Source organism: Desmodus rotundus, chromosome 4 (assembly GCF_022682495.2).
Source record: "Desmodus rotundus isolate HL8 chromosome 4, HLdesRot8A.1, whole genome shotgun sequence".
Taxonomy (NCBI): Eukaryota; Metazoa; Chordata; class Mammalia; order Chiroptera; family Phyllostomidae; genus Desmodus; species Desmodus rotundus.
The window spans coordinates 80,013,989-80,086,077 of record NC_071390.1 but is presented as its reverse complement, the minus strand read 5'-3'; the positions used below and the strand labels follow the sequence as shown (position 1 = coordinate 80,086,077).

At 37.8% G+C, this 72,089-nt stretch overlaps 1 pseudogene; it reads left to right on the top strand.

The window, feature by feature from the left end:
- The first annotated feature begins 41,883 nt into the window (after nt 1–41,883).
- LOC112317725 (large ribosomal subunit protein eL21-like) lies at nt 41,884–42,363 on the top strand (annotated as a pseudogene).
- The last annotated feature ends 29,726 nt before the right edge of the window (nt 42,364–72,089 follow it).

Genomic DNA, 72,089 nt, shown 5'->3' with positions numbered 1-72,089 from the left:
GCCGCCTCAACCCCCACGGGTGTTTTCAATCAGAGGTTTGAGGCTTTATTTCCCGGTGCTGGAGCCCTGGGTTGCGTGGTCTGTTTCGCTCCTCTGCTGTTCCTCCTGGTTTATCTATGCGCGAATGTGAGGCTGCACTGCCTGCCCTGCTCCACAATCCTCCACCTCGTGGGTCTGACAGCTGCGGCCTTGCACGAGTCCTCTCTGCCCCGGCTGCCCGTCTCCGCCCCTCCTACTGGTCTGGATGAATGTTTCTTTTTTATCTCCTTGGTTGTCAGACTTCCATGCCATTCGATTTTCCGTCATGTTTGGTTTTTTGTTTTTTAATTGTTGTCGTCCTTTTTTTGGTTGTGAGAGGAGTCGCAGTGTGTCTACCTACGCCTCCATCTTGGCTGGAAGCTCTGTCTTGCTGCTTTTAAGATTCTCTCTTTATATTTAACCTTTGGTATTTTAATTATGATGTGTATTGGAGTGGGCCTCTTTGCATCCATTTTGTTTGGGACTCTCTATGATTCCTGGACTTGCATGTCTATTTCCTTCACCAAATTAGGGAAGTTTTCTTTCACTATTTTTTTAAATGCATTTCCAATTTCTTGCTTTTTCTCTTCTTCTGGCACCCCAACAGTACAAAAGTTGTCCCAGAGGCTGCTTACACTATCTGCATTTTTTAAGATTCTTTTTTCTTCTTCTTGTTCTGATTGGTTGTTTTTTGCTTCTTTATGTTCCAAATCATTGATTTGATTCTCAGTTTCATCCACTCTACTGTTGTTTCCCTGCGAATTGTTCTTCATTTTAATCAGTGTGTCTTTCATTTATGACTGGATCTTTTTTATGCTGTTGAGGTCCTCAATAAGTTCCTTGACATCCTTATAACAGTGTTTTGAACTCTGCATCTGATAGATTGCTTATCTCCATTTCACTTAGTTCTTTTTCTGGAGTTTTGATCTTTTCTTTAATTTGGGGTGTGTTTCTTTGTCTCCTCATTTTAGTAGCCTCCCTGTGTTTGTTTCTATGTATTAGGTAGAGCTCCTTTGACTCCCTGTCTTGGTAGAAGGCTTAATATAATAGGTGTCCAGTGGCACAGCCTTCCCTATCACCCAAGCTGGGTACTCGAGGTGCACCCATCATGTGGGATGAATATACCCTCCTCTTGTAGTTGAAACTTGGTTGCTATTGGCATATCAATGGGAGGGATTTACCCAGGCCAGCCAGCTGCAAGGACAGCTGTGACCACTGACCAACAACCTCCATCCTCTGTGAAGGATCATCTGTGCAGAGGCATGGTAGAGGTGCTCTGACATGATATCTAGCTTTCCACTGCACGCACAGACCCTGCAGTTTCCTGGGTGGTGCAGGCCAAGGTCAACCCCACCTGTGGTTTGCCAAGGGCCACCATGCCTGAGCTATAAAGCAATCTTGAGATGGCTGCCACTTGTGTTAGGCTTAGAGATTCCCAGGCAAAGTCAAGCTATGAATCTTGGCTGGCTGCTGCTAGTGCTTGGCCTGGGGCTCACTAAGGCCAGCTGTTGCTTATTTGAGAAGATTTAGGAATATGTGAAGCATAAGCCAAGACCAGCCATTCATAAAGAAAAGCAGCTTAGGTGGGCCTGTAAATTGGGTGGGGTGGAGTCTCTGGGGATCTTCAAAGAGGGTAAAATAGTGTTAGCCAGGTTGATGGAGTCTCAGATATCGCACCAGCTTTTTGGCTCTGTGTGAGAAGGGTTTAGAAAACGGACACTGGCCTCTGCTCACCTTGATGCCAGACACTTCAGCCCCTCCCTTTATGCCACTAATGCCTTTCAAGCTGCTATCCCAGTGCTGGTGCTCAGAGGGAGTGAGTCTGAGTAGGTTTGTAGGTTCATTAAGAGTAACTACTTGGGGCCTCAGAATTTCTTCCGCCAACTCAATCCTGCTGGTGTTTGTAGCCAGAAGTTTTGGGACTTATCTTCTTGGCACTGGAACCTTGGGCTGGGGGCCCTGGTGTGGGATGGGACTCCTCACTCCAGAGATATCCTTCCCAAATTTTTATACACCACATGTGGGTGAGGGACCAGCTTGTTCTGTGTCTGCACCCTTCCTACCAGTCTGGATGGATGTGGTTTCTTTAATTCCATAGTTATCAGACTTCTATTCAACTCAATTTCTGATGCACCTGAGTGATGGCTGTTCTATATTTTAGTTGTAAGTTTGATGTGGTTGTATGAGGAGGTGATCCATGTCTGCCTATGCTGCCATCTTGACTGGAGTACAAATAGAATTTTAGATTGAACTTAATTGTTTGCTTAATTTAGGATAAAATCATTGTTTTTGTTTTTACGCAAGACCTGTGAGGTAAATATCTAGAGAAAACACAGGATTAGAGTCAGGATTAAGTTAGTACCACCAAATTTTAGTCACACGGTGTTTAGGGAATTGGGGTAGGTCTAGCTGGACCTTCAACTTTAAAAACTCTATCCCTTTCCAGCCCATCCTAGCAGATTCAGGATCACGGCTCTTGAAATTGGCAGCCTCACACATCATCATCTTTGAATTCATATCATATTTCCTAGAATTTTAGAGCTGGAAAGGTACATGTTTTTTTTTAAGTTTTTTTAAATTTGTTTTTATAGAGGAGGCAGGAGGGAGAAAGAGAGGGAGAGAAACATTGATGTGAGAGAGAAACATCGATTGGTTGCCTCTCGCATGTCCCCAACTGGGGACCTGTCTGGCAATCCAGGTATGTGCCCTGACTGGGAATCGAACCAGTGACATTTCAGTCCACATGCCAGCACTCAATCAATCCACTGAGCCTTGGCTGGGAAGGTACATGTATTTCAAACCTCACCTACTAGAGATAAGTAAAATCTGGTCCAGGAAGGTTGAGTTAGTAGCCTGAAACATGATACAGAGCTCAGATACTTTCATCATATCATCTACCTCCATGGCTTTTGTCCTTATGATATGATATTTACTGTCCTTGGATTTGCCCCTTAAATTCATTAATTCAGTCATTCATTCACCAAGCACCTAATATATATCATTCTGTGTGCTAAGCTCCAGGATACAAAAGAAAACAGTCAAAAACCCTGACTTTAGGGGACTTCTGGTCACGATGGAGGCATAGGTAGACATGCTTTGCCTCCTCGCGCAACCATAGAAAGAATTACATCCAGATCTCAAAACTAATAACACCCAGAACCATAGAAAATTGAGCTGTATGGAAGTCTGACAACCAAGGATTTAAAAAAGACACATTCATCTAGATGTGTAGGAGAGGTGGCGTTCTGAAGATGGGAGGAGAGGTGGTGTGGCACAGAAAGGTGGCAGCAGCAGCCGTGGAAGAGTGGGTGGGAGGGATACCTTGAAAGTGAGAGATCCCAGCCCCAGGCTAGACCACACCCTCCAGAGTTCCAGTACCAGAAAGATAGATCCTTGTTACCTGTGGCTGTAAAAGCCAGTGGGGAGTGGGGTGGCAGAAGAAACTACTAGATTTTCACCACTTAAAGGGCTACCATGGTCTTCGAATGTATGCACACCCACACACTCCAGGATTCACCACTGAGATGGCAGCTGGAAGGGTACCAGTCCCACACAGGAAGGGGGTGAAGTGACTGGAAACAGGGCAAGTGCTGAGTGAACCTCCAGAAGCCAGGCAGTATTGTACTCTTCTCAGAGCCCTCCCCACACAGCCACAAAATGGTGAAGTACATTGCCCTAACCCTGGCAATTACCAAGGCTCCACCCCACACAATTGATGGGGGTGGCTTTTCTACATAGACCATGCTACCAGGACAGGGAGTAAAAGCAGCTCTACATAATACACAGAAACAAACACAGGTAGGCTGCTTAATTGAGGAGACAGAAAAATGGCCCAAATGAAAGAACAGAACAGACACCCAGAAAAAACACTAAGAGAAATAGAGATGGCCAACCAATCAGATGCAGAGTTAAAAATACTTGTCATCAGGACGCTCAGAGAACTCCTTGAGTATGGCAAAAAAATAAAGGAAGAAATGAAGGTCACACTAAGTGAAATAAAGACTAATCCACAAGAAACTAACAGAGGAGGGAAGGAAGCTGGGTTTCAAACTAACCATTTGGAACATAAGGAAGGGATAAACATTCAACCAGAACAAGAAGAAGAAAAAACAATTCAAAAAACAAAAACAAAAACAAAACAAAACAAAGAAAAAAACAAGGATAGGCTGAGGAACCTCTGGGACACATCCAAATGTGCCGACATCTGACTCATAGGGGTGCCAGAAGGAGAAGAGGAAGAGCAAGAAATCAAAAACTTATTTGAAAAAATAACAAAAGAAAACTTCCCTAATTTGGTGAAAGAAATAGACATACAAGTCTAGGAAGCACAGAGAGTCCCAAACAAGTTGGACCCAAACAGGACCACACTAAGGCACATCATAATTAAAATGCCAAAGGTTAAAGATAAAGAAAGAATCGTAAAAACAGCAGGAGAAAAGCAGAGTTACCTACAAAGGAGTTCCCATAAGACTATCAGTGGGTGGCAGGAAGTATTCAAAGTGATGAAAAGCAAGGACTTACAACCTAGATTACTCTATCCAGCAAAGCTATCATTTAGAATGGAAGGGCAGATAAAATGCTTCCTAGACAAGGTAAAGCTAGAGTTCATCATCACCAGGCCATTATTACAGGAAATGTTAAAGGAACTTATTTAAGAAAAGGGAGATGAAAACAATGAACATTAAAAAGCCAACAAATTCAAAACTCTCAACAACTGAATCTAAAAAAGAAAAAAGCAAACAACCAGAACAGGAACAGAATCATAAGTATGGAGATCATTTGGAGGGTTATCAGTTGGGAGGAGGAGGGACAACAATTGGGAAATCGTGGAGGGATTAAGAAGCATAATTGTTAAGAAAAAAATAGAAAGGGGGATGTTAAGAATAGCATAAGAAATGGAGAAGCTAAAGAACTTATACGCATGACCCGTGGACATGAACTAAGGGGGGGATTGCTGGAGGGAAGGGGGTACTGGGCAAAGGGGGTCAAAGGGGGAGAATTTGGGACACCTGTAATAGGATAAGCAATAAAATATACTTTAAACATCCCTGCTTTATTGAGTTGACATTTTAGGGGAGAAGATATAAAATAAATAAATGAATAAATGTAAAGTAGTGATTAGTATTCCGAGGAAAAAAATAAGGTAGTGTACAATGTTGAAAAGTGATAGGCTGAGAGGAGCTGCCATTTTGATAGTATGGTCAGAGGAAGCCTAACTTGATCAGAGGGCATTTGAGCATAGATCTGAAGGAGGTAGGGATAAGAACTATCCAGATATTTGAGGGAAAAACTGCTCCAAGCAGAGGGAACAAATGCAAAGGCCCTGAGGCAGAGCGTGCTCATGCATTTCCTTTCTCAAAACTCTTTTTGGACAGACTCTGATTTGATTTCTATACGGCCACTATAGTATACACGTCTCAGTAGTTTTCTGGGAGGAGCTGGAGAAGGATCAAATTTTGGAGTGAGATCCAATGTGATATTTCCCAAAGACCTTGATATTTAGTTAAGACAATGTTGGGCAGATGGGCCTGATTGTGTGTTAGCAGGAGGGAGAGGAAGAGAAAGAAAAATGTCTTTGGAGGATAGATATCTCTTCTGGCTAAGAACGATAAGAAGTTCACCTGAATATCTTTTCACTAAATAATCAAACTTCAATACTGTGATAAGGGAACTCTATTTAATTGATTTGTTTTCCATTGATCCCCAAATGTGCCTCAGTCCTTTTAAGGGTCCTCTGGGTACCTGAGGGCCATCACACATTGATAATTATCATCTCTCCCCTGTCATCCAGTACATATCTGAGAAGGTAGCAAAAGGGCCAGCCTTCCCCAAACAGAAGAGGAGAATCACCAGAACTTGGAGCCTGTCCTATTGGAAAGGAGAGGGTGTATAAGGAAAGAGGGGAGGGTGGATTCCAAGTTAATTCTGAGGACTGAAAATGCTCTTTTGCCTAGTGATATCTAGAAGAAAATAGAAATTAAAATATTGGGTGACGAGTTTAAAGAGGTTATCCTAATTTGTGATTCTTATGGATTGATAATTTTTAAAATATACTTTCAAATTATGCTATGTATGGACTGAATGAACTGCAACTCCCGAAATTTGAAGCCCTAACCTCTAATGTGATTGTATTTGGAGAGAAAGCCCAACTAATTGAGGTTAAATGAGGTCATTAGAATGGAACCTAATCCCATAGGACTGTGGCCTTACAGGAAGAGAAAGACCGATCTCTCTCTCTTTCTACTTATACCGTTCTTCTTTTCTCCTTCCTTTCCCTCTCTCCCATGTGAGATCACAGAGAGAAGGCAGCTGTCTACAAATCAGGAAAAGACCTCTCCCCAGAATGCACCATGCTGGCATCTTGATCTTGAACTTCCAGCCTTCAGAACTGTGAGAAATAAGTTTCTGTTGTTTCAACCACCAGTCTGTGGTATTTTGTTATGGCAGCCCAAGCTGACTAAGGCAAGTTAGTATCTGAAAGGCTATCCTGTGACAAATTAATATTCATACTGACTACTGAAATATGCCAATCTGAATCCCTAGGGAACTCTTGGCAATCTGGCAATTTAGTGTTTTCCAAACCTCATGACCTTCTATGACCTCACATCCACAAATTAAATCAAGTTCAGAAACAAGAACTGCTGGTTTGGCTAGGCCTGGCTTTGCTCACCTCTTTCACTAACTAGCTATATAAGCTCAGGCAGGCCACTTAACCTTTCTGTTCCCAGTTCCCTCATTTTATAGGGGTTTATGAGGGTCAAATGTCATCAGATCTGTGAAAGCATTTTGAAAATTCTGAAGTTTTAAATAAAGGCAAAAGCATTCAGTGTTCAATAGACATGAGCTCTGTTCATTGTGTTTGAAGGGCCCCCTCAGTAAAGAGCTTCACTGAGCTGTTCAGAGGTGGTAACAACCAGCATCTGCACCATTTGTTCAGTCATTCCTGTATCTTATCCCACTGATTATGCAAGACATAAAAGCTTTGACAAGGACACTTTAGAGGCCTCAGGAAGAATGGCTCCCTCATTCAGCAGAGATGGTCAGAACATGCTTCTAGTTGCCTTGTCCCTGGGCTCTGTGAAAGTTAGAGCTGCTGTGGGGTCAGGCAGCAAGCCTTGCCAGGCATCTGAGGCCTGCCACTCCTCCATCATTGTCAATAAGCGAGATGGAGAGACCTGTACATCATTTCATTTACTATTGCAATGATTACATAGCTCATTGCCTTCCCATTGTTTCAGTGATAGATTTAATTAACTTCCAATTAATCATAGAGGGTGATATTTAATGCTCAGCCCAGCACTGAGCACAGTGTCACAGACCAAAGAATATATTCTGAAGGCTTCAGTAATCAAGAGGTCATGGAAGATAGATGTTCTTCACTGAAGGAGAGGGAAGATAAATCTCTGTGTCTAGACCACTCTGGCTAACTGTTTTAGGATAATTGTTTTGCATCCAAACGATAACTTTCCATAAGGCCCAACCATGCACAGCACAGGAGAGATAGATGGAGGGAGAGAGAGATAATAGGGTTACAATACGGAGAATTCACTTGGCTGTAATTTCCATCTGATGCCAAGCAGGCCAGGCTCACCAGGGAATTCTGCTTGGATTTGAAAGAGTGCAAGTACTCTAGAGGGTCTAGCTTAGGACCTTATGCTGAAGAGGCACTCTATAGATCTTGTTTAGTGAATGAGGAAGAGGGCATAGACTTCTTGGTTAGGTAGGCTTGTTGTTTTCAATAATCACAAGGGCATACTGACTTTTTTTTTTTGCTCATGATATCATATATTTCTGTCTTCTGTTTTTTGATGATAGGTAAGTCTTGCATGTCTGAGCAACGGAAGGCACAAGTCTTTTGTTCTAGAAGTGAGATAGCCACTCCATGTCTCAAAGAGGGTATGACCCATATGAAAGCAAGTCCCTGGGCTACAGCCCAGGCGTCTGAAGTGTGTTTAATAAAATGGATCACAATTTCTAATGAAAAGATTCTAGAAGTCTCCTGGACACTCTGTGAAAAAGTATATTTTGACTCAGAACACCAAAACATACTTGAGGAAATCAATTATACTTCTTATGTTTACATTTACATCGACATTACATTATCTAATGGTCTGGTAACCAAAAATATAGATTATAGCCCTTTATTCATTCTCTCTTCATCCATCTATTCATCCATTCATAACTAAGTGCTAAGCACTTTATGTCAAGAAAATGGTCATTTCTATATTATTTCAAACAATGTTTATAACATTGAAGTCCGGATAAAAGAAAAAGCTCAAACTTAACTGTAAAGTCATTGTTGACAAGATTTGACCAAGAGTGATATCAAAATTTTTGGAAAATATATATAGGAGTAGGCAAAAGTAGGTTTACAGTTGGGAGTACATGAAGCACAGAGTTTATTCTTAATATTATTATTTATTAATTATTGTATTACAACTGTTAACCTACTTTTGTCTACCCTTGTAGTAACCAATTAAGTACATATTATAAAATAGTAAAGCCCTTGATATAATAAAACTATAGTCTAGGTGTGTGAATAATTTTTAAAGAAAGTGTCTGCAGCCCTATAAGTGAATTCATGACAGTGAAAAGTTCAGAGCGCCAGTGCTATAGCCTTTTATCCCCCAAGGTGTAATATATCTGTGCCAATTCACATGAAATTAGGGACTATTAGTCAATTCCACAGATACTCACAATTCTTTGTACTCAGAAAACTAAGTTGTGACATTATGTCTGGCATCTACAATAAATTTATTTTCATAAATAAATAAATAAATTTTTATTCAGTTAACTATTCGGTATAAGAGTTCAGATTAGGGTATGTATAAGCCAAGCTTTGGAGATGCTGCTTACTTTAAGTCACAGGATGGCTGCATCTGATATATAGCATACTTAGTGGCTGCATGTGTGTGTGACTGTCAATGAAGAGTGTTATGTATGTGTGTGTTGGTGTGTTTATGCTTATCACAGGAGCCAAAGCTCTGGAAATAACTTGATAGAGAGATTAAAGCATGGAGAGGTCAACCCTGTCTACTTTTTGCACACACCAGGAGTCAAATGCAAAATGAGAGGCTCATACCTTATTTTCTGGAGACCCGCTTCTTCACTTTGCAGTGAACAAATTGAAGATGGAACGAGAATGAACTCTTGTATCATCTACTTGCCCTTCCAGTCAAGAGGTTGACATCTGAGCAGGGCCATGAGATTACAGTCATGACCCAGTATAAAAGAATGAGACATTTGCCACTTTTGTTGCAATTCTGGTCATAAATATGCATTAAGTCTGGCATGAGTTTCTGTTCTTGTTGAAAGTGTCATCATAGGAAAGCAGAATCAGGAGAAGCCCCTAGAGGATTCACTGGGATATATCACAACATGTGCCTGGTTTATCTTTTCAACTAAGACTTGAATGGTTTCTCCCTTTAATCTTGAGTGGCCACTAGGATATACCACTTTGGGCATAAAAATGAAGATTCTCTTTCAAGACTAACTACTTTAGCAAAGAAGCTATGGAATGCTGGATGTGTGAATATAATACAACCATATGAGTAACTCTACCTGAGGGAAACAAGAGCAGAAACCTACATATATTGTATGATGTATCAGGGCAAATAATATAAGGTACCCTGTGGGTCTTTTAGTTCTCAGGTTGTCTCCTTAGCATTTCTTTACTTCCTTCAGGAGCCATGCTTCCTGATGCTGCATGCCTTCTTCAGACCTTTGATGCAGAACTTTCCTCTCCAGCTACTACTTTTCTTAATCTGTATTTCCAATTGAAATCATCCAGTCCTCTGTCTAATTTCCTTAGAGCCCTGGTATCTTTTATGTGTTCTGATAATTTAATCCCTATGAAGATGTATATGTGTGCTCAGGATTTGGCATCTTTTAACATACATTTTTGTGTTGGCAGTGGTATTCAGAGAAACCCTGTCCAGCTAAAAAGAATAAACCTAATGGTAATAAATCTCAGTTTATCTCGGGGGCTGAGATATTTGGAAGTAGAATGGAGGAATACTGGAGAAACTAAGTTATAGTGCATATACAACTGCTTATTGTACTTATATCCAATTTTTAACTCATGATCAAGGAGGTATAAATTTCTCCCAAACTCCCAATCTATTTATCTATAAATAAAAATCAGAATTTTTAAGAGTACTCACTCTGCAATTACTTTTAATAAATTCCTGATGATGTAGAGTTAGGCTTGTAACCCTTCCTTGATCTTGCATTAACTCAAAACATTTATTGAGTGTTTACTATGTGCTAGACCCAGTGGTTGATGATGGGATACAAAAATGAATAAGGCACAGAGAGAGAGTAGAGTATGGGATCAAGCACTATATAAAGCATAATGTTTGAATATTTTCCAAAACTGATAGTAGTCATCTGTTCATAAAGTCAAGTTGCCCCCCAAACCCTAAGCAGGGTAAATAAAAGGAAACCCACATCTAGGTAGCTTATAGTAAAAATTTGACGATCAACCATAAGACAACACCTCAGAGATAATCACTGTCCATATTATTAGCAAAATTACTTTGACCCTTTTCTATCTCAATTCTGCATAGTTGTTATTCTGAATAGAATATTTTGATCCCTACTTTTGAAATAACAACATTGTTGAGATATAATTAATATCCCATAAAATTTATTATTCCTACTTTTTGTTTCAAACTATACCATATGCATTTTTCAAAATGATACATATTTTTTAAAAATATTTTATTTATTTATTTTTAGACAGAGGGGAAGGGAGGGAGAAAGAGAAGAGAGAAACATCAATGTGTGGTTGCCTCTCATGCATCCCCTACTGGGGACCTGGCCCACAACCCAGAGCATGTGTCCTGACTGGTAATCAAACCAGCATCCCTTTGGTTCACAGGCTGGCACTCAACCCGCTGAGCCACACCTGTCAGCCAGGGCACACAGTGATATATATTTTTATATTTAAATCATTTTTTGATTTTTGACTAGTTCCTTAGGGTAGATTTATGGGAACTGGGTATCTAATTCAAAGTACATGAATGTTATTTTTAATCTCTTGTACATATTGCTAAATTTTGGAAAGTAGAACTAATTTACACTTTAATAGTGTAAATTGGTCAAAGTGAAGGAAAGTGTCCATATCATGCTGCATTATTAGAATTTAGATAACCTTGTTAATTTGTTATGTGAAAAATATTACTTTTATTTGTAACATATTTTTTATTCACCAAATACTTGGTAGTTATTATAGATGTTATAAATAATCATTTGTGCTTACTCAAAATATACTATAATTTGAGAACCTCTCACGATTTCTAAATTTAAATTTTTAAATTTATTGTTTTCAAGAAATTCTTTTCAAGAAATTCTGTTGATACTGAAGACTTTTTGATAATTTGGACACTTTGCATTTTCTAAATCTCTTTAAAAATTCTGTGAGTTGTGCCCATCATATTTCACATTAAATTTTATTTCATTGTAAATTAAGTTTTTTTTACCCAACCTGGGTTTCTTTAAATAATCTTTCATGTATGTTTGAGGGCAACCTCTACCTGCTAAACATCAAGAGCTTGTTCTTTTTCCATTAAAGCCCTTGCATCTTTCCCTGACGATTGTGGCTCAGTTGGTTGGGTGTTGTTCTGCAAAGTGAAAAGTAGCTGGTTCAATTCCTGGTCAAGGCACATGCCTGGGTTGCTGATTTGATCCTACTCAGGGGCACATACAAGAGGCAATCAATGCACATTTCTCTCTCACACTGATGTTTTTCTCCCCCTCGTCCTCTTTCCCTCCCTTCCCATAACTCTAAAATAAATAAATAAATAAATAAATATTGGGTTGACCAAAAAGTCCATTTAGTTTTTTTCCATAAAATAAAAATTTTCATTTTCCCAGTGAATTTACTAATTTAGATATTTTGAGTATGTTGGCTATCTCCTATGTGGTATAATATTGATTGTTCTCAATTAATGTCTCCATTTGATCACTGTCAATTTCAACTGGCCCACCCAACTGTGGAGCATAGTCCAGTGAGAAATCTCTAGCATGAAACTTTGCAAACCACTTTTGACATGTTTGATCCACCACAGCATCTTTTGCATATACTGCACAATTTTTTTTTGCTTTTCAGTTGCATTTTTACCTTTCTTGAAATAATAAAGCATAATATGATGAAAATGTTGCATATTTCCTTCTATCTTCAATATTGAAATAGCTACACAAATTTGTTTTTTGAAAATGCATGCTGATATGACAAATGTCACAATACAACCTATCAAAATAGTTTTGAATGAAGTTAAGGACAACTAAGTGCTACGAGAGCACCCTTATGGAAAAACACAAATGAACTTTTTGGCAAACCCAATAGGTTAAAAAAGAACAACACAGTCTTTACAACCCTCTCTTTTATTAGAGCTACATATAATTGCACAGAATTCCAGAATGTTTTTGTCCCAGGTGTCTCAAAATCACATAAGCTCCCCAGCCCCTTTTTATTAACTTCCTTACTAGATGGCCTGCCTGAGTTGTGCCTCCTTTACTCTGCTCTGAGGAAGCCCTTAGCCCCCCCCATGGGTGGACCAGGTAGGAAACTTCAGGAGCATTAGAAGAGTCAGTTATTGAATGCAAATATAGGCAATTTCTCTCCCTCTTGGCAATGAGCTGTCTTCCACCTTCCCAAATTCATTTGTTGAAGACTTAATTTCCAATACCTCAGAATGTGACTGTGCTTGGAAATAGGGTTTTAAAGAGGTAATTAAGTTAAAATGAAGTCACTGGGATGGGTGTGCAGCTAATCCAATAAGATCACTATCCTAATAATAAGAGGAGATTAGGACACAGACACCCACAGAAGGAAGACCATATTGAAGGCACAGGAGAAGATGTTCAGCAACAAGACAAAGAGAGACCTCAGGAGAAACCAACCTGCTGATGACTTAATTGACTTCCACCTTTCAGAATTTTGAAAAAATAAATTTTTGTTGTTTAAGCCACTCAGTCTGTGGTACTTTGTTACAGCAAAGCTAGCAAACTAATATACTTTTATTGAGTGGAAGGGAAAGCTGAGAATTGGCTAGGACAAACCACAATGCTCCTCTTCCCCATGGAAAAAGAAAACAAGAAATATTCTCAGCCAAAAGAATAATGTCAGCAAAGACCTATAAAGTGAACACAATGTTCTCTTTCCTGAATGCTGGGCTGGCCTAAAATTCCACAGTGCAAATATATCATGTTGAATATCTTGTCCCGGTTAGTGTGATATGTAATGATTAATTTTATGAATATGGAACCAAAGTACACTCAGCTTTACTAGCCATTTAAATCTTTAGTTGAGAAGAGTTATAATAAACATCTTGTCTTCCTTCAGCCAAAAAGTTATGGCTTTTACCACAAAAGAAGAAAGACAGAAACATTACTGCTCTTACTGACCATAATTGGGACATCACACATGTATATAGTGCTGAACAATTTGCAGAGTGCTGTTATTCTGCCTAGTTTTTTTTAGTCTTTGCAATTCTGCACTAGAGATATCATTTTCTCCATATTTCTGGGTTTCAGAAAGGTAAAATAATTTTCTGAAATCATACAATTGGTTGGTTGGTTGGTGATATTGCTAGAATTGCAATCTTAAACCTTGTGTTTTCCCCCCACAATTATTATTGAAGACAAAATCTTACATTTTTTGTCCTTTTTGGTAATAAGAAGGTAATAAGATGGTCTAGAGTCCTGAAATAAAAAGAACAAGTGACATTTTGGTATTCCAAACTATAGTTACATCCAATTTGGGGATGTTGCAATGGCAGCTCAGTGTGATAGAAGCACTAACTCCCTGGCACTTAGCAGCTTTGTCAACTGGGGCAAGTTACTTAATATCTTTGAGCCTTAGATTTCTCATCTGTAAAATGGGGAAAATCACTCCTCAAAGGGTTGTGGTGAATAATATAAGATCTGTCTATTCATCCATCCACCCATCCAATCTATCTGAGCAGTTGCCCAGTTCAGTGGTAAATGCCTCAGGAGTATACTTTAAAATTCAATAATGTGCAGCAACTTTCCAATCAGACATAGATTGTGTATTATCATTAATGAAACAAAATGTGCTTCCTTAATATTTTTCCCTCTTGCTCAGAGAGTCTCTCAAATTTGCTAACCTACCCAAATAAAAATAAATTGAGGATAGGAAGGAGTCTCAATTCAGTAACTGAAACTTCATATAAAAAGAGGGATCTGTACATGTAAAAGCCAGTCAGATGGTTTCTGGAAATGTGTTTTTGGAAAATGATCTGAACTTTTAGTTGTTATACACAGCCTTTACTCTCTTGTTGACTCCTTTCTCCTTAAAATATATTCTGTGAAGAAAAGTTTAAATAAAACATTTTTCAAGAATTACAAATTTAAGTGGAGAGTGGGACAGGCAAAATCTTGTAAACCTGGGAGTGAGAGTAGCTAATACAAATTCACAAACCTCTCCCTCCCATTCTGCCTCTGTCTTTTCCAAGGGTTTGTGTATGTATAAAATACTGTGTACTTTATACCTAACTCTAAAATACAGATTTCTTCTCCATTGCCTGCAGTGAGTGTTTTCCCCTTAATGGAATAATTTATTTTTAACTGTGGTGGTTACATTTCACCATGAAGTCAATTTTATCACTTATTTGAAATGTACTTTTCATAACATTTAAGCTCAACAAATAAAGTGAGGACAGCTAAAGAGGTTACGGTAGACCAATACACAATTAGAAAACATGTTAGCCACACAAAGTTCTGATGATAACAACTTGGAGAGAAAGATCCATTTCCTTTTTGCCATGCAACTTGTTTTGTTATAGTAGGAGATGGTTTTAGCCTTTCTCGGTTAAAAAAATGAAAGACTACTAAAATAAGACACAAAAACCGAAGATTCCTGGGTTGCTGGTAATTTTGTGTGTTGGGGAATGTAGAGGGTTGGGATTTTATTTGAGGGGGTGAATGGAAGCCATGTTTTTGAATATTAAACAAGATACTAGGGATTTAGGTTTTAAAATGCAAATGTAATTCTATGGGTAGTCTTTTTCTCTATAATACAGGGTGGGGCAAAAGTAGGTTTATAGTTGTAAGTACACATAAGACAGTTTATTCTTGCATTATCATTTATTAATTATTGTGTTACTTTTCATATAAACAACTATAAACCTACTTTTGCCCCACACTGTATAGGCAGCAGTCAGTGCAGGGATGGGTGCTTAGGGAAAAGAAACAGAGCCAGCACAAAGCACTGTCTCTTTCAAAGAACTATATAAGTAAGGTATGGCATTGCCTAATTGAGTGATTTACTCATTTTTCTAATTACCTATGATATTCATAAAATTCACAGTGGAAAACATCTAATGCTATGAAAAAAAATTATGTTCAACTTTGACGAACCAAAAGAGAGCTCTTGGCTTTCTACAAGGAAGTAATTTAGATCATACCATGATCCAAGTGACTGAATTTCCTTCTAACAGCAATACAGAGTGCAATACTGAACTTGAAGTAAAACATGTTCATTTCTAGAAAATGTGTTCCTTCAGTGATGAACTGTTTCTTTCTCTGATCTAGAGGCTGGAAGAGTACACTGGGAAGATCCAGTCATGCTCCCAGGAGCCCAGGCAATAACTCCATCTGAAACAGGTAAGAGCTAAGTTGGGAGGATGCTATCAATCACTGCCTGGGTAGATTGAATTGACAATGGCTTCTCCCAGTAAACAGAGTTCTAAGAGAAGGAAAAAACACACATACATACACCTGGGTTCTTGATGTCAAATTCATTTCGGCCTCTTGCTTAAGACCTTCCTGGAGAACCTTAAAAGGAATGAGAGCCCTTTTTACGTTCGGGAAAGTGAGACTTCTACTTGATGTACCCGCAGTTCTGCATGGTTCCTTCTATCACCAATTTCTTTAATAAAAAACTTTGCCAAGCACTGCACTTCCTTTCTCTTGTTGAACCCATGGAAAAATTCAACAGGTTTTCAATTGCTCCTTTTTGGCTGAATTTGTCCAAGAAAGTATCTTTACCCTTCAGTGGGTGGGAGGAAGAGAGCATTTTGAGATTAGGGATGGAGGGAAACTAAAGACATTGCCCACAGGTGGAGATTAGATGGGCCTGTTACTTGCGCTCATTCTAGTCATTATTTACATGGCTTCTGGGGTAAGCTGGTTTGTCCACTTGTGGTCTCAAGATTTAGAAAGTGCATTCTCAAGAAAGCATTACTTTATCCCATGGGCTTTTATACAATCTCAATATCACAACCCTGAAGGCCTCAACTTACGCATCAACAGGAAGTCTGAGCAAGCTTTCCTGACCCTTTTTCCTTTTTCAACACTTCATTTTACACACATCCAAACATTATTTTGCTATTCAGACTAGCCCAATTAAACCGAAACTCTTATTCTTATGATTTTTCTTGTTTTCCTGTTTATGACAATGTTATCCAGCCTTCCCAGCTTATTAGTCTAACCTTTCTCAATTGTTGAAAATGAGAAGTGTTGGACTGGGAGCCAGGACCCTAAGTGTCTTTGACTGAGCTGACCCGAGCTGTCACTAACTAGTGGTGTAATTCTGAACTAGTGGTGTAATTATTTTTCCTGGTCTTTAAAACAAAGAGCTTGGACAAGGTGGTCTTTAAGGTACCACGTCACTCTAGTAGCTGTTGATGGAACTGCCACACACTGCTTCTGTCCAGTTCTGGCCTTCAGCTTCCACACCTTCTGTTAGCGATGTCCTCTCCACTCCCCAATTGCTTCTGGTCCCTAGAAAAATTTCACAAAACTAATTTTGTCCTATTTATTAACTAACAATATAAATATATACATTTAAATTAACAACTCCTCTTCCAAAAATAGTGAACCATTAATAATAAAATTTTATAATCATCATAAAACTGTCCAGGGCATGGAAGATGGTGTAATAATTCACAACTAATTGCTTTCAACCTTGGGCCCACAAACACACTAGTTGGAGAAATGAATTCAGATAGTGTAACTCATGCCAGGTTATGTTTTATTATTTGTCATCTCTGATACTTAAAAAAAATAATCCACAAACTCACAATATCACAAACTACTTGGGAAACAAGAGAAACTTCACATTTGCCTATATTGTGAGCCCTTTAGATAGGAGATCCATCTAAATCTTAATAATATAAATAAATTTACATAATATAAATAATAACATTAATAGCAAAATTATAGAGTATTACAAAAATTTTTTGTTATAAAGTAAAAAAAAAAGCAGAGATGAGCATCCCACAAAGTGAGTATATATAGCAACTGACAAACCAAACTGTAGAATTAAATCATAATATTGAAGAGCACACACTCTGGAGCCAGATTGCCTGAGCTGAAAACTCAGCTCAACCTCTTACCAGTTGTGTTTGACCTGGAGTTACTCCACCTCTCCAAGCTTCAATTTCTGGTCTGTACAAAAGGGAAGATGATAGTACCAAGTTTTTAGGAGGATTATGTAAACTGATGATATAAGTAAAGTGTTTGGGTACATATCTGGTACTTAGTAGGTGAAGCATGTATGTTATTAGTAGTATTATAGAGACCAATGCATTCTTCCTTGAAGGCTTATAAGGACATGTGTGAGCTTTGTATATATACAGCCCAGATCTTAATTATATATGCAATGCAGCTTAGGATGGCTGCATCTACCCTGAGGCCTGTTTGCATATTTAACATGGCTAACTATCCAGGTCAGTTTATGATACATGGAGTATACTCATATTAGTGAGGAACATAACAGATTAAAGAAAAAGAAACAAGAATGGGGAGAATTTGTGTCTTTTGATAGCAGCCTTCAAATGGATTTTAAAAAACAATTTGGGCATTTCTTCTAGAATTGTTAGTGAGACACTCATTATTTCTATTTGTGAATCCTTATTAGGGATATACACTGATTTTTTAAAAGAAAATAATACATTGTGCAAGGAAAGATGCACTGTTACTGATTTTTCTTGGACATAAATATGTGGTCTACTGAGTGGGGTCTAAGACAGGTTTGCCTCATCTCTTGTGTGTGTTTTTCTTCTGGTCCTCTGGAGTGGGAGTTGTGCCCCACAGTGTCCAGGGCTGTCCACTGAATCAAAACCTGAAAGCTTGTCAATACCAAAAAGGTAAATGCATTTCTCTCTGATTAGGTGACCAACTTCTGTACTAGGACATGAACACAGAGAGGGCATCTGTGTGGATTTTGTATCACAAACTCCATTTTTTTCTATATCAGCTCTTAGGGCCAATTAATTTGTTTTTGCTTTGCTCAACAGAACCCATTCTCAAGAAAAAGATGCTATTTGTTTTCAGCTTGAAATAGAAATCAGAGACTGGGATGAATGAACTACACAAGAAAACCAATCAGTAATACCATCTAATGGGAAGATCTGAGTTCTAAGTCCTTCAGGGGGGTGTTTAATTGCTCTGTGACTTTTTCAACTGTAAAATAAAGAGATTGGATTAGATGATGTCCAGTTTTGCTTCCATTCAAATAGTCTATGTGTTTATTAGCTTCAGAAATCTAATATAACAATAATATAAATAATTTATGTAGTATGAACAATATTGTCTAGTTATTCCACATATTAATTAATTTAGGGTAGCAATTATAATGTCCTGGGCACTCTATTAGGCAGTGGGAATATAACAGTGAAAAAAAAGAAGAGATATATATGCCCCTGCTTTCAAAAAAAAGGTGATCATTCACTTTCCCAACAAAATGATCCCTAAAATGTTTGGGAGAGCAAATTGAATATGCAAACTTTATACAGAAAAGAATCGTCTACTTATGGTATTTATTTTTAATAACATTTAGAGTCACATCATATGAATAATGTTAATGTAGAACAGTATTTTGTCTATTCTCACATTTTACAAAACAATATTGTTCAGCCCTGGTCAGGTAGCTTGGTTGGTTAAAGCATTGTCTCAGTATGCCACAGTTGTGGGTTCCATCCTTAGTTAGGGCACATACAAGAAACAACCAATGAATCCATAAATAAGTAGAACAACAAAAGAGTGCTTCTGTTTCTCTCTCTCTCTCTCTCAAAACCAATAAATAAAAAATTAAAAAAAAACAATATTGATCAGTCTCTTCAGAAGTATCTTTGCCAGTATCAGAGCCACTTTCAGAGTCATTACCACAGTTTATCAGGATGCATAATCTCGCTCATCTAAATTGGTTGACTTATGTATACTATATGCTCTCCTTGGAAATTCTACTCCAAGCCATGGTTTTATAAAAGTCATTTATATATTTTAAATAGTTTTTAAAATGTTTTTTATTTTTTGCAGCAACATCTAGCAGTTGCCATTGAGAGAACATTCCCCCCAAACATTAAGAAATTGTGTTAAAATTTTTGATTTTGTTTTTAGTTTTTCATTGATTCAGTAAAATATTCTCTATGAACATTCAGGACTAGTAATGCTTGCATTACAGGGTAAAGTTACTTTCTTATAAAAATAATTAGTTGTTTGAAATAAAGCAATTGAGAGGGTGCCTTATACATGAGATACTTTAGAAAGATTCCTAAATAAGGCAGTTCTTCACCTTTCTGAGAAGGGACATTTTTTTAGGAGAGAACTCCTCCCACGTATGTGGGCACATATGGAGCTTTGAGAAGGCATACACTCCCAAATCTGTTTATGCTGCAGAGAGCACCGGCTGGATTATAATCACCTCTATGTCCTATATAAATTCTGACCCATGTATATCCATTGGTCACAGTGCTGACTCACTTCATAGTAATATCAGACATGGCAATGATGCATCATGCAACTTTTAAAAATGCTGCATTCTCACAATTTGAAGAAAATGATGACTATAATATATCTGTGCTGCTGAAAGTAACATTTTTTAAAATGAGACAAAGCACCCATCAGAAATCCGAGGTTTAGGAAAAATTGTTAATGAGTAAAATTATAGCTATATACAACAAGAAATGCCAAGGAAGAAACTAGAACAATGAGGTGAGTTTTTTTCATTTTTGTGGAGACTAGTCAGACCAATTTTTCAACTTTTGTTTCCAACCTGTTTTATGAGGTTCATTTCTGCCAGAATGAGAGTGATTTCCCCTAGGCAATAGGCCTCTAATTGGTTGTAAATGAATCAATGTCCATCAGCTTCACAGGAAAAGCATTCTAATCAGATTGGTTATCAATAGATTAGGATTCTATCTTGCTGTATCTTTATGTCTCCTTTACTTTGGAAGGGAACCGAACAATTTGAGCCAAGTTGTGTGGTATAGTCTGAAAGCGTTGCAGTGCCTCATTGATCTGGAGAGAAAAGAAAGTCTTCAGAAGAGACAGGCTTCCCAGATATCTAAAGCACTCTCATAAAGCTAGCTAACTTTAGTGAAAACATAAAATATGTACATATTGCCTTGCTATACAGAGTTCCTTAAGAATAAATTAATCTTTTTGTGGGGTTAAGGTCACTGCTTTATGAAGGTCAGTACTGCGACACTCACAGTGATCTTATCAGCTGTGCTTAGCCCCCTCCATGACTGGCTCATTGGATGGGCTCTTTTCGTGCTATGCCACCAGTTGTCCCTTTTCACTGTAAGAGCTTCTACCAAAATCACTCAACCCTCTTGTTATCAGTTACCTGCTGGCAATTAAGATGGTGCCATCCTAAGCCAGGGAAGGTTCAATAACCAGGTTTGGAAGTAGTAGTGGGGCAGATTTTTTTAAAATTTTTACTCTACCACTTATTAGCTTAATGACACTGAGCCAATTTCTTTACTTCTCTAAGCCATGGTTTCCTCATCTAAAAGCAATAAAAGAAAAAAGCAAACAAAATATAACCAGAGACATTGAAGTTAAGAACAATCTAACAATAGCCAGGGGGGAGTGGGGAGGGGACAGTGGGGAGAGGGGATTACAGGAACTACTATAAAGGTCACGTGGACAAAATCAAGGGGGAGGGTGGAGGCGGGGGAGGCAGTTGGGTTCAGCTGGAGTGGGGTGGAGGGATGGGGAGAAAAGGCATACAACTGTAATTGAATAACAATAAAATTTAAAAAAAACCAAACAGGGCAATAATATCTACTCTTCAGGATTATATTGAAATGTGGTATGAATTCCATAAAAGATAATTTCTATTTTAATGTTCCAAACCTCTCCTTTATCAATAAGGGTAAGTGAATATGCACTGTCTCCTCTCCCTATCTGCTGAGGAAAACATTATGGGTCACTAATGTTTAGTGCCTTTGACTTAGCAAGCTCTATATGAGACTCTGGAAAAAGGATGATGAATGAGATTGGCCTGATTCCTGCCCTCATGGAGCTCAGTGAGTCCAGTATAGAAAACAGACAAGAAAAAGGTAACCACCCAACAAATTACATAATTACAATAGTCTTGAATGCTATGAAGGGGAGAAATAGGGTGCTGTATGTAAAAAGAAGGCCTGTCTTGACGTGGAGATCAGGAGAAACTTCTCTAACATGTCACATCCAAGATAATAATTAGGAGCATGTTGACAGATGAGTATTGTAGGCTGAAGGAGGTATTTATAAAGGCTTTGCAGCTTAAAATTTCAGAGTTGTGGAGTGATAAGATGAATTGGAGCTGAGATGAGATTGTTGCAATGCATGGTCCAGGTCTTGGGTATTATGGCAAAGTTTCGGACTTCACTCTGGGAGCGTTAAGGAATGCTAAAGGGATTTAAGTAAGGCCGATAATCTACAGGTTTATGATCGCTGGCAAAATATTGAAATATTCTTATACTGCTAGGTAAATAGTTATATCCTGAGCCTCCAGCCGCCTATCACCCCTCCTCAGACATGCCCTGCCCCCTATTCCTCCACTTCCCAGGGTTCAGAAGCAGGCCTCCATGACCCTTCCAGTGGTTGTTCAAATTGGTGGATAGCCAATACCATCCAGGTTGTTAAATATATCAAATATTATGTTTGGTTTTAAGCAAGATTTCCTTCTGTCCTCAATTTTCTCTATTATGGATTTACAGTTGTGTTCAGGACTGCTAAGAAAACAGGAAGTATTACAATTTAATGTAGTTAAAATATTTAAATGGTCTTGGGTAATCTTTCCATCTTCCTTTTATTAACCTCCACTGTGAATTGAATTTAACACCAAGGTCTGTTGATTCTACCTTTGAAATGTCTCTTAAACTTATCCACTCCCGTTACTACTGATCTCATTCAGTCCCTCCTTTCACCTTTCTTTGGGTTACTATGATAACCCAGGACCCTTCTCCTGACCTCTATGTTTTCACTCTCTCCCTGGCCCAGACCACTCTCCACATGACTGCCAGTGACCAGAAGGTCTAATACACAGTTGGTACTCAATAAATGTGTTTTGAATGAATAATGAATAAATGAACAAATACATCATGAGATATAAACAAATGACACATAGAGCATAAAAAGTGCTTCCCAAAGTGTGATAGGAAACATTTTTCATCTTATTAGTTATGCATGTATTTTGCTTCATTTTTGTTTTCTTTTAGGTTCGTTTGTTGATGGTTGTGAGTTTGTTCTCACTTTATTGGTCATATTTTTGATCTTCTTTTTCTTAGATAAATCCCTTTAACATTTCATATAATAAGGGCTTGGTGATGATGAACTCCTTTAACTTGACCTTATCTGAGAAGCCCTTTATCTGTCCTTCCATTCTAAATGAAACCTTTGCTGGAGACACTAATCTTGGATGTAGGTCCTTGTCTTTTATGACTTCAAATACTTCTTTCCAGCTCCTTCTTTCCTGTAAGGCTTCTTTTGAGAAATCAGCTGATAGCCTTATGGGAACTCCTTTGTAGGTAACTGTCTCCTTTCCTCTTGCTGCTTTAAGGCTCTCTCTTTACTTTAATCTTGGCTAACTTAATGATGATGTGCCTTGGTGTGTTCCTCTTTGGGTCTAACTTCTTTGGGACTCTCTGAGCTTCCTGGACTTCCTGGAAGTCTATTTCCTTTGCCAGACTGGGGAAGTTTTCCTTCATTATTTGTTCAAATAAGTTTTCAATTTCTTGCGGTGTTCTTCTCCTTCTGGCACCCCTATAATTAGGATATTGGAATGTTTCAGGTAATCTCAGAGGTCATAAGTCTCCACTTTTTGAATTCTTATTCCTTCATTCTGTTCCAGTTGGATGTTCAATTTCACTTTTTGTTCCATATCATTAATTTGAGTCCTGGTTTCCTTCCTGTAACTGTTGGTTCCTTGAATATTTTGCTTTATTCCATTTTGGGTATCTTTCATTGGTTTTTTCATTTTTCGAGCAAGTTCAATCAGTTGTGTGAGCATTTTGATTACCAGGGCTTTAAATTCTCCATGAGATAGGTTGGCTATCTCCTCATCACTTAGTTCTTTCTGAAGTTTTGCTCTGTTCTTTCATTTGGGCCATACTTCTTTGTCTCGGTGCACCAGGTAAGTTGTAAGAGGGTAAGGCCTGAGGTGTTCACCAGGGCAGGACAATCCTCTCTGCTGCACTGTGGCCCTGCCTGTGGGGGAGGGGCCAGAGAGGGAACAAAGTGACTTGCTTACTTGTCTCTAGCTCACTTTCCAAGGAACTCTCATGAAAGACTGAGAGTTTCTCCTATCACAGCAATCCCTGCCATAGTCCAGAGTCAGTTCTGAGTCTCAATTTCCTGCTCAGCCAGCCCCACCCATTCGGTCTGCCCCTCACTGCTGTTTATCTGAGTTAGCACTTCCTGCAGAGCCTCACTATGGGTTCTTGCTGGTGTGGTTGTTCTGGTTGATGTTTTCTTTAATTTCTTGGTTGTTGGAGTTCCATGCAGTTTGATTTTCTGGTGCTTCTCATTGTTTATTGATTTTAGATTGGTTGTTATCCTCCTTTTGGCTGCACATGTAAGTGAAGGGTTTCTACCTATGCCTCCATCTTGGCTGGAACTCGCATGTATTTTAATATGTATAAGAAAAGTATTGATGGTATATTAAACATGTCTTATTGCTTAGAAGAAGATTAAATTAAAAACTGACTCAGGTTAAAATTGATTAAGACATATTAAGTTGATAATAGCTCAGTACCATTCAGATACTGCAAAAATGGTTTGGATGTTATTCAGTGAAGTTTGGGAAAAATTGATTAACACAATGTCACAAAACCAGGTAATTTTATGACTTCCCTGCAGTTGCACTGGCTTGTCTGAGTTGTCAGGGTCAATCAAGGCTTTGAATACATGGTGCACAGCTCCTGATGGGTGTCAGGGCCTGTCCAGATAAGTCATATTAAAAAAAGAAAGAAAGAAAAAGATAGCATTGAGACTGTGTGCTTCCCAAGACTTTGGGGTGTGATAAACAGGTTATTTCAAGGACCTTGAAAAACCTTTTCACAGATTGAGAAATATAACGCTGATTGAGTTTTATACCCCAAATCTTGAGGCATTGTGAAGTCATGGAAAGAGGATGGACTTTGTAGTTTGATAAATGTGAGTTCAAACATCGAACTACCTGTCACATACTAGCTGTTTGACCTTGGACAAGCACTTGTGTGTCTCTGAGTTTCGTTATTAGTGGAACAAGCGAAGTAATTATGACCTTGGAAAGAATATAAAGCTTTACATAGATAGAGGCTAGCAGAATTTCTGGTGCATAGTTGTGATTTAATAAATGCAGCTTTATTTTTTAACTTTCTCAAATATAATTTGCTTGAAAATAAAAGTAAAAATAAAGTAAATAAAAACAGACTGTGATTTTATCATATGTTCCCCCCCCCCCGGGGGGGAAAAACAATAACAGAAACATGATGAAAAAGAAAGTAATTTTCAATGGTATTGAACTATTCCCCTGAGTCTTTAAAAATCTCTGATTGAAATGAATGAATATGCAAGTGTCACTTATTGATGGCCTCCTCCCATAAGCAGTGAACTCCTTTGAAATCATGTGGAGGTAATTGTAAAAGAAGTTATATGCATGAAATTACTTCTCTGGTGCAATAAAGATCATAAATCAGTTCACAATCAATCCATCTGCAACTCCTTCAGTTGTACTGATTTCATAGATTACAAGAAAGTAAGTTGAAGATGAATAATTGAAAGGCAATGGAGAGACCCTGGGGATCTTGCTTACAGCATTCTTTGTGATGGAGCCTGGATGAGAGTGAACAAAGGCGATGAGAACTTTAAGAAGTGCTTTAAGTCATCAGCATCTCCTTCCTGGCTCTTTTTGGTTTCTTAGGAAGAGAGATTTAATCTTGTCAGTAACAGAAGGTGTTCATCACTTACTTGCCATGCCTCTTACTGCCTTCCTGCTGACTCAGGGTGGTCCAGCACCTGTAGCCATTGATACTTGGGATGGGTGCTGGACCTAATCATTCTGACCTTAGCAAGTTCCTCCAGCATGAGTTTCAACTATGGAAACCCCTCAGGAATTTTGTTGAGGATTGTGCCTATAATGAGAAGTTCCACTGGCTTGTCTCAAAGAAATTAACTGAGGGTAGAAAGGTATCTACCTGTGTCTTTATTTACCGTGGAATTTGTAAGTGGCAATAAAACACTTCACTTTGTCTACAGGAGGACTCAACTGCTGGTGAATCTTCCAAATGCTTCCCTCTTGGTGGCGCTTTTAGCCAGTCATGGCAGGAATATTGATCGAGAATAACCTAATGAAATATGAAAGCCGGTGGATGTGTTGGGGAAAGAGCAAATCCAGTCTGTGAGAGTTATACTGGATAGAATTAGGCCCATTAGGTGCCTCATTAGGTATTCAGGGGAGACAATTCTTGCTTTATAAAATATGCTTTGGTTTGCCTTATGAAAATTTATTGTTCATTCATTTGATGTACTCTTTTAAGAGGTCAACTTTGACTTTCAGTGCTCTTAGAATGTATTTTTTACTCCATTGTTCCTTGCAAACCATCTTTATTGAATTTCTTTGTGCATTTGAGTTGCCAAATAGCCAATGCACTCTCTAAACTGCTTTATACAATTAACAGATATTTTGTGATAGAGGCAGGATGAAAATCAGACTTATTAGTGCTACTACTTATCAGCATAGAGAGCAAAGTAATTATTCTCCTTCATTTTCAGAAATAAGGTATGCCAAAGCCAATGCTCACATACATATCCTAGGTCAACAACTGGGAAATTGTTGGATCATCAGAACTGTAGTATTTGAAAATATCTGCTTTACATGAAAAAATGTCTAGGCTCTGCTCCTTTTGTGATGGAACTGAAAGCTTTTAGTAGGAGTGCATTTCAATAATTACAAAAAACATATAAGAAGGAAAGGGATCTTTGGTGATATGTCTTAATTAGACTCTATTTGATAATCATTGGCATTGCTAGTTGATCAATTTTAATTCTAATGACCGAACTAGGTTATTTTAGCCACATGGTTTACCTAAAGTACCCTGGAAATCCTTAAAGAAACAAAATGTTCACAGCATCCAAAACTTATCTCAGGACAAATTGTTGTTCAATGTTAGTTCCTTCACCATAAAATAGGGGTGGCTATTAATACTGGGATTCAAAATTACTTTTCCTTTTTTTAAAAAAAGATTTTATTTACTTATTTTTAGGGATAGGGAAGGAGAAAGAGCAGGAGCGAAACATCAATGTGTGGTTGCCTCTTGCATAGCCCCAAACTGGAGACCTGACCCATAACCCAGGCATGTGCCCTGACTGGGAATTTGACCAGTGATCCTTTGGTTCACAAGCTGGCACTCAGTCCACTGAGCCACACCAGCCAACACTCAAAATTACTTTTTGGATTGATTCTGTGTGCTGGCCTATGACCAGTAGTTCTTATTTTCCAATTGAGGTACCTACTCCAAGTATATTGAGGTAGAGTTGCCCCCAAAAACAACTCAGTAGAAAATACCTCAGATAAGTTTCCAATTTTTAGAATGGCAAATGAGGCTTTCTACAGTCCTGAACTGGTTGGCTTTTGGTTACATTGTGTGCTTTTCCCCATTTTTACTTTGAATCTCAGCTGTGCTGAATTACTTTCATCTACTCAAATTCATAAAGTCATTTTTCCATAATGTTTCTTTGGCTTGGAATATTTTGTCTATCTTCTCCTTCGATTTTCCAAAACTAATGTCTACATGAAATAATTCCAGTCCTCAGTAGAACTGTTTCTTCTTTGTAATCCCATTGTAACTTGTTCTGATTTTTTGGCATAATTATCATATTATTCTATATATTATTTATATATCCATCTTATTCTATAAACTTACTGACTCTTGAGGCCAGGGATATATTCTGACCACCTTTTCAGTGCCTGACACAATGAATGAATAAATGAATGAAAGAGTGAATAAATGTAAATAAGATCCAGTGGAGTAAATATTGGCCTTATAACCCAAAGAAGAAATGGCAAATATTTGATCCAAATGCTACTCTTTCCCTTCTGTTTAGAGGAACAAATTTTCCTAATTAATTATGGGCCACTGAGTCTAGGTCTAAGCAGTCTAAATTTTCTGAACTTAGGGCCCACTCATGGGCAGGCACAGGGTGGGCAGACAGAATGATGAGTCTCCACATCTGGATCCTCATTCTCTCTGATGCTTTCTCCCAAGAGACTCTTCGACTGTTATATCAAGAATAGGCTGTGTGAGGAACTTCTGGCCAAGATGGAGGCATAGGTAGACACACTGTGCCTCCTCTCACAACAAAAAGAAGGACAACAACAAATTTAAAAGAAAAAACAACCAGACCTGACAGAAAATTGAACTATATGGAAGTCCAACAACGAAGGAGTTAAAGAAGAAACATTCATCCTGTAGGAGGGGTGGAAATGGGCAGCTGACTGAAGAGGGCTCTCAGAAAGGTGGCAGCTGGAGGACTGGAGCAGGCAAAGCTGTGGCTGGTGGACCCAGCAAGGCAGCAGATTGTGGACTGGGCGGTCCCACATTCTCGTGCAGATAAACCGGGAGGAACTACTGGGGAGTGAGACAGACCAAGCAACCCAGAGTTCCAGTTTGGGGAAAAAAAGCCTCAAACAACTGATTGAAAACACCTGTGGGGGTTGAGGTGGCAGTGGGAGAAACTCCCAGCCTCACAGGAGAGTTCATTGGAGACACCCACAGGGTCCTAGAATGTACGCAAAACCACCAACCCAGGAATCAGCACCAGAAGGGCCCAATTTGATTGTGGGTAATGGGAGAAGAGACTGAAAACTGGCAGAGAGCTGAGAAAGTGGTACTGTTCCCTCTTGGACCCCTCCCACACATACAGCATTACAACACAGCAATGTGGGTTTCCCTGCTCTGGTGAACACCTAAGGCTCTGCCCCTTAGTACATCACAGGTGCACCAAGACAAATGAAAGAACAGATCAAAGCTGCAGAAAAAATACAACTAAGTGACAAAGAGATAGACAACCTATCAGATGCCCAGTTGAAAACACTGGTAATCAGGATGCTCATAGAATTGGTTGAATTTGGTCGCAAATTAGATGAAAAAATGAAGGCTTTGCTAAGTGAAATAAAGGAAAATATTCGGGGAACCAACAGTGATGGAAAGGAAACTGGGACTCAAATCAATGGTGTGGACCAGAAGGAAGAAAGAAACATTCAACCAGAATGAAATGAAGAAACAAGAATTCAAAAAAAATAAAAATGAGGAGAGGCTTAGGAACCTCCAGGACATCTTTAAACATTCCAACATCTGAATTATAGGGGTGCCATAAGGAGAAGAGGAAGAACAAAAACTTGAAAACTTATTTGAACAAATCATGAAGGAGAACTTCCCTCATCTGGCAAAGGAAATAGACTTCCAGGAAGTCCAGGAAGCTCACAGAGTCCCAAAGAAGCTGGACCCAAGGAGGAACACACCAAGGTACATCAGAATTACATTAGCCAAGATTAAAGATAAGGAGAGAATCTTAGAAGCAGCAAGAGAAAAGGACACAGTAACCTACAAAGGAGTTCCCATAAGATTGTCAGCTGATTTCTCAAGAGACCTTACAGGCAAGAAGGGGCTGGCAAGAAGTATTCCAAGTCATGAAAGGCAAGGATCTACATCCAAGATTGCTGTATCCAGCAAAGCTATCATTTAGAATGGAAGGGCAGATAAAGTGCTTCTCAGATAAGGTCCAGTTAAAGGAGTTTGTCATCACCAAACCCTTATTATATGAAATGTTAAAGGGACTTATCTAAGAAAAAGAAGATAAAAATATGAGTAGTAAAATGACAACAAACTCACAGTTATTAACAACCAAACCTAAAACAAAGGCAAGAATGAAAAGAAACTAAGCAAACAACTTGAAGAGAAACAGAATCAGAGAAATGAAGTTCACATGGAGGGTTATCAGCAGGGGAGTGGGTGGGGACAGGGGGGGAAAAGGTACAGAAAATAAGTAGCATAAATGGTAGATAGAAGATAGACAGGGTGAGGTTAAGAATAGTGTAGGAAATGTAGAAGCCAAAGAACTTATATGCACAATGCATGGACAGGAACTAAAGCGGGGGAATGGGGTGGGAGTGGGTGCTCAGGGCAGAGGGGAATAAAGGGGGAAATGGGACAACTGTAATAGTATAATCAATAAAATATATTAAAAAATTCAAAATAAAAAATAAATAAATTTTCTGAACTTAGTTTTTTTCTAGTACAATCTTAGTATTTAGTGAAGTCATTTAGAGCTGTGGTACCCTAACTTTTTTGATTATATAAATGAATAACCCTAGTAGTAAAAATCATTGGGGCACATCTTCCATGGTTAGCTTCTGTATACTCCTCCAGGCCACATGGGGAGACTGACCCAAATGGACCATATCAATGGACTTTTTTGTCCTTTGACTCCTGATAGGTTTGGCAGGAAACCTGAAGGATGTGCGGGAGTGAGGCCAGGGTACTATTTTCCCAGTTCACACATTGCTCAGTAGCTGTGGGTTTGCTTGTTCCCTCTTCTGACAGTTGCAGCTCTTGTCACATGCCCTCTTCATACTTCTGCCTTGGTTCTGGTATCTGCTTTCTTCTTTTGTGCCTCCGTGCAATGACTTGTCCAGAATGTATCTTCTCTTATTGCTAAACCTCTGTGCCCCAAACTTTTGTCACTTTTCCTTCTATTAAACTCTGCTTAGTTCATTCATTTGGAAATATCTTCTGTTTCCTGCTCTGACCTTGACTGATATCCTTCCAAGGCATGCAATAATTTTTAGTATATTATGTACATGTACTAGTGACCATCCACATATTAAGTATGAGTAAAGACTAGTTTCTTTTATTTATAGAGGAGGTGAAGTTTTAATATTTTCTTCCCATACTCTGCTTGATCTTCTTTTTGTTCTTATACTTTGGAAGCCACCAATTCAGAAACTAGTTCTCCAAGTCTTCCTACCCTGTTTCATAGAATAAGACTGATTAGTGTACCTTTGAAGACACAAAAGCGGGGACTGGTTTCTGCAGGATTAATGTATTTAGAGAAAAAATGATGCACGTGGGATGTGCTTACTGGTGTTGACTTTCCATTTTCCTCAGGGCTCAGAGCCAGTGAAGCCACTGCTAGGCAGAGAGTATTTTAGCATCATTGAGGCTCCCAGGAAGCTGGGAAAGTGGACCTGGAGAATATTAGGGTAGGACCAAATAATGCTTGAATTGTAGCTTCTTATTTTAAAGATATTTGTTTTTAAATAATGAATGAAGGCATCATAAACTTTTGGCTTTGAGACTTTTAATTCTTTATTATTTATATAGAATGCTTCCAGGCCCCTGCCTCCACCGAAACTAAAATCAGTGTTCTAGCAATGCCTATGGAGAGAATCTGCAAGCAATCAGACTCTGACTTATGGCTGATTTTATTTTTAAGGGAATTCTCTTTACTTAGTGCCTCTTGGAAAAAATTGAACCTTAGTTTTGTGATTTACATTTACTTTTATAACTCTGAACACTTTCATACAAATGTTTATATCTCCTATGCATTGGTAAAATAACTATAATTTTGCCTGTGTCATTAAAACATTTCTTCCAGGGCCCTCATGCACTGAAGATATTCCAATATGACAAATGGAGCTGCTCTCATTAACAATAGGTCTCATTAACATTTGGTATAGACCTAAACATATTATGAATTTTAATTGTCCATAATGTCTTGATCTCCTGAGCATTAGTAAAATTTTCTCCCTTATAATGAAGACTGTTTTATTCCATTTTGATTAAAGCCTTAAATAAATATGATGTAATGATAAATGGACATATTAAGAGAGACAGCCTCATTGTTTAGGCTGTTATGAATCACCTTGCTCTGACATAGTTTTTAATTTGGGGGAGGAAAGCTAAGAGTCTAAAGTGATGCCACTAGAATAAACTAGACTGAAATAGGGAGTTACCCAATACTGAGCCAAGTAGTGAAACCAGAATGGTTGTGTATTTTGGGAAAAAGAAAAAGATGCTCAGAATGATCTGGTAGGGAGTGAACGTTACTCTTGATACATGTGGAAGGAGTCTTGCCTTTTTCAGAACTTTACAGGTCATATTTATAAGACTCAGCTATAAGAAACTAAACTCTGAAGCAGGAACCTGACTGTTTCGTGCCCAACAGTGGTATTATAGGTACTAGTAGAATATTAGAATTTGAAGGGATATTCTTAATGCTCAAAGCATTTGTTGACCAGTGAATACACTGAGGACAAGAGATTTGATGATACTTCTGCAAGGAACTAGAGAAGCAGACCTACAACTCACATTTGCTGATTCCCTGTCTCATGTAGTTTCCACTGGACCAAATATCTTCACAATTTTAAGCTTGGGTTTTAGAGATGGAAAGCATCTGGGAAACTTTCATTCAAAGTGTTTGACTTTGCCATGAGGAAACATGCCCAAATAATATGTGAATAAAACATAACCTATATGATTCCTAGGCTAGTGATCTTTCCATGACACCAACATTTATTCACATACCAGATAGTAGAGTTAGACCAGAGGTACAAAGACAAACACAGTAAGACTTCTGCTTTTACAAGGGAATCTCAGCATACATCCCCATATAGAAAATGCATGTTTCTCTTCATCCCATATGTATTCAAGCTAAAAAACAAAGGCTGGAAGTATATAAAGCACACAGTGCCACATGATTTTGTAGAAAGTATAAAAATATATCAAGACCATATTTTAAGTCCATTAGATATGAGTTCATGTTGGCAGGTATTATTTCTTTTTTTTTATTGTTATTCAATTACAGTTGTATGCCTTTTCTCCCCATCCCTCCACCCCACCCCAGGTGAACCCACCTCCCTCCCACCTCTCCACCCTCCCCCTTGGTTTGTCCATGTGTCCTTTATAGTAGTTCCTGTAATCCCCTCTACCCACTGTCCCCGCCGCCACCCCCCCACCCCCGCCCTGGCTATTGTTAGATTGTTCTTAACTTCAATGTCTCTGGTTATATTTTGTTTGCTTTTTTCTTCTATTGATTATGTTCCAGTTAAAGGTGAGATCATATGGTATTTGTCCCTCACTTCCTGGCTTATTTCACTTAGCATAATGCTCTCCAGTTTCATCCATGCTGTTGCAAAGGGTATAAGCTCCTTCTTTCTCTCTGCTGCGTAGAATTCCATTCTGTAAATATACCATAGTTTTTGGATCCACTCGTTTGCTGATGGGCACTTCGGTTGCTTCCAGGACTTGGCTATTGTAAATTGTGCTGCTATGAACATTGGGGTGCACAGATTCTTTTGGATTGGTGTTTCAGTGATCTTAGGGTATAATCCCAGCAGCGGAATTACTGGGTCAAAGGGCAGTTCCATTTTTAGTTTTCTGAGGAAATTCCATATTGTTTTCCACAGTGGCCTCACCAGTCTGCATTCCCACCAACAGTGCACGAGGGTTCCCTTTTCTCCACATCCTCTCCAACATTTGTTTGTGGATTTGTTTATGTTGACCATTCTGACTGGTGTGAGATGGTACCTCATTGTGGTTTTAATTTGCATCTCTCTGATGGCTAGTGATGCTGAGCATCTTTTCATATGTCTCTGGGCCCTGTGTATGTCTTCCTTGGAGAAGTGTCTGTTCAAGTCCTTTGCCCATTTTTTAATTGGGTTGTTTGTCTTCCTGGAGTGGAGTTGTGTGAGTTCTTTATATATTTTGGAGATCAGGCCCTTGTCTGAGGTATCATTGGCAAATATGTTTTCCCATACTGTTGGTTCTCTTTGTAATTTGGTGCTGTTTTCTTTAGCCATGCAGAAGCTTTTTATTTTGATGAGGTCCCATTTGTTTATTCTTTCCTTTATGTCCCTTGCTTTAGGGGATGTGTCTGTGAGGATGTTGCTGCGTGGAATGTCTGAGATTTTCCTGCCAATGTTTTCCTCTAGGACTTTTATGGTGTTACGGCTTATATTTAAGTCTTTTATTCATCTTGAGTTTATTTTCATGTATGGCGTAAGTTGGTGGTCGAGTTTCATTTTTTTGCACGTAGCTGTCCAGATCTCCCAACACCATCTGTTGAAGAGGCTGTTTTCGCTCCATTCCATGCTCCTGCCTCCTTTGTCAAATATTAATTGATCATATAGACTTGAGTTTATTTCTGGGCTCTCTGTTCTGTTCCATTGTTCTATGTGCCTGTTTTTATGCCAGTACCAGGCTGTTTTGATTACAGTGGCCTTGTAATACAGTTTGATATCAGGTATTGTGATCCCTCCTGCTTTGTTCTTCTTTCTCAAAATTGCTGCAGCTATTCGAGGTCGTTTATGGTTCCATATGAATTTCTGCAATGTTTGTTCTATATCTGTGAAATATGTCATCGGTTCTCTAATAGGGATTGCATTGAATCTATAAATTGCTTTGGGTAGTATGGCCATTTTGATGATGTTAATTCTTCCAATCGATGAACATGGTACATGCTTCCATTTGTTTGTATCTTCCTTAATTTCTTTCTTCAGTGTTGTGTAGTTTTCTGAATATAGGTCTTTTACCTCCTTGGTTAGGTTTATTCCTAGGTACTTTATTTTTCTTGTTGCTATATCGAATGGGATTTTTTTCCTGATTTCTGTTTCTGCAGTTTTGTTGCTGGTGTACAGGAATGCCTTTGATTTCTGGGTATTGACTCTGTATCCAGCTATTTTGCCAAATTCACTTATTAGGTCGAGTAGTTTTTGAGTGGAGTCTATAGGGTTTTCCATGTACACTATCATGTCGTCTGCAAACAGTGACAGTTTCATTTCCTCCTTTCCAATGTGGATGCCTTTTATTGCTTTTTCTTGTCTGATTGCTGTGGCTAGGACTTCCAATACTATGTTGAATAGGAGTGGTGAGAGAGGGCATCCTTGTCTTGTTCCTGATGTTAGTGGGAAAGCTCTAAGTTTTTCTCCATTGAGTGTGATGATGGCTGTAGGTCTCTCATATATGGCCTTAATTATGTTGAGGACTGCTCCCTTTATTCCCACTTTGCTGAGTGTTTTTATCAGAAATGGGTGCTGTATCTTATCGAACGCTTTTTCCGCATCTATTGATATGATCATGTGATTTTTGTCTTTGCTGTTGTTGATGTGATGTATTATGTTTATTGATTTGCGAATATTGTACCATCCTTGCATCCCTGGGATGAATCCCACTTGGTCATGGTGGATGATCTTTTTAATATATTGCTGGATGCGGTTTGCTAATATTTTGTTGAGAATTTTAGCGTCTATGTTCATCAGCGATATTGGCCTGAAGTTTTCTTTCTTCGTTGTGTCTTTATCTGGTTTTGGGATTAGGATGATGTTGGCTTCATAAAAAGAGTTTGGGAGTCTTCCATCAGTTTGGATTTTTTCGAATAGTCTGTGAAGGATAGGGGTTAGTTCTTCCTTAAAGGCTTTGTAGAAATCTCCTGTGAAACCATCTGGTCCAGGGCTTTTGTGTGATGGGAGTTTCTTGATGACTGCTTCAATTTCCTTTGCTGATATTGGTCTGTTCAGGTTTTCTGCTTCTTCTTCATTCAGTTTTGGAAGATTATATATTTCTAGAAATGTGTCCATTTCATCTAGGTTTTCAAATTTCTTAGCATACAGGTCTTCATAGTAATTTCTTATGATCCTTTGTATTTCTGTGGTATCAGTTGTAATCTCTCCACTTTCATTTCTAATTCTGTTTATTTGGATCCTCTCTCTTTTCTTCTTGATGAGCCTACTTAAAGGCTTGTCGATTTTGTTTATCTTTTCAAAGAACCAGCTCCTGGATTCATTGATCCTTACAATTGTGCTTTTAGTCTCTATGTCATTTAGTTCTGCTCTGATCTTGGTTATTTCCTTCCTTCTGCTTGCTCTGGGCTGTCTTTGTTGTTGTTCCTCCAGTTCTTGTAGGCATAGGGTTAGGTTGTTTCTTTGCACTGTTTCTAACTTCTTAAGGTAGGCCTGTATTGCTATGAACTTCCCTCTCAGGACTGCCTTTGCTGTGTCCCATAGGTTTTGGGTTGTTGTGAGTTCGTTTTCGTTTGTTTCCAGGAAGTTTTTGATTTCTTCCCTAATCTCGTTCTTGACCCATTCATTGTTTAATAGCATGCTATTCAGTCTCCATGATTTTGAGTGTTTTGGGTTTTTACCCTTGGGGTTGGTTTCTAGTTTCAGACCCTTGTGGTCAGAGAAGATGCTTGATATGATTTCAATTTTCTTGAATTTGTTGAGGCTTACTTTGTGTCCTATCATGTGGTCTATCTTTGAAAAAGTTCAATGGACACTTGAAAAGAATGTGTATTTTGCTTCTTTGGGATGAAAATCTCTGTATATATCAGTTAAGTCCATTTCCTCTAGGGTATTGTTAAGTGACACAATATCTTTGTTAATCTTTTGTTTGGAAGACCTGTCCATTTTTGATAGTGGGGTGTTAAAATCCCCTGCTATAATTGTGTTGCTGTCAATATCTTTCTTGAAATCCTCCAAGATTTTCTTTATGTATTTGGGTGCTCCTATGTTGGGTGCATATATATTTACAATGTTTATGTCTTCTTGGTGGATTCTTCCTTTGAGTATTATGAAGTGACCTTCTGGGTCTCTCTTTATGGCCCTTCTTTGGAAGTCTATTTTGTCTGATATGAGTATTGCTACCCCTGCTTTTTTTTCCTGTCCGTTTGCTTGGAAAATTTGTTTCCAGCCCTTCACTTTCAGTCTGTGTTCGTCTTTTGTCCTGAGATGGGTCTCTTATCGGCAGCATATGTGTGGGTCATGTTTTCTTATCCATTCAGCTGTTCTATGTCTTTTGATTGGAGCATTTAATCCATTTACGTTTAAGGTTATTATCAATAGGTAGTTATTCATTGCCATTATTTCCTACCTGTGTTCCTCTGTCTTTCTCTTTTCCTTCCTTTCCTTAAAGCAGTCCCTTTGGCATCTCTTGCAGAGCTGGTTTGGTGGAGCTGTATTCTTTTAGACTTCTTTTCTCTGGGAAACTCTTTATTTGGTCTTCTATCTTGATTGAGAGCCTTGCTGGGTAAAGTAGTCTTGGTTGCAGGCCTCTGGTTCTCATTACTTGGAATATTTTTTGCCATTCTCTTCTGGCTTGGAGCGTTTCCATTGAGAAGTCAGTTGCTAACCTTATTGGGGCTCCTTTGTATGTTACTTCTTTTTTCTCCCTTGCTGCCTTTAAGATCCTCTCTTTGTCTTGGAAATTTGCCATTTTAATTATGATGTGTCTTGCAGTGGGTCTCTTTGTGTTCCTCTTGCTTGGGACTCTCTGTGATTCCTGGATTTGGGTGACTTTTTCTCTCCTCAGATTAGGGAAATTTTCCATCATTACTTTTTCAAACAGGTTTTCTATCCCTTGCTCTTCTTCTTCTCCTTCTGGTATTCCTATTATACGGATATTGTTACGTTTCATGTTGTCCTGCATTTCCCTTATTGCCTCTTCATTCTTTCTGAGCCTCTTTTCCTTTTCTTGCTCTTTCTGGGTGTTTTTTTCTACTTTGTCCTCCAGCTCGCTGATCCGATCCTCTGCTTCATCAAGTCTGCTTTTAATTCCTTCTACTGTGTTCTTCAATTCAGAAATTGTATTCTTCATTTCCTCTTGGCTCTTGTTGATATTTTCTATTTCCTTTTTCATGTTGATATAGTTTGCAGTGAGTTCATTGTAGTTTCCTTGTAGTTTCTGGTAGTTCTCTTTGAGCTCAGAGAGCTCAGTGAGCTTCCTGATGACCATTGCTTTGAACTCAGTATCTGATAGTTGACTTGCCTCTTTTTCGGTTAGTATTCTTTCTGAGACTTCCTCCTTTCCTTTCATTTGGGAATTGTTTCTTTGTCTTCCCATTGTTTGTGAGGCTCTTCTTGTTGGCCTCTGCTTCTTAAATTGCTCTGTTCTGACTCCCTGTGTTTATGATATGAACTTCTATGGTAGAATGCCAATGGGATTCGGTGGTGCTGTCTCCTTACTCTCCTGTGCTCACTGGTCTTGAGCTGACGTTTATGTGTTTAACACGGTCTAACTCTAGTCTTTTCAGCACTCCAGGTTTTGTTGTCTCACCGTCAGATCTTTCAATGTCCTCTATCTTTGGTCTCTGATCTTTGTATATGCTGGAATACTGTTGGCTGTTCGCTCTGCTCCTCAGATCAGCTAGGTATTTCCCTGGCGTTGAGGGGAAGTGGACTCCGCTCCCACCTATGTTGCCGCCATCTTCCAATCCTCAGCAGGTATTATTTCTCTCTTTTTTATGGTTGATGCCCCAAGTACTGCCTGGCACACTAAATGCTCAATAAATTTCAAATAAATGAATAAATGATGTCGGCCTGGTGTATAGTAAGTGCTCAGTAAATGTTGAGTGAATAAATGAATGACTGTACATGTGTAGTATTCTTAAGGATTATCCAGAATCTGAAATGAAGACTCTAGAGATCATAATTTATAATGCTATATTAAGTCTGGATCAAGTTAATTCCACACTGTAGTGAATTCTAGAAGATCTGAAGCTTCTGAGTTTGAGTCCTGGTCCTACCACTGTGGTGGAGACTGGCAATAACCAACTCCTCTCTCCTCCTGGGCATATAGCCACACAATATTTCCCAACTTCCCTTAGATTTGGACACACCCTATTGAGAAGTTCTGACCAAAGGAATGTGGGCAGAAATTACATACCCTATGTCCAGATCTGGCCCTTATAAAGCTCCTCTGCAGTACTCTGGCTGTCTGCTCTCTGGCTGGGGACCAGATGCAGAACTCCAGCAGAGGCCCCTGAGTCTCCAGAGACTGTCACAAAATTAAAGAGACCTGGGCCCATGAATTACGCAGTGGAAGACCATCTACCAAACACTTTTAATGAATTAATATGAGAATAAGACATGAACTTCTGTGTCAAGCCACTAAAATTTCAAGGACATTTCAACAGTTATCCTACTCTGTTAATTTCTTTCTGGCAGTGTAAACTTGGACACAGCTGAGTCTCTTTGAGCCTAGGTTTTGTTTCTTGCACAATGGGGATCATAATGTAACCTGGCTCTCTGTGTTGTTATGAGACTTATCAATGTGAAGCTCTTAGCATAGTGTTGGGAACAGAATAAGCACTTGATACATGTTGACTATTCTTACATGATCTTTATTATCTTAAGTTTGACAAACAAAGAATAGTAATTGTTAAATTGTGTGTGTGTGTGTGTATTCTCTGTTTATATTTTGGCTATTCAGGCAAATAAATAATCCTCCAGAACCTTATATCATGAGTCTCAACTATTTTTTTAGAAGTAGAACTCTTATTTTTTTTTACTAATATGACCTTATATGGTTAGAAAAGCACAGCTGTTGTAATTTTAGGACTTCGTCCATTTAAAGTAGACTGGTGTCTCTTTTCAGTAGACTATTAGAAGAGTAACTGCTGTGTATGATTTAAAGTTGACCCTGAACTTCAACTCTCCAATGTATGAAATATGAATGGTTTGAAGTTTTGAGGTCAAGGGTTAGAAGTAATGAATTTATGGCTAGATTCTGTTTCCTTTCACTTAAAGAAAAGATGGTATATTTGGAATGTCAAATTATAAATATTTTTCTTTCAAAGATGGTCTTAGAGAAGATGTACTAAGCTGATATTTTCCAACCCCAATAGAACTATCTTATAATGTACCATGGGTCCCAGGACTAATTGAAGGGAGAAGTACTTAGGATGAAGAAAAGACCAAAGCTACAGCCACTTTGGCTGTCTTTAGGATTTAGGGGAAGGAAAAGACAGGGGGTGGTAAAGTTTTACCTGCTGGGGCATAGATAAATAGTTGGGAAATATTGTAAATCTTTAAAAGTATCAGGATACATGATAAATAAAAATGTACTGGATCCTACTCTAAGACAAAGTATTTCAAAGAAACTTATTTTTTGGTTATTGTATCATCTTAACTTCTGAACAATGAAACTATCCTAATTCAACTAAAATCATTCTGTGGTTGACATAGATATTGAATGACCTCTCAAGTTATACTGGAGATGCTCATAAGCTAGTACTAATGCCCTTGTTTTTGGAGCCAAAGCCAAAACAAAGAGAGTCATAGTTCTCAAGCTAAGTTTCATATTAGACTTGGAGTCAGAGGTTGTTGTTTTGTGAAGAGTCATGCTCAGATATTCCAACTTTAGACACAGGCCTTTCCTTCCTTGTTAAGTTCTTGGTTAACCTACTCAATTCTTCCTTGGGATTATCAGGAAAAATCAGATGTTCTTTGGTGGTCCCCAATGGTTTTTAGTCAGAATGCCTTGGTAAACCACTTACCCATGTCAAAATGGTAATGATAATTTTTTTTTTACTAGCTGTGTATCAGTGGCTTTACTAATGACCATACATGTTATTTTATATAATGCTCACTCTAATCTCATTAGACAGTAATACCAACTTTACAGATAAATCTGAGGCTTTGAGGTGGCCCAGGCTGTAAGGGAGAGAGCCAGGATTTTAATCCTGGTCTGTTGGACTTTGAGAGGACCATGTAATCCTACCTCTGATAACCAATTTCAGTCCACCTATGTTCCCTCCACCTGCCCCAGTATATAGTCACATGAAACTTTATATCACTTTCTTAAACCACCTGAAATTCATTATTTAAAAACAGTGGCTTTTTAAAAATAATGAAGCTTCCACAAATCAGGTTAAAAGAAAGTTAGTATAAATTGGTTAAATTACATTGCTTTCCTCTTAAGGCTTGGCTGAGATCAAAATACTGAAAGAATGGGAGTTGTGCTGAACAGTTGTGATTGTGAAAGAGATTATTATGGTACACGGGAAATTCATGGGAATTTTAAGCCTCAGTAAGATGTGTAGTTCTTTGTGGGGTGAACTCGTGGTAGTAAGATGACAACATAGAAGTTCAGGTGGATAACTATCAAGGGACATAAAAAGGAAAGCAGCCCTCCCTCCCCAAAAGGAGGTGGATGAAGCACAAAGATAAGCTTCAATCATTTTGCTGTTGTTTTCAATGTCCATCCCCATTTCCATTGTGTAGAGAGAGTGGGGGAGAGATTGAAATTTTCTCTGGGGGCCATTTTACTATGTAATTCTCATCCTGTCACACAGATAGCCTTGCACAGCTGTATTATAATTTTCCCTGTAGCCTACTCATATATCGTTATTCAATGAAGTAATAATGTTAAAAGCAAGACAATCTATAATGCACTTTCAATAAAATTCTGAAAAACAGTCATTGATCTTTCCTTAAGTCAGCTATCTACCCCTAGCTGCCTTCTCGCTCTCATTGCAGAGGTGGTTAAATGACCAAAGATACTTAATATGTAAGTTATGAAACATTTCCACTTCCTTATTTACCACTTAATGGTCATTAAAAGAGTAGGAACATCATCCTTTTCCAGGTGATGTAAGATAGATACTGGCTTAAATAGAGTACTCATTTATCAATAATCAATTACTCAGTTCAGCATTAAAGATAATAATCATTTCCACCACACTTACAATAAAATGCTACAAACGTCAATGAATCATCATTTTACTCTAGAGGAAACCTTAAATCAATTTGTTATTACCATTTATTTTACTTCTGCAATGGTGGTGGATATTCAAATGTCCTGAACATAAGAAAGGTGTCAAATAGTAAATGGTTGGGAGAAGGGAAGTGTGGGAAGTGTGATTTGTGGGGAACTATAGATTTTACCCAGGGACAACATCCAAGTGGTTTTGATCCACAAAATTTTGCTTTGAACTTCAGGTTCATTACTAAATTAGGAATCTCGGTTGGGAATTTCCAATTTCAAGTTGTTCAGATACTGCTAATTGCCTTTTTACTCTTTCATCAGATTTAGTCCAATACTATGTTGCATTAAAAGTACAAGGTAGTGGCTGGAATGATTGTGGAATCATATAGTGGAGGTGCAATATTACTCTTCAAAGGTTTTCCATTGCTGTTAGAATAAAGAAAAAACTTCTTATTAAGACTGACAGGTACAGGGAACTGTCCCACGTGTGGGAAATGTAGCCCAGCTCCCACTCGGAAAAGCCAGCAGGAGCGAGGTCTAGCAGGCAGGACCCATGCCCACTTATAGATTCTCCCATGGGGAATCAGGCCTGCATTGTACCTAGGCTGCTATGAGACTTGCTTTTGCTAAAACTCCCTCACCCTGGATTGAGGCAGCAAATGTTTACTGAGTATCTTTAACTTCCTAAAGTCTGGGCTAAACCTCCCAAGTTTGGAGTGTAACCAGTTCAACCACTTTCCCCCTTGAGCTGTAACATTCTTCTCTTTGAAGTAATTAGCAGCATTCTGTCCTTTGTTGTCTGCAAAAGGTAATCACCTGTGGTGAACCTGTGCATAGTAAATGAGGACCATCCTCTATGTAATGTGCCCAGAAAAGCAATAAAAGCCTGTCCAGGCAGGGGTGGTGCTCTCTTAGAGTCTCTCGGGCCCTCTTGCCCTCTCTCACTTAGAGAGTGGCCATGCCATCCCTTTTCCTCCACAGGATTTCTGTAGTCCGTATGTATTTGTCTATTGCTGCCACAACACAGGATCTTGCTGGCCAGGATCCACATCAGACAGGGCCTAGGTTTTTGGCTGGAACCACCACCTTCCAGTAATTTGCCAAAATGACTAATACAAAGGGAAAGAGGAGAGGCACCCACTGTGTGTTCTCTAGGTCTTTTAGAAAACATGGAGTTGTTCCTTTGGCCACATACATGTGAATCCACAAGAAAAGTGATAATTGTAGATATCAAGGGAATGGGCACTATTAAAAAGGAATGCCGCACAAATGTTACCATGGCAAAACTGGAAGAGTCTACAATGTCACCCAGCATGTGGTGGGAATTGTTATAAACAAACAAGTTAAAGGCAAGATTCTTGCTAAGAGAATTAATGTATGTATTGTGCATATTAAGCACTCTAAGAGTCGAGATAGCTTCCTGAAATGTGTGAAGGAAAATGATCAGGAAAAGAAGGAAGCCAAAGAAAAAGGTACCTGGGTTCAGCTGAAGCATCAGCCTGCTCCACCTGGAGAAGCAAACCGTGTGAGAACTAATGGAAAGGAGCTGCTGGAACCCATTCCCTATGAATTGATAACATGATAAGTGTGAAAAAAATCTTCTATACTGATTTAAAAAAAAAAAGACTGGGGGCCCAGAATGATCTAGTCACTCTACACTTCTCTTGCTTCATGAAACATACCATGCTCTGTTCCTTTCTTGTCATCAGTGAGCCTGGCCTTCTTTCCAGCCTAGTATTCTATTTGATCTGCCATGCCACGGGGCATTTACACATGCTATTCCATCAGCATATAAGGCCACCTGCTTCTTGTCTCCATTTTTACCTACTTAATATCAATTCTTCAGTTTTAAGTTCAAGGTTAGCTTCCCTAGAAAAGCCTTTCTTAATCTGCCCAATCCCAATTATATGCTCTCAGAATACCATTTCCTTCTCCTTCTTAGCACTATCACAACTTTAGTTTTATGTGTCATTAAATTGTTGTTTGACAGAAATAGTCTTACTCTCTCCCATCAGACTGTGAGCTCTGTTTAGGCAGGGTTGTGTCTATTTGTACTCACCACTGCATCCCAAGTGGTTAGGATAGTGCTTTGTTCATAGTTGGGTTTCCTTTTTTTTCTTTTCAGTTTTTTTCATTGTTGTTCAAGCATTTCAATAAATGTCTGTTAAATAAATTACAAGTTGATTAAGAAAAGGTACCGAAAATCACACCATTAACCCAGAGTGTAGGAGATGTCTACGGCCACTGTGAGAAGTGCCTCTGGTCCTCATGAAGTGGCAATAACAATGCAAGTTCACTTAAGGTTCTGAAGTTTCACTGATACAATTATCTCCTAGCTGACTTCTTATTTCTGTAACAAGACCCAAGCTCCTCTTATCCTGGTTCCATTTATTTTCAAGGATCTTGTAGTCTGTGTTGTTTCCCACAATTTTCTGGTACTTTCTGCTCTATAAGTGGAAACACCTAGGCTTCCTTGGGGCTTATGACTGCCCCACATTCCTGTGCTGTCTCAGATCCTCTTGTACACACCTATGCAATAAATCTTCTCCACACAACAATCTCTGATCTGAATGAAGAGTTGGCCCTTCCATCAAGTTTGCCAATGGATAAGGCATTTCATAGTTCCACTTGAATATGGAGAGAGAATGCTAATATGATTATCTTGAGTCTGGTCATTTGAGAAGATGGATCTATTTTCAACACTAGTTTTTATTCCATTTGAGATCTTGATTTAATTTGGAATTATCAATAACCTGTCTGGTACAACTGATGGAAAAAAGGGCAACTTATGTTTGAAGACAGCTCAGAGTACAGGGAGAGCTTGTCTGGGTAAAACATACATTTACACATCTTTTAATACTCCTGGGTATTTCAGCATGATTCTGATAATTAGTGCTTTTTTGAAAGGGGAAATAGTAGTGGAAATAAATATTCATGGTGTACAGAGAAATAACTTTAAGAGAAAATGTGAAGGAGAAAGAAGATAATAAGAAGATAGATCCAATGTAGATTCTGAGGTGGACCAAATGGTATGGCATGGTGTTGACTCAATCACTTATAGAAACAGGGAATGAGGTTGTCAGGTATGTAGGGCACATGGAGCAGAAAACCAGGATAATTTCCCAACAAATGAAGCAAGGAAGAATAGGGTCAATATTCTTGGTTACCATAGATAGTAGATGCTTAATATTTAGTGTGAACTGTTGAATTTGCAAGCCATGTTGAGCTGGGCTTAATCACAAAAAACTAATTGAGACTTATTAATTAATCACTAACATATTTATTGAAAATGTCATGTCTGCTCCAGGCATCATTTTAGGTATGGGGTTGCCAAGGCAGATAAGTGATGGGAGACAGACACCAAGCAAAGGAAGAATGAATGCTTACATTTATTGTGTTCACCTTGTGCCTGCCTCAGATCCAGTACTTTACTCTTATTATGCAGTGCAGTCCTCCTCCAAATCCTGTGACATAGGTAAGATCATTATGCCAAAATTCAGAGGGAGAAACTGTGTCATAGAACCTTGTCCACAGCTATTAAGTTGGAGGACCAGGATTCCAATCCAGACAGTCCAATTCGGGACCTGCATTTATAACATCTACACTCATTTTACTGTCTAACAAACAAGTAAGAACAGTATTAAATGATGGTACTGTTTCTGCAGAGAACTAAAACAGAATGATGTGATAGAGTGGTTTGGGTGGACAAGGAAGGCCCTTGAAGGGTGACATTGAAATTGAGCTCCTAATAACAAGATGCTTACACAAATCATTCCAGGTTCTTTATCATTTCCTCCCTGATGGACAGTATTTTTTCAAGACTATTTTAAGACACAAATTAGAACAAGGGCAATGGTATTTTTAAAAAGTTCATTTAGCCTTCTCTTACCCCTATCTACCAGAGAAAGAAAAGGACATGGGCAGGGGACATCTTTCAACTTCTGGTCCATGTCTTGGCTTAGTCAGCCTTGTTGCAGTATGGCCAGAACCACAGATGACACTCTGAACAGATTCTCTAGGCTTGGAGACCAACTTGCCAATAGTTGGGTGTTCCTCACAGAATCCCATGGGAGGTGAGCTGTGAAACTATTTATGCTGGTTGGGTGGCTTCCTGAATGTTTTTATTCCCTCAGTTGGGTGTATGATTTCTGAAGTCATAGCTGCAAGCCTGAACTACAGCTAGTTGTTTGGTCCACCTTGAAGAAAAGAGAGGAGTGGAGTCACTCCTTCATTTGTGTGTGTGGAGACTCTGTCATCTGTCTGCACTACACTCTGGGGACCCTGCATGTACAGTTGGTCTTCAAGTGTCAGACAACTTTTCTTTGGGTGCAATCTCAGGCCCTTTTGATGAAGATTTCTGGCTATTCTATTGTATATATAATCACTACTATAAATACCTTAATTGTCATATAGAATAATACTTGAAATATTTTTCTGTCATTTCTTTTTTTTTTCTTATATGAACTTTACTTACTGAGGAATGCTTCCTTTATTGTCACTTTGTTGAGAGTTTTATCATAAGTGAGTCCGGGATTTTATCAAATGCTTTTTTACACCGATTGATATGATCATGTGATTTTCATCCTTTATTTTGTTTATGTCATTTCTAAGTAAGAGGTGGGAAGACTAAGGGGCAGGATTCTCATGAGCTGAGGATTGTCTACTAAACACTATTCTACACCTGTCTAAAGTTTAGTTCAATGAATACAGAGTACAATGAATACTGTCACTAAAGAAAACTCCTCCTGTAACTGAGAAAGTTCTTTATTCTATGGATTCAGCTGCCATTTTGAAAAAAAATGTGTCCATAATATATCATTTGTATAATGTGTTTTGTGCTCACCAACCAAAGTCAAGTTTCTTTCCATCACCATTTATCCTGAAACCTATATAATTTTATTAACCAATGTTACCCCCAGTTAAAAAATTTAAAAAAAGAAAAATAGGCTTTAATTGTAATACTAAATTAAATCAGTCTTTTCAACAAGTAAGACCTGTGTTGAAAATGAATTGCTCATTTAGAATTATGTCAGTCTAGAAAAATCACATTAACATTTCATTATACATAAGACATGATAAATCCTGTATGACTTCAGAAGATCTGATTGAAAGGCCATTTCTTCCATAAGGTCTTAATGCTATGTCTGTAGAAAAGATCTCCAAAAAGTTCCCTGTTGGGATTGTAATCTTATCTTATTCCAGCCAGTCCCAAGGGTTTCTTTCTTTTTAAGCCATATATTAAAAATTAAAAATTGTATGATTCAGCTTATTATAATGTCATGCTCTGAGAGAATTAATATAATTTCTTTCTACCTTCTTCTTGCATTATATTTTAATGTTAAGAAATCTTAAATCATTTCTCATTGTATATACATATAAACTCTTTAATATACTGAATTACATACTCATTTTAAATATCAAACAGTTGTAGAATTAATCCCAAGACTATTTTACATGGTAATAGACTGCATGTTTTTAATAACGGCATCTCTTTTTATCAGTGCATAGGCTCTCTGATTAATTATATAGTATTACACAGGAGGAATATGTAGTATTTTCAATTTATTGGTTGTCTAGGATGATTGCTTGACTTAATTATTAATACAATATTAATTAATGAAATTTAACATCTCTAGGTACATTTAATCTGTATACATATTCAAGAAGACTTGATTCTATTTGAATTTTTCTTTTATTTAATAATAAAAAATAGATTAATTTAGTGGGACCAAGTTATTTTAAAGTTGTCCTAACTAGTATTCTAAATTTACCTAAACAATTTCTTCTTAATAACTAATCAGGTCATGCCAAGGAGGCATTATGATAATTCAATTAAGCTATCATCTTTCAATTTACATATGTAGACCTATAATTCAAGCCTGATAGGAGGGCCACTGGACGTCACTTAGCAATGTTAAAGACATGCACAGCCTTCAGCTCACAACTCATTTACAGATTTATATCCCAGAGAAGCAATCTACAAACTTTTCAGACTCAGAAGCCCTTTATATATTTAAAAAATATTGAGAACACCCAACAGCTCTTGTTTATATTAGTTATACCTGCCATATTTGAATTTAAAGCCAAGAAATTTGACAGACTTATAAATTCATTTAGAAACAAAAATAACAAATATATTAACATAAATAACATTTAAAATAACTTACTTTCCAGTGCACATGCACACATAATTATTTACTGATTTACAAATCTCCTTGAGGTGTGGCTTAACAGAAGTTAGCTGAATTCTCATGTCTGTTTCTGCATTCAATTTGCTGCTATATGTTACTATGTTTGATGTAGATGAAGAACAGCTTCCTACAGATATGTAACTGGAGAAGAAGGTATTATTTTAATAGCTGTTTCAGGTACTTGTGGATCAAAACTCAACAGCTATTAATTTCTTAAATGTTAGTTGCAATGTGAAATTTTAAACCATGTTAATAAATATTTTGTACTCTATTGCGTTAAAATGCATTGGCCTATGACATACATTCACGGGCTCTTTAACCCATACATAATTTTGTAACATCATATATTAGTCATTTGAAAAATATTGGTTCACTGAGCAATGTAGTTATTCTAAATATTAATGCATTTATTATATAATATGAAAGATTACAGTCATTAATATGTCCCAGAACTTATCAGAAATGTCTTTAGATATTGGGAAGCTGCCAAGATTATGGTAACAGATACAAGTTCTCCAAATTCTAAATTTCACTTAAAACCTCAAGTGTTAGTATGAGCAACAAAGACTCTCAGTTGCTTTCCTTGAAGTCATAAACTCAGTTTGTTCAAATATCCAAGTCTGAATTAGTCATTCTTTCAAGAGAAAAATGGCATTCCATAAAGAGAACACCTATCAGGGATGTGCAATCCATGGGCCATGTGGCCCAGAATGGCTATGAATGCAGCCCAACACAAAAAAATACTTAAAATCTTTTTTGTAAGAACTTACTTTTTTGTAAGTACTTAAAATCTTTTTTTTTTCACCCTGGTTGTTGTAGCTCAGTGGATGGAGTGCAGGCCTGCAAACCACAGGGTCACTGGTTCAACTCATAGTCAGGGCACATGCCTGGGTTGCAGGCCAGGTCCCCAGTAGGGTGCGTGAGAGGCAACCACACAATGATGTTTCTTTCTCTCTCTCTCTCCTTCCCTTCCTTGCTCTCTAAAAGTAAATAAATTAAACAAATCCTTTTTTTTTTTTGCTCATCAGTTTTCATTAGTGTTTGTGTGTTTAATATGTGGCCCAAGACAACTCTTCTTTTTCCAGTGTGGCCCAGAGATGCCAAAAGGTCGGACACCCCTGATCCTAGTTCATCTCTTGTATCAATCAATCACATAAGTGCTTTTTCTTGAGGTAACTGTCTTACTTCATCTGCAGCAGAAAATCTTCATGCTTCCTTCCCATTTCATCACACAGTGTCTTTAAAAAATGAGTGTTCAAGGGTCAAGATCTAATAAATTAATAAATAAATTGAAAATAAATACATTTAATAAACAATAAAATTAAGTTTCATCAAGACATTTTAAAATAGAAACTGGTAATAAAAAATACCCTGCAAGTGCAGGGTTGTTAAAAACACAATGACAACTAGCACTTCTCGTTATCACTGCCTAGGTTAAGGCACCTGTGGTGTTACCCACCATTGCTTTTGTTCTCTTAGTACAAATGTCAACACTGTAACAAAGGTAACAAATATTTTTGGACTACATCTTGAAAACTGCTGCCCTAGAGAAATGCACACACACACAGAGAACATAGTACAATTTTAAAAATTTGGTAATCTGGATGAAGGAATCTGGAAGTTCTTTTTTACAGTTATTGCAAATTTTCTATAAGTTTTAACTATTGCATAATAAAAATATAAATTATAAAAACAACCTATGGATATATATTTTACAAGAATATGAGAAGAAAGCATGCTGTAGGTGACATTATTTGTGTCATTTGCAGGGCTCTCTGCATTAATAAACAAGGAAAGAAATATCTAGAGCAGCAGAGATACAATTCATAAAATTGAACTTCAAAGGGTGAATGTTAAGAAATTACCACTTCAGAAATTAAAAATGCACTTCATTTAACATAGCCTAGACATGTAGAGGTGGTCAGCTTAACAGGAACTTTTGGAGATGTCAGTGTGAATCAGATCGTATATAATAATAATTCTCCCCCCACAAAAAGAAAAGACAGTACTTAAAATTTTAATGGAGCCCAAAGAGTTCAAGATTTCAGGAACAGATTAGTTAAATGAGATGGGGAACAATTTTGTGACTATGTAAACATAGTCACTATATTGCAACTATAATTTGCATCTTTACTTAGATTTAAATTTACTGTTTAACAGTTGTTCATTATTTGCTTCAACGTATGATTTTAGTAATTCTTAACTAGACACACTTTTGACACATTTATTAAGTCTTATGCTAAAATAATCCCATCATATATTGCTATAAAATATCTCACCAAGGTGAAATCGAACATTTGTTTTAACACCCTACTTCTGAGTGGTCAGATGGAGTAAACTGTGTCCATTAAAAAATTTTGCCTGGCCATGGCAAAATTCCTATTTTCTCTGAGTGAATTTACTAGATATATTTCTGATGCCTGCTTGCCCACACCTTCTGACAAAAGCTGCTCCACCCATAGATCCCAATACATGGAGTAACAGTGGGGGCTGGTGCTTTGTACCATGTAATCTCTCCCAGGTGGACCAGAGCTGGACACCTGACCCACCAATCTACAGTTCAACTATCTGCAGAGTCTATAGAGTTACCTAGGTAAGTTGTACTGATCAGACATTTAAATCTCCCTCTCTGTCCACTAATATGAACTGAATAGGGAAGATAAATACTAAGATTTCAACCAAGTGGTGAATTTAAAGGTAGTGTAAGTAAGATAAAGCCCATAGTAGTTTATGTGTCAGTCAAAGCTATATGCGAATGGAAATGATCAGAAGATACAAGTCAGGTGGTAATAAAGAGAAGAAGGAACCACATGTGCCAAGAGAAATGGAAACATCAAGAAATAGAGAGAAATCAAGTGGTCCTTGAAAGAGACTAGAAAACAGCTTGTATCCACAGCTTTTCATGGTCTTGATGATTTCAGAGTCTGTTCCAGTTCCAATTTCCTTAGAGAGTGGGTTTCTGTCCATACAACCAAGTGTCTAACATTGTGCCACTGACCCCGACTCGTTGAGTTAACTTGTGGTTTAAAATTTATATATAAACAACAGTATTTTATTTACATTTGTATATTATTTAAAGATCATATTTGCCCATAACATTTTTATGTGCCTAAAATAGCAAAAAATCTAGAAAAGGCAACTATTAAAATACAAATATAGAGTGAAGTGTTGATTAGGAGAGATGTAGGCCTTCTTACTTTAAAAAGAGACACTAAAAAGGAAGTGGATGTTTATCTAGTTTCTGGGAAAATAACTAAATACTGGGTTTTGTTTGTTCAGCTGAATGATTTGAGTGGAACTTGCTACCGCAGTTGGACCAAGGATTGTCTTCTTAGGACATCGGTAGTCGCTTCACTCCAGATGCTCCTTTAAACCTCTCAGGGTCTTTACACTGGAAGGAGCTTTCCCTTCTTTACAAACAAATTAAGTTCATATTTCATGTTAAAGTGCTAGTAGTAATACCAGTGGCAATCATGTTTTACCTCTAGGCAGTTTGAAAGTAACATCAAACCTGAAATATTTTCTGAAAAGAGAATTAAGTTTATACAGTGTGACTGTTAGTGAGTAATGCCTGTCATTTTCTTCAAATCTCTCATTAATGCTTATGTAATACAATAGCAAACACATGCCATACATATTACCTGTTAACTGATAGACTCCTCCAACAATCCTATGAAATAGATACTATTGTTTTCCCTATTTTACAGGTGAGAGAAAGGTTATATAAATTTCCAATGTTAGTAGGGGTGGAATAGGAATTGAACCCAGGCAGTTGGATTCCAGATTCTACGCTATAATCTACTATGCTCTACTTATTTAGAGATATATAGGTTTATTCATTTATCCATCCATCTTATTTGATCCATCCATGTATTTACTTAAACTTGTGATAGTTCATTTCCTGATGCATGTTGGTCTTAAATGTTGTTACTTGAGAATACCCATTGTGTTGATTATTTTGTAGAACAAGTACAGGTAGCTATTTAATACATTCTTTTCTCCTAATGAAACAAAATTAAGAATAAAGAAAAAATTATAAATAGTTATTTTTTATTTCACAACTCTTCTGGATGTACAAAGAAAGGCGAACATTCCCTTAATAGTCAGAAATATTGTGAGATTTTTTTTCATTACAAACCAACAAGACATTGGATCATTTGGAAGTTGAAGCTCTCCCCTCTGACCTTTGAACACTTCTTTGTTACTTGTCTCACAATAATTTATCTCTTATCAGTTTCCCACACTGAAAAGCACCAATAATACTAAGATGTTCAACTACCTACTATTTTCCAAGATAAGTTATTAAGCTCAACAGCAAGCAGCCTTTCTCTTTTTCATTACATACATAGTGCTCTGTGCAAAAGTATTCATCAAGAGTTATTAACAATAATCTCTTGGGGCATTATTTACAAAATAATAATAGCTGTGATTTCCTGAGTGTTCAGTATGTTCCAGCCACTGTGCTTTGACTAACTTATTTCATTGAACCTTTGCAACACCTTTGTGATGCAGACACAAGTATTTACATTTTGCAGATGAGTTTGATAATGCTCCATAAGTATCAGTGTTAGAATTAGAAATCCTGTTGTGATGTTCATCATACAGACTCTATGGCCTCTCTCTTCTATATTTTTTTCTTTAAAAAAATGTTTACATCTGGAGTTTTTTTCCATTAGCCTAAAATGTCCCTTTAATATTTTTTGTACTTTAGTAGCAGTTCAAATTCTCCCATCTTTTGCTTTTGTTCTTGTTCAAGATACGGATTTGGTTGGATATAGAATTCTAGGTTGAGAGTCTTCTTTTTTTCTTTAGAAATTCAATGATACTATTTCATATTTGTTTGGTTTCTGGGATACCTCTGATCATTCTTATCTTCATTTCTTTGTGTATAGGGTGGCTTAAAAATGTTTTTTATCATGATTTTATAACAAAGTGCCTCAGTGTGAGCATTTGATAAGATACAGCACCCATTTCTGATAAAAACACTCAGGAAAGTGGGAATAAAGGGAGGATTCCTCAACATAATAAAGGCCATATATGAGACACCTACAGCCAACATCATACTCAATGGACAAAAACTTAGAGCTTTCCCATTAAGATCAGGAACAAGACAAGGATGCCCTCTCTCACCACTCCTATTCAACATAGTATTGGAGTCCTAGCCACAGCAATCAGACAAGAAAAAGCAATAAAAGGCATCCACATTGGAAAGGAGGAAATGAAACTGTCACTGTTTGCAGATGACATGATAGTGTACATGGAAAATCCTATAGACTCCACCAAAAAACTACTCGACCTAATAAATGAATTTGGCAAAACAGCTGGATACAAAGTGAATACTCAGAAATCAAAGTCATTCCTGTACACCAACAACAAAACTGCAGAAACAGAAATCAGGAAAAAAAATCCCATTTGATCTAGCAACAAGAAAAATAAAGTACCTAGGAATAAACCTAACCAAGGAGGTAAAAGACCTGTACTCAGAAAACTACACAACACTGAAGAAAGAAATTAAGGAAGACACAAACAAGTGGAAGCATGTACCATGCTCATGGATTGGAAGAATCCAATCCATGACCCCGAATAGCTGCAACAATTTTGAGAAAGAAGAACAAAGCAGGAAGGATCACAATACCTGATATCAAACTGTATTACAAGGCCACTGTAATCAAAACAGCCTGGTACTAGCATAAAAACAGGCACATAGAACAATGGAACAGAACAGAGAGCCCAGAAATAAACTCAAGCCTTTACGGTCAATTAATATTTGACAAAGGAGGAAGGAGCATAAAATGGAGCAAAACCAGCCTCTTCAACAAATGGTGTAGGGAGATCGGGACAGCTACGTGCAAAAAAATGAAACTCGATCACCAACTTACACCATACACAAAAATAATCTCAACATGGATAAAAGACTTAAATATAAGTCGTAACACCATAAAAGTCCTAGAGGAAAACATTGGCAGGAAAATCTCAGACATTCGACTCAGCAACATCCTCACAGACATGTCCCCTAAAGCAAGGGACATAAAGGAAAGAATAAACAAACGGGATCTCATCAAAATAAAAAGCTTCTGCATGGCTAAAGAAAACAGCACCAAATTACAAAGAGAACCAACAGTATGGGAAAACATATTTGCCAATGATACCTCAGACAAGGGCCTGATCTCCAAAATATATAGAGAACTCACATGACTCCACTCCAGGAAGACAAACAACCCAATTAAAAAATGGGCAAAGGACTTGAACAGACACTTCTCCAAGGAAGACATACAGAGGGCTCAGAGACGTATGAAAAGATGCTCAGCATGACTAGCCATCAGAGAGATGTAAATTAAAACCACAATGAGGTACCATCTCACACCAGTCAGAGTGGCCCACATAAACAAATCCACAAACAAATGTTGGAGAGGATGCGGACAAAAGGAACCCTAGTGAACTGTTGGTGGGAATGCAGACTGGTGAGGCCACTGTGGAAAACAATATGGAATTTCCTCAGAAAACCAAAAATGGAACTGCCCTTTGACCCAGCAATTCCGCTACTGAGATTACCCTAAGAACCCTGAAACACCAATCCAAAAGAACCTATAAACCCCAATGTTCATAGCAGCACAATTTACAATAGCCAAGTACTGGAAGCAACCTAAGTGCCCATCAGCAAACGAGTGGATCCAAGAACTATGGTATATTTACAGAATGGAATTCTACGCAGCAGAGAGAAAGAAGGAGCTTATACCCTTTGCAACAGCATGGATGAAACTGGAGAGCATTATGCTAACTGTAAGCCAGGTGGTGAGGGACAAATACCATATGATATCACCTTTAACTGGAACATAATAAATAGAAGAAAAAAGGAAACAAAATATAACCAGAGACATTGAAGTTAAGAACAATCTAACAATGGTCAGGGGGAAGTGGGGAGGGGACAGTGAGGAGAGGGGATTACAGGAACTACTATAAAGGACACATGGACAAAATCAAGGGGGAGGGTGGAGGTGAGGGAGGAAGGGGGGTTCAGCCGGGGTGGGGTGGAGCGATGGGGAGAAAAGGCACACAACTGTAATTGAATAACAATAAAAAATTAAAATTAAAAAAAAAATAAAGTACCTCAGTGTGGCTTTCTCTGTGATATCCTGTCTAGGAGGTACTAACATTTTGAAACTGTGGGTTCGAAAAAAATTGCCCCTTATTTCTTCAAAGATTTCTCCTTCCATATTTGTTCCCCTCTCCTTGTGGGCTCCAGCTCTTCATGTGGCCCATGGGTCACCAAGGTTCTGTTGACTTTTTTTTGTCAGTTTCTCTTTTTCCTCCAATTCAGTTTGGGTAACATATTTTTATGTCTACAAATTCATTGACATTCTCATCTTTAATGCCTAAATTTCTGTTAATCCCACCTAATGAATCTTTACTTTACAAAAAATTTCTTATTTTGTATATTTTAGCTTTTTCCTCATCATGTTCAGGTTTTCCTTTGACCATATTTATATATAATACCTGTTAAAATTTTTTGTCTCTAATTCCATCCAGTTCTGGTTTCATGATTTTTCTCCTCATTTTAGATGCCATGTCCCTGCTTCTGAAGTCATGTCTAGTAATTTTTAATTGAATACTGAAGATCATGAATTTTATGTTGTCAACTGTCTGGCTTTCTTTGTCTTTTTTTAAAAGGCCACTGGGCTTTATTTTCCTAGGCAAAATGTAACTTGCTGTTCAGTTTGATTTTCTTAAGGGTTGTTTAAAGTTTTTATAGGGGAAATCTATAGTAGTTTATGCTCTAGGGCTGCTTTAGTTCACCAAGTAAGACATGGCTATTCTGGGGTGTATACTGAATTCCCCTAGGTGTTCAGTGCAGATGCTCCACCCTAGTTAGTCAGAACTCAGTCACTTACCACCAGCATGAGCAACAGACTTGAGAGAATCCTTAAATGTATTTCTGAAAAATTTTTTTCTGGACAGCTCCCTCTTTTCCAGTGCCCTGTCCACAAATTCTAGATGCCTCAGCCTCCATAAACTCCAGTTTCAGTCTTTTTAACTCTGATAGGCCATGGCAGTCTACTTGTCTCTCCCTCCCTTACTTGAGTCTGCAAAGTGCCCCCAGAACGAAATGCAGGGGAATTGCTGGGCTTGGTTGATTTACTTCCTATCTCATGATCACAGTCATATGCTGACTCTTGTCCAGTACCTGAAACACCACTTTCATATGGTTTATCTTGTTCTATGCTTGTTTATATCAGAAAGGAAAATTTGGTGCTAGTTATTCCACTATAGTCAGTTTTCTTTTTAAGAATATATGCGAGGTCTGTCTGGAGAAAGTCCAACTCTTGTTAATACCATGAGAATGGGAGAGTGGTTTGCATAACATCGATGTAACCTGGCAGTCAAGGAGAGTGAATGTGCATGGGTGAACAATGATGACTTTACCATACTAGTCAGTGGGGGTGGTAGATGCCGTTGAGTGAGCACATGTACTGTTGCATTCAAAATGACTGAGTGAATAGAGCAACGAATCTGCATCAAATTTTGCACTAAGCTTAAACATTCCTCTGTGGAAACTATTCAGGTGATTCAGAAGGCCTCAGCTATGGGCAACTGGTGATTGGCAGCTTCATCATGACAATGCACCTGCTCATGAATCACTTCTTGTGCAGATTTTTGATGAAACATCAAATCACCCAGATGACTCAGCAACCCCTGAAGCCCATATTTGGTGCCCTGTGACTTCTGGCTTTTTCCCCAAACTAAAATCACCTTTGAAAGGGAAGAGATTTCAGACCATCAATGAGATGTAGGAAAACACGATGGGGCAGCTGATGGCAATTGGGAGAACTGTGTGAGGTCCCAAGGTGCCTAACTGGAAGGGGAATGAGGTATCATTGTCCTATGTATAGTGTTTCCTGTATCTTGTATCTTTTTCAGTAAATATCTCTATTTTTCATATTACATGGCTGGGTGCTTTCTGGATAGATCCTATATATGCCATCTCTTTAGGAATAAATCCATTCAGAAAAAATAAGTTATTTAAATGTGAATGTGTATTTCACAATTAAAGAGAGTGCAAACAAAATGAGATATATTGAATCTTTTCATAGTTCATAAAAAATAAAAAAGTAAAAATAAATCCTTCTAAGAGAATAATTTGTCAGGAATCAGAATTTTTCAGGCATTATCCTATTTATTTTCCTTGAGTTTTAAATCATTTTAAGAAAAGGAAAAAGGCATCTAAATTTTTTAGATACTAGCAAGCTTAGCATTCCTGCCCATGGGAATTTGATGATGGTTGGGTTTAACAGTGTGAGAACATTTTCTTCTTTGGGCATTCTGTTAGAAAAGGGAACAAGTCAGTTTTAGGTTTGTTTTTTTTTTTTCACATAGAATGAGGTTTCAGAATTTTGTTTATTTATTCAGGTTTTATTTCAATGGTCTTTGCTACTGGTTAAATGTGAGAGACATGGTGGGGTGGGAGTGAACTACCATATTATAAAAACACATAAGTAAAAATGATGGCACCTATTTAAGAATTTCAAACTCAAAGACACTTGTCTTCCAACCCAATAGCTATAACATTACTTTCTGTACAACATGTGCCTTGCTTAATTTTTTCCTAAAGAATTATTGATTTTTAACAAAAAATGATCTCTTTTCCTAAGCTACCTCTTGGAATGGGAAGCGGGAACAGATCTTTTTAAAAAATGTTTCTCCCTTTCTTTAATCCATCCATTGAAAGGAATTGAAACAATTTTATACCCTTCCTGAATAAAGATGGTGTTGTTGGCTCTACATCATTAGAATATGTTCTCGGGGCTGTTTTCCTGGACTTCCAGAAGCCAAAGCTGTATCTTTGGGACACTTCTGGTGTATGGAAGAAAATTCTGGGACTATCTCAGAATTTTGTTTACCAAAATGGGCAATAAGATCTCATTTGTTCCAAAATATTTATAATTTATTCATGTGTGTACACATGAGAAATAAAAAGATTTTGTAAAGTACCAACCAAGGTGCCAATGCTTGCTATCACTGGGAAGATGGGAGAGTGAATATTTATATTTCATTTACTTCATTTTATTACATTCTATACAGATGCATATTTAAAAGATTAATTATTTTTAAAAGTATTTAAGAAATAATATTAAAATTATTACACTTGCCCCAATAAGGTATAAACAGAAAAAAATGTGGATAGTATTTCCTAAGTTATTGACTTTCCTACCAGTTTCATTAACTGCATTTTGTATGTATTTCAGGCACTTTAATGCAGGGGTAAATGTATAGCATTCTTCCAAGCTTCCTTTGAGATCACCAAAAATGAACAGGTAAATAAATTATGGGGGCCCTGATTATGGAGCTCATAGGAAGGTGGTTCCTCCCAACATGAATTACTCATTAAGAAGATTCATGACATTGCTCCTGACAGCATTGAAATTCATTTCATTCGGGGTATGACCTAAAACAAACCTTTGATACCTGATCATGATGATGGGCTGTTTATTTATTTCTTCTCCTTCAATTCCAGCCCAGGAGATAATTAATGTACCTACCTTTCCCATGATGGCTTCTATGGACAAGGTGTGACCTTGAAGGGCATCCAATGTTTTAAAGTGCTGACCCATCTAATTCCTTCCTTCCAGGCTGTCTGGAGGAGGATGCAAGAGGAGCACATGAGGATAGCCCTCCATCTTATGTGGGAGGAGAATGGTTGAATTGGAAGCTTAGAGAGGCTCATTGATCAAACCTCAGGTGAGGAATTTTCTAGGCCACCTAGGAAGCCTGTAGTCTAATAAATGACAGCTACAGCCATGTTCAGGTAAAATGGTGCCATGTAAAGGAGAGCAGCTGCCTGACATGTTAAGGCCTCTAACAAAGACAAGATAAGCCAAAGAACACCTGACTTGTTTATCAAATTAAAAGTACACCTAACATAAACTTACCATCTTAACTGTTTTCAAGGGTACAGTTCAGTAGTGTTGTTTATTCACATTGTTGTGCAACCAATCCTCAAACTTTTTCACCTTGCGAAACTGAAATTCTAAATTCATTAAACAATAACTTCCCATTTTCCTCTCCAGTCCCTGGCAACCACCTTTCTATTTCTGTTTCTATGAATTTGACTCTTCCAGGGGCCTCATGTAAGTGGAATCATACATTATTTGTCTTTTTGCGACTAGCTCATTTTACTTAGAGTAATGTCTCAATTTATATCCATGTTATACCATATGTCATAATTTCCTTCCTTTTTAAAGTTGAATAATATTCCATTTATGTATACATCACATATTGTTTATCCATTCATCCATCAATGGATGTGTGGGTTGCTTCTATCTTTTGGCTATTGCAGATACTGCTGCTATGAACACGGGTGTGCACATTACTTTCTGAGACCCTTTTCTCAATTCCTTTGGGTATGTTCCCAGAAGTGGGATTGTCAGGTCATATAGTAGTTCTAATTTTACCTGTTTGAGGAACTGCCATACTATTTTCCATAGTTTCTGCATCACCAACTTCTTTTTCTATTATTATTGTGGTTATACTTTATTATGTATTTGTCCTAACTCAGACTACTATTAAATTATAACTAGATTTTAGGTAACTCGAGGACAGAGATGGTATTTTAGAATTTTAGGATATTTTACAGAATTACCCTTCCCTGTAGCATGGCACTGAGGACATGAAAGTTGCTGAATACTCACTGGTATGTCAAGTCTGAAGGCTAATCCTCCTATATATAACAAGTTGCTAACACTCCATTAGAGGAAGTAAATGTCAAAAACTTAGGACTGGGGGTTTTGGTGCAAGGATGTCTGGAGATAGAGATCATTATGCAATGATTTACTGAGGGTCACTGTTTTGAGGCTGTATCTTTTGTTTGACAGAGGTTGCAAGAATAGAGAAAGAATGGACAAACAGAAGGAGCTGGTAGACATTGGGTATCTGACCATAGAAAGTGAGACCCATAGTGGATATATAAAGAAACACTTCATATTGTGGGAATAAAAAGGAAAGCACTGTAGTTTTAAACTTCAATGAATTTAGGAAGCTTTGAGTTGCCTTTTGGAATAAAAACTCCTGGACTTCACTCTCAGATATTCCCATACATTTAGGTCCTGACAAAGGCTCAAAAATCATCATTTTAATAACCATCAGAGGAAAGTAACTGCAGACACATAATACCCCCCAAAGTCAGATGCTACCAAGTGATGAAACCAACTCTTGATTACCTCTGTTAACATGGAGAAAGTTATGATGTCCTGAATTAATGGCTTTCAAAGGCTGGGCTGCCTTGTTATAAACTCTTGGGCTGGCTGTCTCAGCACTTTGTCCATTAAGAGACACCTGGGCCCTACTCTCCAATTCTCAGCATGTCCTGAGTCACTGTCTATAATGATAGGTATGCTGACTCACTCTCTACCTCCAGAGGTTGGCAATTTTGGAGAAGGTCAACTCTTCCCAGTTCTAGGATGGTAATTAAATCCAAGATACATCTAGGTACTTCAGATGTGAAATCCCAGGTGGGGACCTAGAAAATTAACCGAAATGGCATCTGGGCTTCCCTGGCTCTTCAAGTTTTAGATAAATTTGACTCAAACCCAGTGCCAAAACTTGTACAAATCTGGCCCCTTCTTAAAGCGTAGTACAAATTCTACATTACAGTTTCTCCGAGTGCCTCTGTCTCTAGGCTGCTTCCACATGAATCTTCTTGGTTGGGCTCCATCCCTGCAAGTCTAAAAGTTCAGCCCCTTTTTAATTTCCAATAAGAAACCCATTCATGAACTTTTCAAGGCTAATAACTTTACTGAAATCTGTGGAGAACAGAGAGGCAGTGTATTACTATGTGGCAGCCACCCACCATTTTCTAATTTCCCCACATTATCTTCTGTTGCATTTTAATAAATCTGTGCTACCAACAGTTGTCTTCCCTGGACATGCAGCTCCCTGGGATTTGTAACAGAGATTGCCATTCTCCTTGGGACTGTTACCATCTGCCAACAACTACCTCCATCAGAATTCTAATAAATTTATTTACTTTTCTATTTAATTACCAACAAATCTCAGGGGGTGGGGGTGGGATATTCTGTGTTAATGAATGTTTAAGATATTTTCCCAGGAACCAGTCCAAACTATAGAATAACCACCAAAGCTGTATAAAGAATCTGAGGATGATGTGGAGAGGTTATACCTCCATCTAACAATTTCAATTTGCTTCAACTTCCCTTTTTTTCACCTTAAGTCAAGGGTAATTTCTAGTGATACAGACTATCTAGTGCATAGAATCACATGGTTCCATTAGCCTGGAGTAGGCAACCTTGAAACTAGGATCACGATGGCGGAGCGACCTCCTTGATTTGTTCATCCTTAGGTCCACATCCAAATCTGTGTTTTTAACATTACTCTATGTTTTTAACATTGAGGTGGTATGTTACATTAAGAAACAAAGAGGAAAGAGAGTGTTTTCTCCAACAGTGATTTATTTACACTATTTTTGTTGATACTTTAAGCACTATAAGTATCCCAATTTGACCTTGACCTACTTACATCATCACTTATTCTCTTTTGAACCAAGAGGGTGGGATGATGGGAGTTGAAAGGAGTCTGGAAAGGAGTCCAGACACCTTCCAGAGCCATGAATCAATTCCATCAAATTGCTGTGACAGTTTCTAATTTGAAATGAAAACAGAAGCAACATTTTTCTAACTAAAAGTTGACTTTCATCTTCTGCATTTTCATCATCTGCAACCCACCATCTTGAGCTAAATTTATGGAGAATAGAAGTTTATAACTGAGATTTGATCTCTGTTTCTGTTTGGTTGAAGTAGAGTCAGCATTGCTCACTTTGGATCATTCATTCAGTCAATACATTTTATTAAGCAACTATTGTGCTTAGTGAAATATTAATTTTATTCAGTCATTACTATTATCTACTAACTGTGTTAAGCACTGAATATATAGTGGTGAACCAGACATAGGACCTGGTATGAAAGCCTCTAAATAAGCAAATAGAATAATTAGAAATTGTGAGCCAGCATTATGAAAAAAAACAATTAAAAAGAACTGAGATAGGGAATAAGCATGTGCATACTTTATAGACAAGGTCATAGAAGGCTTATTTGAGGAGGTGACATTGAAGCTGAGACCTAAGGGATGGGAGGAACCATGCTATATTAAGAGATATGGGGTAGTTTAAAAGGGTTTCAGGCATAGGCCTTGAGGGCAAGGTACTGGCTGAAGCAGTTGTGAGTGGAAGGGATTGGCACAAGATAAAGGTGGCAAAATAAAGTTCTGAACACCCAGGTCTTTGGAAGGCAGTGGGGAGGAGTTCTGAACTGTGTATGGTGGGGAAAAGAAATGTACCAGACTAGAAGCAAGAAGACCAGTTAGAGGCTTACTAACTCTCCTGCTCTTGCAGACTGGAGTTAAATATTCTTTGCAAATATGAATGTCTTACATGCTCAGTTAGCTTGAGCTACAATTGCTCTACCCCTTAGTACCTAGGAGAGTGCTATACATAGGGTATATGCAAAAGATTCTTTTAGGGGTTTGCCAGAAAGACCACATAAAAGAGAATATTTTATCTGGTATTTTTTCTTACTTTACCACATAATCTTACCTGAATAGAGTTAGGAGCATTTTTCTGTGAATTATTCATTTCAGCACATAGCCTGTAAACCATCCAATGTCTCTAACCTTTTGGGACCATGGGGCTTCCCCAACCAATGTTTAGAGTGAAATCTCTGTGGTAGCACTTTACCAATTTATCCCCTCAGCTCTTTTTCAGTTCTTGGCTCATGTGAGTAAGGAGGACAGCATGCTCTTCTGGGGATGCACAGCACGGATATATATTTTTTACTGTCGCAGCAGAATTGTTTTGAATACACTTCGGCCATGAGGTTAAAACTCTCCACAAGGAATACTTCAGCAATAATTCTGCTGCCCTCTAGCTGAGCACTGAAATCCCTGTGGAATGCTGGCATTACCCTTCAACAATGGTTCTGAAATGACTTTACTCACTTGCCTGGTCTTTCTATTCCTATTGAAATTCTTCCAGAATGCTCACAGTAACCTTCAGTCAGATGCCAGAATAACTTTTATGTTCTGGGAAGGTTACTGTAACAATTTATTACAGAATGCAACTCAAGCTTCTTTTTGGTGAAGAGATCTCATAGGTGCAGCTGGTCAAAATTGTCCTGGTGGATATCCTGTATTGGGTTTTTTCAGCTTTACTGATAACTCAGAAATTGTTTGGAGGGATTTTGAAAAGACTAGTATAATGTGTAGATGAAAGGGTTGGAGCTCCTTGTTAGATTTTGCTGCCATTACTACTATTACTATTAGTATTACCTTTTCTTCCCAATTACTATTTTCAGGGATATTGGATCTTGAGTCTTGGCTCCAACACTTATATTGAATAAAAGCCAGGAAGCTTAGTCAGAAACAAAATGTATTCTAGTAAGCTGACCTCATACTTGAAAAGCACATAGAAATCACATTACTTTCAAAATTCAAAAGCATGGGACTATGTATATATTTTTTATTTATCTATTAGTACTTATTTATTCTGAAAATATTTATTAAACACCTACTATGTGCCAATTTTCTACCAGGTACTAGGGACACATGGATGAACAAGATAGTCATGGAATTTGCAATTTAGCATGGCCTGTGTTGATATTTGTAACTTCATTTGGAGATAGAATCAGGATAAATTATTTTCGTGTGGCCAAATATATAAAATCTATACTATGTGGTTGTCTTAGTTATCTAGTTCTGCTGTAAAAAAAACTTGGTGGCTTAAAAGAGCATAAATTCTTCTCTCATAGCTCTGGAGGTTAGAAGTCCAAAATAAAAGTCTTAGCAGGGCCATGATCATTTCAAAGGTTTTAGAGGGAAATCCTTCCCTCTTCCAGCATCTGGCAGCTCCTGGTGCTCCTTGGCTTGTGGCAGCAGGACTCCAATCTCTGCCTCTGTCTTCAAATAGCCTTATTTTCTATATGTCTTCATATGATCTTCTTATAAAGACACTAATTATAGATTTAGGGCACACTCTAATCCAGGATGACCTCGTCTTAACAACTGCACTTGCAAAAGCCTTATTTCCAAATAAAATCACATCAGAGGTTCCCAATGAACATGAATTTTTGAGCGACACTATTCAACACAGTGCAACAGTAGGTTTATTTTATTAAAACAATTAATGTAACCCTGGCTGGTGCAGCTCAGTGGATTGAGTGTGGGCTTGAGAACCAAAGGATTGCCAGTTCGATTCCCAGTCAGGGCACTTGCCTGGGTTTCAGGCCAGGTCCCCAGTGTGGGGCACATGGGAGGCAGCCACACATTGATGTTTCTCTCCCTCTCTTTCTCCCTCCCTTCCCCTCTCTCTAAAAATAAATAAATAAAATCTTTTAAAAGACAATTAATGTAAAGGTTTCCCCATGTATTTGTTTGTAGATACACTCACAAAAGGATATAAATGTGATGGAGTTGTACATAAAATGAACATAAAATTTATGTATGTAAGTGTACATAAATATATGAATATGATCTCATTATATCACATTTTTAGTGTATTATTTTTCTTTTTTCCCATTTTTGGTTTCTTCTTCCTTCTGACCCATTAAACTATTTCCATCCCTTATCTTGAAGTAACCTATTTTAATAATCTAGTCTATCTATCTACTTACATATTGTTTCATTTTCATATAATATACAAATACACTCACATATATAGACACATATATACTAGACCTGTCCAGAAAGTATCCAGGCATGTAATATGAAAAATAGAGACATTTCTTGAAGAAGATACAAGATACAAGAAACATTGTTCATAGGACAATGACACCTCAGTCCCCTTTAAAGTAGGCACCCTGGGACTTCACACAGTTCTCCCAGCATCTCGTCCACTGTTCAACACTGCAAAATCCCTTGTTGGAATTGCCATCAGCTGCCCCATTGTATTTTCACGAATCTCACTGATGGTCTGAAATCTCTTCCCTTTCAAAGGTGATTGAAAGGTGGTGCTCTCAGTCTGGGTTGTAGGGGAACTGGGTCACCTGGATTATTTGATGTTTCCCAAAAAACTCTGCATGAGGTGAGAAGCATGGTGCGTTGTCATGATGAAGTTGCCCATCACCAGTTCCCCATAGCTGTGGCTGTTTTCATCTTATCGCCTTTCTCAACCAATGAAGAACATTGAGGTAGTACTTCTTATTAATTACTTGGCCTGGAGGTACATACTAGTGATGGACAACACCTTTCTGATCAAAAAAACACAGTTAACATGGTCTTGAACTTGCAGTAGCTTTGCTGCATCTTCTTTGGGCATGGAGAACTAAGCAACTTCCATTGGGACGACTGGGTCTTCATTTCTGGATCATAGCCATAGACCCACAATTCATCTCCGGTTTTGACCTTCTTGAAGAAATCTGGTTCATTGGTAATGGTTTGAATCAAGTCATTAGCAACTGCAACATGATGTTCCTTCTGCTCTGGTAGCAGAAGCCACAGAATGAATTTGCTGCAACATGTTTCATGAAAAGATCCTGAGTCAAATCTCGGACATAGTAGTTTTTGGAATCCCCAGATCAGCTTCTAGTTCTTATACTATCAGTTGCTGATCTTTGTTGATTGCAGCTTGTACACATTAAACATCTCAGGTGATCTGCTTGTTGCAGGGCTTCTGGAATGTGGATCACTTTCAACAGATTCTTGACCATCTTTGAAGCATTCGTGCCATACTTTTATCTGCTCTGCACTCATCACATTGTCCCTGAAAGCCTCCTGAATCATCCAAATAGTTTCTGTAGAGGAATGTTCAAACTTAATGCAAAATTTGATGCATATTTGTTGCTCTACTCTCTCAGTCATTTTGAATGTGACAGCCGCACAGTACACATGCTCACTCAACGGTGTCTATTGCCCCCACTGACTAGTAAGTGATGTCATCATTGTTCATGTACATGCATCCCTGTCCACTTTCCTTTGCTGCCAGGTTACATTGATGTCATGCAAACTGTTCTTGTTATACTAACAATGGCTGGACTTTTTCCAGACCTTGTGTATATGTTCAGTGTTTTGGAAGCATTTTTTTTTAAGTGAGATCGTATTATTGACACATTTCTATTTCTGCTATTTTTCTCTCCAATGAAGTATTACATCCAAGTATATTTCTAATTTATTCTTTTTAATTTTTGTATGATACTCCATAGTTACCCATTTCTTTGTTGATAGGTATCCCATGTATTTGCAGTTTATTTTTGTTTTATTTTATTTTTTTGCCACTAACAAAACTACAATAAAATATCCTCTATATTGGTGCTTATCTTTCTGAAAGATACAATTCTGAAAGTGGAATTTCTCGGTCTGTAACTTTAGTAGATTTTTTGAAAGATTGCTTTCCCCAAAACTGTAATAATTCATATCTTAATCTGATGCGGATCCCAGCCTGCAGGATCCGGTGTTGTGGCTGCAATATACAAATACAACACGGACTACAGAAATCCTGTGGAGGAAAAGGGATGGCATGGCCACTCTCTAAGTGAGAGAGGGCGAGAGGGCTAGAGAGAGCCCAAGAGAGAGAGCCGATCCCTGCCTGGACAGGCTTTATTCTTTTTCTGGGCACATTACATGGAGGATGGTCCTCATTTACTATGCACAGGTTCATCACGGGTGATTACCTTTTAAGGACAACAAAGGACAGAATCCTGCTAATTACTTAACAGAGAAGGATATTACAGCTCAAGGGGGAAACTGCTCACACTCCATACTTGGGTGGTTTAGCACAGACTTTAGGAAGTTAAAGATACTCAGTAAACATTTGCTGCCTCAATTCAGGGTGAGGGAGTTTTAGCAAGAGCAAGTCTCATAGCAGCCTAGGTACAATGCAGGCCTGATTCCCCACGGGAGAATCTATAAGTGGGCATGGGTCCTGCCCACCAACCTCGCTCCCTACTGGCTTTTCCGAGTGGGGGCTGAGTCACATTTCCCACGCTTGGAACAGTTCCTCACATTAATCAGCCATCTCTGTGAGTACCTTTTTTCTTCATTTTGATGACAAAATATTTTCCTTCCAGTATAATGAATCTAAAGTGCTATATTACTCTTATTTTAATTTGCATTGTCCTGACAAGTTTGAAGATGAGTTTCTAGGTCAGATGGTCATTTGAATAGACTCTTTTTTGAAATGCTTCTTTATGTCCTTTTCCTGTTTTCTATTGAGTTGTTTATTTCTCTCCTGGTGACTTGCAGAGCACTGTATATATCATAGATATTACACCTCTGGTTGTTCTTCAGTTTGTCCCAACTGATGGTTTGTCATTTGACTTTGTTTATGGTTTCTTTTGCTACACAAAAGTTTTACATTTATATATAGTCCAATGTATGTACATTTTCTCTTATAGCTTCTATATATCTAGTCTTGATTAATATCTTTCATGCATCTCTCTATACTATATATGTAATATCTTAAATCTCCTCACAAAAGACATTTTTTGGTACTTCATCATTTATTCTTTTTGTTATAAATTTAACTTACAACTTAACTCATAATTTTATGAGGAATACATTAAAATCAACAAAATTTACAAAGAATATAACAAACACCTATGTACTCGCCGCCAAGAACAAATTTCAACACTTTTCCTTTCCATTTAAAGTCTACCTAATCCAGTTCACTGCCTTGAGTCCTATATCAGTTACATTTCTTTTAATTGGTTAGTTTTGATGAATAACATACTACTCCAAGAACTTAGTGGTTTAAAACAAGTATTTATATAATTCTTTTTATATAGACAATTCTGCAAGCCAATAATTGGTGCTGAGCTTGGCTGCATTGTTCTTCTGACCTTGGCTGAATTCATTCATGAATTAAGGTCAAGTGCCAACATGACTGAGTATTGGTTAGTTTAGGATGGCCTCAGCTGGGCTGGCTAAGCCCTGCTGCACCTGGCTCGCATATTCCAGCAGGCTAGCCCAGGCTTAGTCATATGGGTGTGTGGGCAGGGTTCCAAAAGATAAAGCCAAACCATCCAAGGACTTTGGAGACCCAGGCTCAGAACTGAAACACTGTCCATTCCATTGCACTTTATTTCTCACATGAATTTCAATTTTAATTTGTAAATTATACCTCAATAAAGCTGGGAAAATGTTTTATTTCTTACATTACTATTTCCATCCTCAGGTTAGAACAACAAATGATTTTTCTTTATTTTTATGTTGATGCAATCATTCTAATTTTAATGAATCAGCAGATAGTATAATTCACAATGAATCATTATTCAAAGGAGACTAACTTTTTGGTTTGACGTTCTCTATGCATGGAGTCCAGTAAATTACCATAGAATATTGTAGAAGAGTTTAATTTTAAAATATTTATTTATCTATTTTTAGTGAGAGAGAAACATTGATCAGTTGCCTGTCACATATGCCCTAAATGGGGACTGAACCCACAACCCAGGCGTGTGCCCTGACTGGTAATTGAACCAGTGACTTTCACTTTGCAGGATGGTGCCCAAACAACTAAGCCACACCTGTCAGGGCTCAAGAGTTTAATTTTATATTTTGAGATACAAGACATATTCATAGAATAGAGCTGAACTTGCTAAAAGTTTTGCAAAACTTATATTCTCTTGAAGATTACATTATAAAGTCTATCAAAACACAGCAATTGGAAAAGAATTATTAATATGTGAATTAAAAGAATCCTGATTAAACTCTATGAACTGAAAATTCTTAAAAATAATTTTATGTCATTATTATAACTATTATTATTCATTACAGGAGGCAATAATACAATATATAGGTGCAATGGAACATGTATGTGGAAGGTTTTGTGCAACACTTAGACCTTTTCAATATAAGTATTTTCTTAATAGTAAATGATAATACACTTGAAATAATATACAGAGTCAGGCACACTTCACCCCCCCGCGTTTTTGTTTTTTATTTTATTTACTTACTTAATTAAAAAATTATTTATTATTCAAGTTCAGTTTTCTGCATTTTCCCCCACCCATCCCCACCTCCCTCCCCTGTTTCCACCCCCCATTATTGTCCATGTGTCCTTTATAATTGTTCCTCTAAACCCTTCACCTTTTCCCCCCATTATCACCTCCCCTCTCCCCTCTGGTCACTGTCAGCCTGTTCTCAATTTCAGTGTCTGTGGTTATATTTTGCTTGTTTGTTTGTTTTGTTGATTAGGTTCCTGTTAAAGGTGAGATCATATGGTATTTGTCCCTCACTGTCTGGCTTATTTCACTTAGCATAATGCTCTCCAGTTCCATCCATGCTATCCCAAAGGGTAGGAGCTCCTTCTTTCTTTCTGCTGTATAAAATTTCATTGTGTAAATGTACCATAGTTTTTTGATCCATTCATTTACTGATGGGCACTTAGGCTGCTTCCAGCACTTGGCTATTGTAAGTTGTGCTGCTATGAACATTGAAGTGCATAGGTTCTTTTGGATTGGTGTTTCAGGGTTCTTAGGATATAATCCCAGCAGTGGAATTGCTGGATCAAAAGGCAGTTCCAATTTTAGTTCTCTGAGGAAACTCCATACTGTTTTCCATAGTGGTTGCACCAGTCTGCAATCCCACCACCAGTGCACTAAAGTTCCCTTTTCTCCGCAACCTCTCCAACACTTGTTTGTTGCTTTGGTTATGATGGCCATTCTGACCACTGTGAGGTAGTATCTCATTGTGATTTTAATTTGCAGGTCTCTGATAGCTAGTGATAGTGAACATCTTCTCATATGTCTCTGGACCCTCTGTATGTCCTCCTCAGAGAAGTGTCTATTCAGGTCCTTTGTTCATTTTTTAATTGGGTTGCTTGTCTTAGAGTGGAGTCATGTGAGTTCTTTATATATTTTGGAGATTAAACCCTTGTGTGAGGTATCTGTGGCAAATATGTTTTCCCACATGGTTGGTTCTCTTTTTATTTTAATACTGTTTTCTTTAGCCATGCAGAAGCTTTTTATTTTGATGACATCCCATTTGTTTGTTCTTTCCTTGATGTTCCTTGCTCTACAAGACATATAAGTGAAAATACTGCTGCGTGAAATATCTGAGATTTTCCTGCATATGTTCTCCTCTGGGACTTTTATGGTGTCATGACTTATATTTAAATCTTTTATCCACCTTGAATTTATTTTTGTGTATGGTGTAAGTTGGTGCTCAAGTTTCATTTTTGGGGGTGTAGCTGTCCAGCTCTCCCAATACCATTTGTTGAAGAGGCTGTTTTTACTCCATTTTATGCTGCTGCCCTCTTTGTCAAAAATTAATTGACCATAGAGACTTGGGTTTATTTCTGGGCTCTCTTTTCTGTTCCATTGGCCTATGTGCCTGTTTTTATGCCAGTACCAGGTTTTGATTACAGTGGCCTTGTAACAGAGTTTGGTATCGGGTATTGTTATCCCTCCTACTTTGCTCCTCTTTCTCAAAATTGCAGAAGCTATTTGGGGTCATTTATGGTTCCATATAAATTTTTGAAGTGTTTGTTCTATATCTGTGAAATATGCCATTGGCACTTTAATACGTATTTCATTTAATCTATAAATTGCTTTGGGTAGTACAGACATTTTGATGATGTTAATTCTTCTGATCCACGAGCATGGTGTATGTTTCCATTTGTTTGTGTCTTCCTTAATTTCTTTCTTCAGTGTTGTGTAGTTTTCTGAGTATAGGTCTTTTACCTCCTTGGTTAGGTTTATTCCTAGGTTCTTTATTTTTCTTGTTGTTATATCAAATGTTGTTATTTCTGCTCCTGATGTTTCATCGTTGGTGTACAAAAATGCCTTTGATTTCTGAATATTGACTTTGTATTCCGCTGTTTTGCCAAATTCATTTATTAGTTTGAGCAGTTTTTTTTGGCAGAGCCTATAGGATTTTCTATGTACACTATCATGTCATCTGCAAACAATGACAGTTTTGTTTCCTCCTTTACAATTTGGATGCCTTTTATTTCTTTTTCTTGCCTGATCACTGTGGCTAGAACGTCCAATACTATGGAGTATTGGAGTATTCAACATAGTCCAATAATATGTTGAATAGAAGTGGTGAAAATGGACAACATTGTCCTGTTCCTGATCTCAGTGGGAAAGATTTTAACTTTTTCCCATTGAGTATGATGTTGGCTGTAGGTCTCTCATATATGGCCTTTATTATGTTGAGGAATGCTCCCTCTATTCCCACTTTGCTGAGTGTTTTTATCAGAAATGGGTGCTGCACATTATCAAGTGCTTTTTCCACATCTATTGATATAATCATGTGATTTTTGTCTTTGCTGTTGTTTATGTGATGTATTATGTTTATTGATTTGCGAATATTGTACCATCCTTGCATCCCTGGGATGAATCCCACTTGGTCATGGTGTATGATCTTTTTAATGTATTGCTGGATGCGGTTTTCCAATATTTTGTTGAGAATTTTAGCGTCTATGTTCATCAGCAATATTGGTCTGAAGTTTTCTTTCTCTGTTGTGTCTTTATCTGGTTTTGGGATTAGGATGATGCTGGCTTCTTAAAAAGAGTTTGGGAGTCTTCCATCATTTTGGAGTTTTTTGAATAGTCTGTGAAGGATAGGGGATAGCTCTTCCTTAAATGCTCTGTAGAATTCTCCTGTGAAACCCTCTGGTTCAGGGCTTTGTATGTTGGCAGTTTTTTGATTACTGCTTCAATTTTGTCTGCTGTTATTGGTCTGTTCAGGCTTTCTGCTCCTTCTTCATTCAGTTTTGGAAGATTATATTTTTCTAGAAATTTGTCCATTTCATCTAGGTTTTCAAATTTTTGGCATATAGTTCTTCATGGTAATTTCTTACAATCTTTTGTATTTCTGTGGTATCAGTTGTAGTCTCTCCTCTTTAATTTCTGATTGTATTTATTTGGGTCCTTTCTCTTTGTTTCTTGATGAGCATGCTTAAGGGCTTGTCGATTTTGTTAATCTTTTCAATGAACCACCTCTTGGATTCGTTGATCCTTAGAATTGTGCTTTTAGTTTCTATGTCATTTAATTCTGCTCTGATCTTGGTTATTTCTTTCCTTCTACTTGCTCTGGACTGTCTTTGTTGTTGTTCTTTGAGTTCTTGTAGGTGTAGGGTTAGGTTGTTTATTTGAAATGTTTCTATCTTTTTTAGGTAGGCCTATATCACTATGAACTTCCCTCTCAGGACTGCTTTTGCTGTGTCCCATAAGTTTTGGGTTGTTGTGAGTTCATTTTCATTTGTTTCCAGAACCTTTTTGATTTCTTCCTTAATCTCAGTCTTGACCCATTCATTGTTTAATAGCATGCTATTCAATCTCCATGAGTTTGAGTGTTTTCAGTTTTTTTCCTTGAAGGTGGTTTCTAGTTTCAGCCCCTTGTGGTCAGAGAAAATGCTTGATATGATTTCAATTTTCTTGAACTTGTTGAGGCTTGTTTTGTGTGCTATCATGTGGTCTATCTTTGAAAATATTCCATGTGCATTTGAAAAGAATGTGTATTGTTCTTCTTTGGGATGAAAGGCTCTATATTTATCAGTTAAGGACATTTCTTCTAAGGCATTGTTCAATGCCACAATATCTTTGTTGATATTTTGTTTGGAAGACCTGTCCATTTTGGGCAGTGTGGTGTTAAAATCCCCTACTATAATTGTGTTGCTGTCAATATCTTTCTTGAAGTCCTCCAAGATTTTCTTTGTATATTTGGGTGCTCCTATGTTGGGTGCATATATATTTACAATGTTGATGTCTTTTTGATGGATTCTTCCCTTGAGTATTATGAAGTAACCTTCTGGGTCTCTCTTTGTGGCTCTTTCTTTGAAGTCTATTTTGTCTGATATGAATATTGCTACCCTGGCTTTTTTTCCTGTCTGTTTGCTTGGAAAATTTGTTTCCAGCCCTTCACTTTCAGTCTGTGTAGGTCTTTTGTCCTGCGGTGGGTTTCTCCCTTTTTTTAAATTACAAAATCTTTTATTACAGAGTCGTAAGCATGTAATTCTGTAACTTCACAATATCATACTTAGGCACACCATATGACATTTTAGGTGAAATATTCAAGTTAGAACTATAAATTATCACACCCATATTATTATCCTACCAACCACACTCAAACAGGTCTTACTTCTGCCGGACCCTGTGTAAAGCTATACTCCTTTCATATT